The sequence below is a fragment of the Lissotriton helveticus genome, chromosome 12, assembly GCF_964261635.1.
Source record: "Lissotriton helveticus chromosome 12, aLisHel1.1, whole genome shotgun sequence".
Lineage (NCBI taxonomy): Eukaryota > Metazoa > Chordata > Amphibia > Caudata > Salamandridae > Lissotriton > Lissotriton helveticus.
The window spans coordinates 666,180,043-666,252,131 of NC_136073.1; positions in this window are offsets into that span (position 1 = coordinate 666,180,043).

Genomic DNA, 72,089 nt, shown 5'->3' on the forward strand with positions numbered 1-72,089 from the left:
CTGTTAGTCTATTAACAGAACTTGAATATTTCCAAACCAATGCAACACAACAACAAAGAGATTTTGATAAAGGGTTATTAATCTGTACTATGACGTCTGTAATATTATGAAAATCCACGTCTCAAAAACCAGTCAAATCTCAAATTTATTTTCAACCTGGCATACCACTAAATCCTAAGCCTCCTTTGCTATCACTCTCCACACAACTCTAGCACCTATATTTGAACGTATAGAAAATATCTCATTGCTATTCAAGTGACAGCGTACGCTGCTCACTGCAATTCTTTTAGGTTATGGTACACCAATAACCATTAAATGATCTGATAAGTTTATAGAGGAAGGTTTATGCTACAGTTAGTGGGAATGAGAAAAACTATGAACAACAGATTCTGACATCTTCATTCTTGCACATCCCTATCAGTTAACCTATAGAGAACCTGAGAATATTATGATCACCGACACCGTCAAATAAATAAGTCTCAAATAATGCCCTTGTTTCATTCATCTCACCATCTTTGAATTCAGCAGGGAGTCCTGTCTATCATACTACCTATTTTAATACCATGATAAATGTATCGTATTGCTCGCCCTCATGTCAGATGACATCCTGCGTTAGCTTTAAGATGTCAGGGAACACTTGACCAATCGCCATAGGTGACAATTACACAGAAAAATGAGGCATTAGCAATTCCGCACTAGGTAGTGATCTGTAATTATGACTCTAAACCAAGTAGGAGGTGTAATGGGAAAGAGCTCTGCAACATTGAAAGCATTGATTAGCTTCCCTCCATGAGAGAGTAAGTCAATTGCTCTAATACAAGACACCTCATTCCAGCCTCAAAGACACTAATTTCCTCGGATGACATATTGCTAGCACGAGTATTTAAAATAGGATTGTCAGCCTTGTAGACAATCAACGTCTTTAAAAAGCTAACATGATGCCCATAGCGCCATCGTAATCGCTTTATTCTTGACAAATAATATTCATGCGGAAGACCCCAGTGCTATGAACTTCTTTTAAGGACTAGCAAAATGATAAATCGAGAGTTTGACTCACCATTTAAATAGGTAAATCACGCCGAAGGCTGCTGAATTTTTTTTTCGTTCCTTTTTGGTCTCAGCAACTCAGAGAAATTTTCTTCTGATACACTGCCTCTGCTGGTCATTCAATATATTCTGCAAATGGAAAAGTCCACTGTTAGTCTATTAACAGAACTTGAATATTTCCAAACCAATGCAACACAACAACAAAGAGATTTTGATAAAGGGTTATTAATCTGTACTATGACGTCTGTAATATTATGAAAATCCACGTCTCAAAAACCAGTCAAATCTCAAATTTATTTTCAACCTGGCATACCACTAAATCCTAAGCCTCCTTTGCTATCACTCTCCACACAACTCTAGCACCTATATTTGAACGTATAGAAAAGATCTCATTGCTATTCAAGTGACAGCGTACGCTGCTCACTGCAATTCTTTTAGGTTATGGTACACCAATAACCATTAAATGATCTGATAAGTTTATAGAGGAAGGTTTATGCTACAGTTAGTGGGAATGAGAAAAACTATGAACAACAGATTCTGACATCTTCATTCTTGCACATCCCTATCAGTTAACCTATAGAGAACCTGAGAATATTATGATCACCGACACCGTCAAATAAATACGTCTCAAATAATGCCCTTGTTTCATTCATCTCACCATCTTTGAATTCAGCAGGGAGTCCTGTCTATCCTACTACCTATTTTAATACCATGATAAATGTATGGTATTGCTCGCCCTCATGTCAGATGACATCCTGCTGTAGCTTTAAGATGTCAGGGAACACTTGACCAATCGCCATAGGTGACAACTACACAGAACAATGAGGCATTAGCAATTCCGCACTAGGTAGTGATCTGTAATTATGACTCTAAGCCAAGTAGGAGGTGTAATGGGAAAGAGCTCTGCAACATTGAAAGCATTGATTAGCTTCCCTCCATGAGAGAGTAAGTCAATTGCTCTAATACAAGACACCTCATTCCAGCCTCAAAGACACTAATTTCCTCGGATGACATATTGCTAGCACGAGTATTTAAAATAGGATTGTCAGCCTTGTAGACAATCAACGTCTTTAAAAAGCTAACATGATGCCCATAGCGCCATCGTAATCGCTTTATTCTTGACAAATAATATTCATGCGGAAGACCCCAGTGCTATGAACTTCTTTTAAGGACTAGCAAAATGATAAATCGAGAGTTTGACTCACCATTTAAATAGGTAAATCACGCCGAAGGCTGCTGAATTTTTTTTCCGTTTCTTTTTGGTCTCAGCAACTCAGAGAAATTTTCTTCTGAAACACTGCCTCTGCTGGTCATTCAATATATTCTGCAAATGGAAAGGTCCACTGTTAGTCTATTAACAGAACTTGAATATTTCCAAACCAATGCAACACAACAACAAAGAGATTTTGATAAAGGGTTATTAATCTGTACTATGACGTCTGTAATATTATGAAAATCCACGTCTCAAAAACCAGTCAAATCTCAAATTTATTTTCAACCTGGCATACCTCTAAATCCTAAGCCTCCTTTGCTATCACTCTCCACACAACTCTAGCACCTATATTTGAACGTATAGAAAAGATCTCATTGCTATTCAAGTGACGGCGTACGCTGCTCACTGCAATTCTTTTAGGTTATGGTACACCAATAACCATTAAGTGATCTGATAAGTTTATAAAGGAAGGTTTATGCTACAGTTAGTGGGAATGAGAAAAACTATGAACAACAGATTCTGACATCTTCATTCTTGCACATCCCTATCAGTTAACCTATAGAGAACCTGAGAATATTATGATCACCGACACCGTCAAATAAATAAGTCTCAAATAATGCCCTTGTTTCATTCATCTCACCATCTTTGCCTTCAGCAGGGAGTCCTGTCTATCCTACTACCTATTTTAATACCATGATAAATGTATCGTATTGCTCGCCAACATGTCAGATGACATCCTGCGTTAGCTTTAAGATGTCAGGGAACACTTGACCAATCGCCATAGGTGACAATTACACAGAACAATGAGGCATTAGCAATTCCGCACTAGGTAGTGATCTGTAATTATGACTCTAAGCCAAGTAGGAGGTGTAATGGGAAAGAGCTCTGCAACATTGAAAGCATTGATTAGCTTCCCTCCATGAGAGAGTAAGTCAATTGCTCTAATACAAGACACCTCATTCCAGCCTCAAAGACACTAATTTCCTCGGATGACATATTGCTAGCACGAGTATTTAAAATAGGATTGTCAGCCTTGTAGACAATCAACGTCTTTAGAAAGCTAACATGATGCCCAAAGCGCCATCGTAATCGCTTTATTCTTGACAAATAATATTCATGCGGAAGACCCCAGTGCTATGAACTTCTTTTAAGGACAAGCAAAATGATAAATCGAGAGTTTGACTCACCATTTAAATAGGTAAATCACGCCGAAGGCTGCTGAATTTTTTTTTCGTTTCTTTTTGGTCTCAGCAACTCAGAGAAATTTTCTTCTGAAACACTGCCTCTGCTGGTCATTCAATATATTCTGCAAATGGAAAAGTCCACTGTTAGTCTATTAACAGAACTTGAATATTTCCAAACCAATGCAACACAACAACAAAGAGATTTTGATAAAGGGTTATTAATCTGTACTATGACGTCTGTAATATTATGAAAATCCACGTCTCAAAAACCAGTCAAATCTCAAATTTATTTTCAACCTGGCATACCACTAAATCCTAAGCCTCCTTTGCTATCACTCTCCACACAACTCTAGCACCTATATTTGAACGTATAGAAAAGATCTCATTGCTATTCAAGTGACAGCGTACGCTGCTCACTGCAATTCTTTTAGGTTATGGTACACCAATAACCATTAAATGATCTGATAAGTTTATAGAGGAAGGTTTATGCTACAGTTAGTGGGAATGAGAAAAACTATGAACAACAGATTCTGACATCTTCATTCTTGCACATCCCTATCAGTTAACCTATAGAGAACCTGAGAATATTATGATCACCGACACCGTCAAATAAATAAGTCTCAAATAATGCCCTTGTTTCATTCATCTCACCATCTTTGCCTTCAGCAGGGAGTCCTGTCTATCCTACCTATTTCAATACCATGATAAATGTATCGTATTGCTCGCCAACATGTCAGATGACATCTTGCGTTAGCTTTAAGATGTCAGGGAACACTTGACCAATCGCCATAGGTGACAATTACACAGAACAATGAGGCATTAGTAATTCCGTACTAGGTAGTGATCTGTAATTATGACTCCAAGCCAAGTAGGAGGTGTAATGGGAAAGGGCTCTGCAACATTGAAAGCATTGGGCTCCCCTTTTGAAAGAGGGCAGGAGGTAGAAGAACACAGAGTATCCTAAAGAGCAATCCTTCTTCAGTATAAGAGTCCCACATTCAGTGTGAAGGGAGGAAGATTAAATTAGCTTCCCTCCATGAGAGAGTAAGTCAATTGCTCTAATACAAGACACCTCATTCCAGCCTCAAAGACACTAATTTCCTCGGATGACATATTGCTAGCACGAGTATGTAAAATAGGATTGTCAGCCTTGTAGACAATCAACGTCTTTAAAAAGCTATCGTGATGCCCATAGCACCATCCTTATCGCTTTATACTTGACAAATAATATTCATGCGTAAGACCCCAGTAAAAGGAGCTGAGAGCTGTCAAATGCTATGAACTTCTTTTAAGGACTAGCAAAATGATAAATTGAGAGTTTGACTCACCATTTAAATAGGTAAATCACGCCGAAGGCTGCTGAACATTTTTTTTTCGTTTCTTTTTGGTCTCAGCAACTCAGAGGAATTTTCTTCTGAAACACTGCCTCTGCTGGTCATTCAATATATTCTGCAAATGGAAAAGTCCACTGTTAGTCTATTAACAGAACTTGAATATTTCCAAACCAATGCAACACAACAACAAAGAGATTTTGATAAAGGGTTATTAATCTGTACTATGACGTCTGTAATATTATGAAAATCCACGTCTCAAAAACCAGTCAAATCTCAAATTTATTTTCAACCTGGCATACCACTAAATCCTAAGCCTCCTTTGCTATCACTCTCCACACAACTCTAGCACCTATATTTGAACGTATAGAAAAGATCTCATTGCTATTCAAGTGACAGCGTACGCTGCTCACTGCAATTCTTTTAGGTTATGGTACACCAATAACCATTAAATGATCTGATAAGTTTATAGAGGAAGGTTTATGCTACAGTTAGTGGGAATGAGAAAAACTATGAACAACAGATTCTGACATCTTCATTCTTGCACATCCCTATCAGTTAACCTATAGAGAACCTGAGAATATTATGATCACCGACACCGTCAAATAAATAAGTCTCAAATAATGCCCTTGTTTCATTCATCTCACCATCTTTGAATTCAGCAGGGAGTCCTGTCTATCATACTACCTATTTTAATACCATGATAAATGTATCGTATTGCTCGCCCTCATGTCAGATGAAATCCTGCGTTAGCTTTAAGATGTCAGGGAACACTTGACCAATCGCCATAGGTGACAATTACACAGAAAAATGAGGCATTAGCAATTCCGCACTAGGTAGTGATCTGTAATTATGACTCTAAACCAAGTAGGAGGTGTAATGGGAAAGAGCTCTGCAACATTGAAAGCATTGATTAGCTTCCCTCCATGAGAGAGTAAGTCAATTGCTCTAATACAAGACACCTCATTCCAGCCTCAAAGACACTAATTTCCTCGGATGACATATTGCTAGCACGAGTATTTAAAATAGGATTGTCAGCCTTGTAGACAATCAACGTCTTTAAAAAGCTAACATGATGCCCATAGCGCCATCGTAATCGCTTTATTCTTGACAAATAATATTCATGCGGAAGACCCCAGTGCTATGAACTTCTTTTAAGGACTAGCAAAATGATAAATCGAGAGTTTGACTCACCATTTAAATAGGTAAATCACGCCGAAGGCTGCTGAATTTTTTTTTCGTTTCTTTTTGGTCTCAGCAACTCAGAGAAATTTTCTTCTGAAACACTGCCTCTGCTGGTCATTCAATATATTCTGCAAATGGAAAAGTCCACTGTTAGTCTATTAACAGAACTTGAATATTTCAAAACCAATGCAACACAACAACAAAGAGATTTTGATAAAGGGTATTAATCTGTACTATGACGTCTGTAATATTATGAAAATCCACGTCTCAAAAACCAGTCAAATCTCAAATTTATTTTCAACCTGGCATACCTCTAAATCCTAAGCCTCCTTTGCTATCACTCTCCACACAACTCTAGCACCTATATTTGTACGTATAGAAAAGATCTCATTGCTATTCAAGTGACAGCGTACGCTGCTCACTGCAATTCTTTTAGGTTATGGTACACCAATAACCATTAAATGATCTGATAAGTTTATAGAGGAAGGTTTATGCTACAGTTAGTGGGAATGAGAAAAACTATGAACAACAGATTCTGACATCTTCATTCTTGCACATCCCTATCAGTTAACCTATAGAGAACCTGAGAATATTATGATCACCGACACCGTCAAATAAATAAGTCTCAAATAATGCCCTTGTTTCATTCATCTCACCATCTTTGAATTCAGCAGGGAGTCCTTTCTATCCTACTACCTATTTTAATACCATGATAAATGTATCGTATTGCTCGCCCTCATGTCAGATGACATCCTGCTGTAGCTTTAAGATGTCAGGGAACACTTGACCAATTGCCATAGGTGACAACTACACAGAACAATGAGGCATTAGCAATTCCGCACTAGGTAGTGATCTGTAATTATGACTCTAAGCCAAGTAGGAGGTGTAATGGGAAAGAGCTCTGCAACATTGAAAGCATTGATTAGCTTCCCTCCATGAGAGAGTAAGTCAATTGCTCTAATACAAGACACCTCATTCCAGCCTCAAAGACACTAATTTCCTCGGATGACATATTGCTAGCACGAGTATTTAAAATAGGATTGTCAGCCTTGTAGACAATCAACGTCTTTAAAAAGCTAACATGATGCCCAAAGCGCCATCGTAATCGCTTTATTCTTGACAAATAATATTCATGCGGAAGACCCCAGTGCTATGAACTTCTTTTAAGGACAAGCAAAATGATAAATCGAGAGTTTGACTCACCATTTAAATAGGTAAATCACGCCGAAGGCTGCTGAATTTTTTTTTCGTTCCTTTTTGGTCTCAGCAACTCAGAGAAATTTTCTTCTGATACACTGCCTCTGCTGGTCATTCAATATATTCTGCAAATGGAAAAGTCCACTGTTAGTCTATTAACAGAACTTGAATATTTCCAAACCAATGCAACACAACAACAAAGAGATTTTGATAAAGGGTTATTAATCTGTACTATGACGTCTGTAATATTATGAAAATCCACGTCTCAAAAACCAGTCAAATCTCAAATTTATTTTCAACCTGGCATACCACTAAATCCTAAGCCTCCTTTGCTATCACTCTCCACACAACTCTAGCACCTATATTTGAACGTATAGAAAAGATCTCATTGCTATTCAAGTGACAGCGTACGCTGCTCACTGCAATTCTTTTAGGTTATGGTACACCAATAACCATTAAATGATCTGATAAGTTTATAGAGGAAGGTTTATGCTACAGTTAGTGGGAATGAGAAAAACTATGAACAACAGATTCTGACATCTTCATTCTTGCACATCCCTATCAGTTAACCTATAGAGAACCTGAGAATATTATGATCACCGACACCGTCAAATAAATAAGTCTCAAATAATGCCCTTGTTTCATTCATCTCACCATCTTTGAATTCAGCAGGGAGTCCTGTCTATCCTACTACCTATTTTAATACCATGATAAATGTATGGTATTGCTCGCCCTCATGTCAGATGACATCCTGCTGTAGCTTTAAGATGTCAGGGAACACTTGACCAATCGCCATAGGTGACAACTACACAGAACAATGAGGCATTAGCAATTCCGCACTAGGTAGTGATCTGTAATTATGACTCTAAGCCAAGTAGGAGGTGTAATGGGAAAGAGCTCTGCAACATTGAAAGCATTGATTAGCTTCCCTCCATGAGAGAGTAAGTCAATTGCTCTAATACAAGACACCTCATTCCAGCCTCAAAGACACTAATTTCCTCGGATGACATATTGCTAGCACGAGTATTTAAAATAGGATTGTCAGCCTTGTAGACAATCAACGTCTTTAAAAAGCTAACATGATGCCCAAAGCGCCATCGTAATCGCTTTATTCTTGACAAATAATATTCATGCGGAAGACCCCAGTGCTATGAACTTCTTTTAAGGACAAGCAAAATGATAAATCGAGAGTTTGACTCACCATTTAAATAGGTAAATCACGCCGAAGGCTGCTGAGTTTTTTTTTCGTTTCTTTTTGGTCTCAGCAACTCAGAGAAATTTTCTTCTGAAACACTGCCTCTGCTGGTCATTCAATATATTCTGCAAATGGAAAAGTCCACTGTTAGTCTATTAACAGAACTTGAATATTTCCAAACCAATGCAACACAACAACAAAGAGATTTTGATAAAGGGTTATTAATCTGTACTATGACGTCTGTAATATTATGAAAATCCACGTCTCAAAAACCAGTCAAATCTCAAATTTATTTTCAACCTGGCATACCACTAAATCCTAAGCCTCCTTTGCTATCACTCTCCACACAACTCTAGCACCTATATTTGAACGTATAGAAAATATCTCATTGCTATTCAAGTGACAGCGTACGCTGCTCACTGCAATTCTTTTAGGTTATGGTACACCAATAACCATTAAATGATCTGATAAGTTTATAGAGGAAGGTTTATGCTACAGTTAGTGGGAATGAGAAAAACTATGAACAACAGATTCTGACATCTTCATTCTTGCACATCCCTATCAGTTAACCTATAGAGAACCTGAGAATATTATGATCACCGACACCGTCAAATAAATAAGTCTCAAATAATGCCCTTGTTTCATTCATCTCACCATCTTTGAATTCAGCAGGGAGTCCTGTCTATCATACTACCTATTTTAATACCATGATAAATGTATCGTATTGCTCGCCCTCATGTCAGATGACATCCTGCGTTAGCTTTAAGATGTCAGGGAACACTTGACCAATCGCCATAGGTGACAATTACACAGAAAAATGAGGCATTAGCAATTCCGCACTAGGTAGTGATCTGTAATTATGACTCTAAACCAAGTAGGAGGTGTAATGGGAAAGAGCTCTGCAACATTGAAAGCATTGATTAGCTTCCCTCCATGAGAGAGTAAGTCAATTGCTCTAATACAAGACACCTCATTCCAGCCTCAAAGACACTAATTTCCTCGGATGACATATTGCTAGCACGAGTATTTAAAATAGGATTGTCAGCCTTGTAGACAATCAACGTCTTTAAAAAGCTAACATGATGCCCATAGCGCCATCGTAATCGCTTTATTCTTGACAAATAATATTCATGCGGAAGACCCCAGTGCTATGAACTTCTTTTAAGGACTAGCAAAATGATAAATCGAGAGTTTGACTCACCATTTAAATAGGTAAATCACGCCGAAGGCTGCTGAATTTTTTTTTCGTTCCTTTTTGGTCTCAGCAACTCAGAGAAATTTTCTTCTGATACACTGCCTCTGCTGGTCATTCAATATATTCTGCAAATGGAAAAGTCCACTGTTAGTCTATTAACAGAACTTGAATATTTCCAAACCAATGCAACACAACAACAAAGAGATTTTGATAAAGGGTTATTAATCTGTACTATGACGTCTGTAATATTATGAAAATCCACGTCTCAAAAACCAGTCAAATCTCAAATTTATTTTCAACCTGGCATACCACTAAATCCTAAGCCTCCTTTGCTATCACTCTCCACACAACTCTAGCACCTATATTTGAACGTATAGAAAAGATCTCATTGCTATTCAAGTGACAGCGTACGCTGCTCACTGCAATTCTTTTAGGTTATGGTACACCAATAACCATTAAATGATCTGATAAGTTTATAGAGGAAGGTTTATGCTACAGTTAGTGGGAATGAGAAAAACTATGAACAACAGATTCTGACATCTTCATTCTTGCACATCCCTATCAGTTAACCTATAGAGAACCTGAGAATATTATGATCACCGACACCGTCAAATAAATACGTCTCAAATAATGCCCTTGTTTCATTCATCTCACCATCTTTGAATTCAGCAGGGAGTCCTGTCTATCCTACTACCTATTTTAATACCATGATAAATGTATGGTATTGCTCGCCCTCATGTCAGATGACATCCTGCTGTAGCTTTAAGATGTCAGGGAACACTTGACCAATCGCCATAGGTGACAACTACACAGAACAATGAGGCATTAGCAATTCCGCACTAGGTAGTGATCTGTAATTATGACTCTAAGCCAAGTAGGAGGTGTAATGGGAAAGAGCTCTGCAACATTGAAAGCATTGATTAGCTTCCCTCCATGAGAGAGTAAGTCAATTGCTCTAATACAAGACACCTCATTCCAGCCTCAAAGACACTAATTTCCTCGGATGACATATTGCTAGCACGAGTATTTAAAATAGGATTGTCAGCCTTGTAGACAATCAACGTCTTTAAAAAGCTAACATGATGCCCATAGCGCCATCGTAATCGCTTTATTCTTGACAAATAATATTCATGCGGAAGACCCCAGTGCTATGAACTTCTTTTAAGGACTAGCAAAATGATAAATCGAGAGTTTGACTCACCATTTAAATAGGTAAATCACGCCGAAGGCTGCTGAATTTTTTTTCCGTTTCTTTTTGGTCTCAGCAACTCAGAGAAATTTTCTTCTGAAACACTGCCTCTGCTGGTCATTCAATATATTCTGCAAATGGAAAGGTCCACTGTTAGTCTATTAACAGAACTTGAATATTTCCAAACCAATGCAACACAACAACAAAGAGATTTTGATAAAGGGTTATTAATCTGTACTATGACGTCTGTAATATTATGAAAATCCACGTCTCAAAAACCAGTCAAATCTCAAATTTATTTTCAACCTGGCATACCTCTAAATCCTAAGCCTCCTTTGCTATCACTCTCCACACAACTCTAGCACCTATATTTGAACGTATAGAAAAGATCTCATTGCTATTCAAGTGACGGCGTACGCTGCTCACTGCAATTCTTTTAGGTTATGGTACACCAATAACCATTAAGTGATCTGATAAGTTTATAAAGGAAGGTTTATGCTACAGTTAGTGGGAATGAGAAAAACTATGAACAACAGATTCTGACATCTTCATTCTTGCACATCCCTATCAGTTAACCTATAGAGAACCTGAGAATATTATGATCACCGACACCGTCAAATAAATAAGTCTCAAATAATGCCCTTGTTTCATTCATCTCACCATCTTTGCCTTCAGCAGGGAGTCCTGTCTATCCTACTACCTATTTTAATACCATGATAAATGTATCGTATTGCTCGCCAACATGTCAGATGACATCCTGCGTTAGCTTTAAGATGTCAGGGAACACTTGACCAATCGCCATAGGTGACAATTACACAGAACAATGAGGCATTAGCAATTCCGCACTAGGTAGTGATCTGTAATTATGACTCTAAGCCAAGTAGGAGGTGTAATGGGAAAGAGCTCTGCAACATTGAAAGCATTGATTAGCTTCCCTCCATGAGAGAGTAAGTCAATTGCTCTAATACAAGACACCTCATTCCAGCCTCAAAGACACTAATTTCCTCGGATGACATATTGCTAGCACGAGTATTTAAAATAGGATTGTCAGCCTTGTAGACAATCAACGTCTTTAGAAAGCTAACATGATGCCCAAAGCGCCATCGTAATCGCTTTATTCTTGACAAATAATATTCATGCGGAAGACCCCAGTGCTATGAACTTCTTTTAAGGACAAGCAAAATGATAAATCGAGAGTTTGACTCACCATTTAAATAGGTAAATCACGCCGAAGGCTGCTGAATTTTTTTTTCGTTTCTTTTTGGTCTCAGCAACTCAGAGAAATTTTCTTCTGAAACACTGCCTCTGCTGGTCATTCAATATATTCTGCAAATGGAAAAGTCCACTGTTAGTCTATTAACAGAACTTGAATATTTCCAAACCAATGCAACACAACAACAAAGAGATTTTGATAAAGGGTTATTAATCTGTACTATGACGTCTGTAATATTATGAAAATCCACGTCTCAAAAACCAGTCAAATCTCAAATTTATTTTCAACCTGGCATACCACTAAATCCTAAGCCTCCTTTGCTATCACTCTCCACACAACTCTAGCACCTATATTTGAACGTATAGAAAAGATCTCATTGCTATTCAAGTGACAGCGTACGCTGCTCACTGCAATTCTTTTAGGTTATGGTACACCAATAACCATTAAATGATCTGATAAGTTTATAGAGGAAGGTTTATGCTACAGTTAGTGGGAATGAGAAAAACTATGAACAACAGATTCTGACATCTTCATTCTTGCACATCCCTATCAGTTAACCTATAGAGAACCTGAGAATATTATGATCACCGACACCGTCAAATAAATAAGTCTCAAATAATGCCCTTGTTTCATTCATCTCACCATCTTTGCCTTCAGCAGGGAGTCCTGTCTATCCTACCTATTTCAATACCATGATAAATGTATCGTATTGCTCGCCAACATGTCAGATGACATCTTGCGTTAGCTTTAAGATGTCAGGGAACACTTGACCAATCGCCATAGGTGACAATTACACAGAACAATGAGGCATTAGTAATTCCGTACTAGGTAGTGATCTGTAATTATGACTCCAAGCCAAGTAGGAGGTGTAATGGGAAAGGGCTCTGCAACATTGAAAGCATTGGGCTCCCCTTTTGAAAGAGGGCAGGAGGTAGAAGAACACAGAGTATCCTAAAGAGCAATCCTTCTTCAGTATAAGAGTCCCACATTCAGTGTGAAGGGAGGAAGATTAAATTAGCTTCCCTCCATGAGAGAGTAAGTCAATTGCTCTAATACAAGACACCTCATTCCAGCCTCAAAGACACTAATTTCCTCGGATGACATATTGCTAGCACGAGTATGTAAAATAGGATTGTCAGCCTTGTAGACAATCAACGTCTTTAAAAAGCTATCGTGATGCCCATAGCACCATCCTTATCGCTTTATACTTGACAAATAATATTCATGCGTAAGACCCCAGTAAAAGGAGCTGAGAGCTGTCAAATGCTATGAACTTCTTTTAAGGACTAGCAAAATGATAAATTGAGAGTTTGACTCACCATTTAAATAGGTAAATCACGCCGAAGGCTGCTGAACATTTTTTTTTCGTTTCTTTTTGGTCTCAGCAACTCAGAGGAATTTTCTTCTGAAACACTGCCTCTGCTGGTCATTCAATATATTCTGCAAATGGAAAAGTCCACTGTTAGTCTATTAACAGAACTTGAATATTTCCAAACCAATGCAACACAACAACAAAGAGATTTTGATAAAGGGTTATTAATCTGTACTATGACGTCTGTAATATTATGAAAATCCACGTCTCAAAAACCAGTCAAATCTCAAATTTATTTTCAACCTGGCATACCACTAAATCCTAAGCCTCCTTTGCTATCACTCTCCACACAACTCTAGCACCTATATTTGAACGTATAGAAAAGATCTCATTGCTATTCAAGTGACAGCGTACGCTGCTCACTGCAATTCTTTTAGGTTATGGTACACCAATAACCATTAAATGATCTGATAAGTTTATAGAGGAAGGTTTATGCTACAGTTAGTGGGAATGAGAAAAACTATGAACAACAGATTCTGACATCTTCATTCTTGCACATCCCTATCAGTTAACCTATAGAGAACCTGAGAATATTATGATCACCGACACCGTCAAATAAATAAGTCTCAAATAATGCCCTTGTTTCATTCATCTCACCATCTTTGAATTCAGCAGGGAGTCCTGTCTATCATACTACCTATTTTAATACCATGATAAATGTATCGTATTGCTCGCCCTCATGTCAGATGAAATCCTGCGTTAGCTTTAAGATGTCAGGGAACACTTGACCAATCGCCATAGGTGACAATTACACAGAAAAATGAGGCATTAGCAATTCCGCACTAGGTAGTGATCTGTAATTATGACTCTAAACCAAGTAGGAGGTGTAATGGGAAAGAGCTCTGCAACATTGAAAGCATTGATTAGCTTCCCTCCATGAGAGAGTAAGTCAATTGCTCTAATACAAGACACCTCATTCCAGCCTCAAAGACACTAATTTCCTCGGATGACATATTGCTAGCACGAGTATTTAAAATAGGATTGTCAGCCTTGTAGACAATCAACGTCTTTAAAAAGCTAACATGATGCCCATAGCGCCATCGTAATCGCTTTATTCTTGACAAATAATATTCATGCGGAAGACCCCAGTGCTATGAACTTCTTTTAAGGACTAGCAAAATGATAAATCGAGAGTTTGACTCACCATTTAAATAGGTAAATCACGCCGAAGGCTGCTGAATTTTTTTTTCGTTTCTTTTTGGTCTCAGCAACTCAGAGAAATTTTCTTCTGAAACACTGCCTCTGCTGGTCATTCAATATATTCTGCAAATGGAAAAGTCCACTGTTAGTCTATTAACAGAACTTGAATATTTCAAAACCAATGCAACACAACAACAAAGAGATTTTGATAAAGGGTATTAATCTGTACTATGACGTCTGTAATATTATGAAAATCCACGTCTCAAAAACCAGTCAAATCTCAAATTTATTTTCAACCTGGCATACCACTAAATCCTAAGCCTCCTTTGCTATCACTCTCCACACAACTCTAGCACCTATATTTGAACGTATAGAAAAGATCTCATTGCTATTCAAGTGACAGCGTACGCTGCTCACTGCAATTCTTTTAGGTTATGGTACACCAATAACCATTAAATGATCTGATAAGTTTATAGAGGAAGGTTTATGCTACAGTTAGTGGGAATGAGAAAAACTATGAACAACAGATTCTGACATCTTCATTCTTGCACATCCCTATCAGTTAACCTATAGAGAACCTGAGAATATTATGATCACCGACACCGTCAAATAAATAAGTCTCAAATAATGCCCTTGTTTCATTCATCTCACCATCTTTGCCTTCAGCAGGGAGTCCTGTCTATCCTACCTATTTCAATACCATGATAAATGTATCGTATTGCTCGCCAACATGTCAGATGACATCTTGCGTTAGCTTTAAGATGTCAGGGAACACTTGACCAATCGCCATAGGTGACAATTACACAGAACAATGAGGCATTAGTAATTCCGTACTAGGTAGTGATCTGTAATTATGACTCCAAGCCAAGTAGGAGGTGTAATGGGAAAGGGCTCTGCAACATTGAAAGCATTGGGCTCCCCTTTTGAAAGAGGGCAGGAGGTAGAAGAACACAGAGTATCCTAAAGAGCAATCCTTCTTCAGTATAAGAGTCCCACATTCAGTGTGAAGGGAGGAAGATTAAATTAGCTTCCCTCCATGAGAGAGTAAGTCAATTGCTCTAATACAAGACACCTCATTCCAGCCTCAAAGACACTAATTTCCTCGGATGACATATTGCTAGCACGAGTATGTAAAATAGGATTGTCAGCCTTGTAGACAATCAACGTCTTTAAAAAGCTATCGTGATGCCCATAGCACCATCCTTATCGCTTTATACTTGACAAATAATATTCATGCGTAAGACCCCAGTAAAAGGAGCTGAGAGCTGTCAAATGCTATGAACTTCTTTTAAGGACTAGCAAAATGATAAATTGAGAGTTTGACTCACCATTTAAATAGGTAAATCACGCCGAAGGCTGCTGAACATTTTTTTTTCGTTTCTTTTTGGTCTCAGCAACTCAGAGGAATTTTCTTCTGAAACACTGCCTCTGCTGGTCATTCAATATATTCTGCAAATGGAAAAGTCCACTGTTAGTCTATTAACAGAACTTGAATATTTCCAAACCAATGCAACACAACAACAAAGAGATTTTGATAAAGGGTTATTAATCTGTACTATGACGTCTGTAATATTATGAAAATCCACGTCTCAAAAACCAGTCAAATCTCAAATTTATTTTCAACCTGGCATACCACTAAATCCTAAGCCTCCTTTGCTATCACTCTCCACACAACTCTAGCACCTATATTTGAACGTATAGAAAAGATCTCATTGCTATTCAAGTGACAGCGTACGCTGCTCACTGCAATTCTTTTAAGTTATGGTACACCAATAACCATTAAATGATCTGATAAGTTTATAGAGGAAGGTTTATGCTACAGTTAGTGGGAATGAGAAAAACTATGAACAACAGATTCTGACATCTTCATTCTTGCACATCCCTATCAGTTAACCTATAGAGAACCTGAGAATATTATGATCACCGACACCGTCAAATAAATAAGTCTCAAATAATGCCCTTGTTTCATTCATCTCACCATCTTTGAATTCAGCAGGGAGTCCTGTCTATCATACTACCTATTTTAATACCATGATAAATGTATCGTATTGCTCGCCCTCATGTCAGATGAAATCCTGCGTTAGCTTTAAGATGTCAGGGAACACTTGACCAATCGCCATAGGTGACAATTACACAGAAAAATGAGGCATTAGCAATTCCGCACTAGGTAGTGATCTGTAATTATGACTCTAAACCAAGTAGGAGGTGTAATGGGAAAGAGCTCTGCAACATTGAAAGCATTGATTAGCTTCCCTCCATGAGAGAGTAAGTCAATTGCTCTAATACAAGACACCTCATTCCAGCCTCAAAGACACTAATTTCCTCGGATGACATATTGCTAGCACGAGTATTTAAAATAGGATTGTCAGCCTTGTAGACAATCAACGTCTTTAAAAAGCTAACATGATGCCCATAGCGCCATCGTAATCGCTTTATTCTTGACAAATAATATTCATGCGGAAGACCCCAGTGCTATGAACTTCTTTTAAGGACTAGCAAAATGATAAATCGAGAGTTTGACTCACCATTTAAATAGGTAAATCACGCCGAAGGCTGCTGAATTTTTTTTTCGTTTCTTTTTGGTCTCAGCAACTCAGAGAAATTTTCTTCTGAAACACTGCCTCTGCTGGTCATTCAATATATTCTGCAAATGGAAAAGTCCACTGTTAGTCTATTAACAGAACTTGAATATTTCAAAACCAATGCAACACAACAACAAAGAGATTTTGATAAAGGGTATTAATCTGTACTATGACGTCTGTAATATTATGAAAATCCACGTCTCAAAAACCAGTCAAATCTCAAATTTATTTTCAACCTGGCATACCTCTAAATCCTAAGCCTCCTTTGCTATCACTCTCCACACAACTCTAGCACCTATATTTGTACGTATAGAAAAGATCTCATTGCTATTCAAGTGACAGCGTACGCTGCTCACTGCAATTCTTTTAGGTTATGGTACACCAATAACCATTAAATGATCTGATAAGTTTATAGAGGAAGGTTTATGCTACAGTTAGTGGGAATGAGAAAAACTATGAACAACAGATTCTGACATCTTCATTCTTGCACATCCCTATCAGTTAACCTATAGAGAACCTGAGAATATTATGATCACCGACACCGTCAAATAAATAAGTCTCAAATAATGCCCTTGTTTCATTCATCTCACCATCTTTGAATTCAGCAGGGAGTCCTTTCTATCCTACTACCTATTTTAATACCATGATAAATGTATCGTATTGCTCGCCCTCATGTCAGATGACATCCTGCTGTAGCTTTAAGATGTCAGGGAACACTTGACCAATTGCCATAGGTGACAACTACACAGAACAATGAGGCATTAGCAATTCCGCACTAGGTAGTGATCTGTAATTATGACTCTAAGCCAAGTAGGAGGTGTAATGGGAAAGAGCTCTGCAACATTGAAAGCATTGATTAGCTTCCCTCCATGAGAGAGTAAGTCAATTGCTCTAATACAAGACACCTCATTCCAGCCTCAAAGACACTAATTTCCTCGGATGACATATTGCTAGCACGAGTATTTAAAATAGGATTGTCAGCCTTGTAGACAATCAACGTCTTTAAAAAGCTAACATGATGCCCAAAGCGCCATCGTAATCGCTTTATTCTTGACAAATAATATTCATGCGGAAGACCCCAGTGCTATGAACTTCTTTTAAGGACAAGCAAAATGATAAATCGAGAGTTTGACTCACCATTTAAATAGGTAAATCACGCCGAAGGCTGCTGAATTTTTTTTTCGTTCCTTTTTGGTCTCAGCAACTCAGAGAAATTTTCTTCTGATACACTGCCTCTGCTGGTCATTCAATATATTCTGCAAATGGAAAAGTCCACTGTTAGTCTATTAACAGAACTTGAATATTTCCAAACCAATGCAACACAACAACAAAGAGATTTTGATAAAGGGTTATTAATCTGTACTATGACGTCTGTAATATTATGAAAATCCACGTCTCAAAAACCAGTCAAATCTCAAATTTATTTTCAACCTGGCATACCACTAAATCCTAAGCCTCCTTTGCTATCACTCTCCACACAACTCTAGCACCTATATTTGAACGTATAGAAAAGATCTCATTGCTATTCAAGTGACAGCGTACGCTGCTCACTGCAATTCTTTTAGGTTATGGTACACCAATAACCATTAAATGATCTGATAAGTTTATAGAGGAAGGTTTATGCTACAGTTAGTGGGAATGAGAAAAACTATGAACAACAGATTCTGACATCTTCATTCTTGCACATCCCTATCAGTTAACCTATAGAGAACCTGAGAATATTATGATCACCGACACCGTCAAATAAATAAGTCTCAAATAATGCCCTTGTTTCATTCATCTCACCATCTTTGAATTCAGCAGGGAGTCCTGTCTATCCTACTACCTATTTTAATACCATGATAAATGTATGGTATTGCTCGCCCTCATGTCAGATGACATCCTGCTGTAGCTTTAAGATGTCAGGGAACACTTGACCAATCGCCATAGGTGACAACTACACAGAACAATGAGGCATTAGCAATTCCGCACTAGGTAGTGATCTGTAATTATGACTCTAAGCCAAGTAGGAGGTGTAATGGGAAAGAGCTCTGCAACATTGAAAGCATTGATTAGCTTCCCTCCATGAGAGAGTAAGTCAATTGCTCTAATACAAGACACCTCATTCCAGCCTCAAAGACACTAATTTCCTCGGATGACATATTGCTAGCACGAGTATTTAAAATAGGATTGTCAGCCTTGTAGACAATCAACGTCTTTAAAAAGCTAACATGATGCCCAAAGCGCCATCGTAATCGCTTTATTCTTGACAAATAATATTCATGCGGAAGACCCCAGTGCTATGAACTTCTTTTAAGGACAAGCAAAATGATAAATCGAGAGTTTGACTCACCATTTAAATAGGTAAATCACGCCGAAGGCTGCTGAGTTTTTTTTTCGTTTCTTTTTGGTCTCAGCAACTCAGAGAAATTTTCTTCTGAAACACTGCCTCTGCTGGTCATTCAATATATTCTGCAAATGGAAAAGTCCACTGTTAGTCTATTAACAGAACTTGAATATTTCCAAACCAATGCAACACAACAACAAAGAGATTTTGATAAAGGGTTATTAATCTGTACTATGACGTCTGTAATATTATGAAAATCCACGTCTCAAAAACCAGTCAAATCTCAAATTTATTTTCAACCTGGCATACCACTAAATCCTAAGCCTCCTTTGCTATCACTCTCCACACAACTCTAGCACCTATATTTGAACGTATAGAAAATATCTCATTGCTATTCAAGTGACAGCGTACGCTGCTCACTGCAATTCTTTTAGGTTATGGTACACCAATAACCATTAAATGATCTGATAAGTTTATAGAGGAAGGTTTATGCTACAGTTAGTGGGAATGAGAAAAACTATGAACAACAGATTCTGACATCTTCATTCTTGCACATCCCTATCAGTTAACCTATAGAGAACCTGAGAATATTATGATCACCGACACCGTCAAATAAATAAGTCTCAAATAATGCCCTTGTTTCATTCATCTCACCATCTTTGAATTCAGCAGGGAGTCCTGTCTATCATACTACCTATTTTAATACCATGATAAATGTATCGTATTGCTCGCCCTCATGTCAGATGACATCCTGCGTTAGCTTTAAGATGTCAGGGAACACTTGACCAATCGCCATAGGTGACAATTACACAGAAAAATGAGGCATTAGCAATTCCGCACTAGGTAGTGATCTGTAATTATGACTCTAAACCAAGTAGGAGGTGTAATGGGAAAGAGCTCTGCAACATTGAAAGCATTGATTAGCTTCCCTCCATGAGAGAGTAAGTCAATTGCTCTAATACAAGACACCTCATTCCAGCCTCAAAGACACTAATTTCCTCGGATGACATATTGCTAGCACGAGTATTTAAAATAGGATTGTCAGCCTTGTAGACAATCAACGTCTTTAAAAAGCTAACATGATGCCCATAGCGCCATCGTAATCGCTTTATTCTTGACAAATAATATTCATGCGGAAGACCCCAGTGCTATGAACTTCTTTTAAGGACTAGCAAAATGATAAATCGAGAGTTTGACTCACCATTTAAATAGGTAAATCACGCCGAAGGCTGCTGAATTTTTTTTTCGTTCCTTTTTGGTCTCAGCAACTCAGAGAAATTTTCTTCTGATACACTGCCTCTGCTGGTCATTCAATATATTCTGCAAATGGAAAAGTCCACTGTTAGTCTATTAACAGAACTTGAATATTTCCAAACCAATGCAACACAACAACAAAGAGATTTTGATAAAGGGTTATTAATCTGTACTATGACGTCTGTAATATTATGAAAATCCACGTCTCAAAAACCAGTCAAATCTCAAATTTATTTTCAACCTGGCATACCACTAAATCCTAAGCCTCCTTTGCTATCACTCTCCACACAACTCTAGCACCTATATTTGAACGTATAGAAAAGATCTCATTGCTATTCAAGTGACAGCGTACGCTGCTCACTGCAATTCTTTTAGGTTATGGTACACCAATAACCATTAAATGATCTGATAAGTTTATAGAGGAAGGTTTATGCTACAGTTAGTGGGAATGAGAAAAACTATGAACAACAGATTCTGACATCTTCATTCTTGCACATCCCTATCAGTTAACCTATAGAGAACCTGAGAATATTATGATCACCGACACCGTCAAATAAATAAGTCTCAAATAATGCCCTTGTTTCATTCATCTCACCATCTTTGAATTCAGCAGGGAGTCCTGTCTATCCTACTACCTATTTTAATACCATGATAAATGTATGGTATTGCTCGCCCTCATGTCAGATGACATCCTGCTGTAGCTTTAAGATGTCAGGGAACACTTGACCAATCGCCATAGGTGACAACTACACAGAACAATGAGGCATTAGCAATTCCGCACTAGGTAGTGATCTGTAATTATGACTCTAAGCCAAGTAGGAGGTGTAATGGGAAAGAGCTCTGCAACATTGAAAGCATTGATTAGCTTCCCTCCATGAGAGAGTAAGTCAATTGCTCTAATACAAGACACCTCATTCCAGCCTCAAAGACACTAATTTCCTCGGATGACATATTGCTAGCACGAGTATTTAAAATAGGATTGTCAGCCTTGTAGACAATCAACGTCTTTAAAAAGCTAACATGATGCCCAAAGCGCCATCGTAATCGCTTTATTCTTGACAAATAATATTCATGCGGAAGACCCCAGTGCTATGAACTTCTTTTAAGGACAAGCAAAATGATAAATCGAGAGTTTGACTCACCATTTAAATAGGTAAATCACGCCGAAGGCTGCTGAATTTTTTTTTCGTTTCTTTTTGGTCTCAGCAACTCAGAGAAATTTTCTTCTGAAACACTGCCTCTGCTGGTCATTCAATATATTCTGCAAATGGAAAGGTCCACAGTTAGTCTATTAACAGAACTTGAATATTTCCAAACCAATGCAACACAACAACAAAGAGATTTTGATAAAGGGTTATTAATCTGTACTATGACGTCTGTAATATTATGAAAATCCACGTCTCAAAAACCAGTCAAATCTCAAATTTATTTTCAACCTGGCATACCTCTAAATCCTAAGCCTCCTTTGCTATCACTCTCCACACAACTCTAGCACCTATATTTGAACGTATAGAAAAGATCTCATTGCTATTCAAGTGACGGCGTACGCTGCTCACTGCAATTCTTTTAGGTTATGGTACACCAATAACCATTAAGTGATCTGATAAGTTTATAAAGGAAGGTTTATGCTACAGTTAGTGGGAATGAGAAAAACTATTAACAACAGATTCTGACATCTTCATTCTTGCACATCCCTATCAGTTAACCTATAGAGAACCTGAGAATATTATGATCACCGACACCGTCAAATAAATAAGTCTCAAATAATGCCCTTGTTTCATTCATCTCACCATCTTTGCCTTCAGCAGGGAGTCCTGTCTATCCTACTACCTATTTTAATACCATGATAAATGTATCGTATTGCTCGCCAACATGTCAGATGACATCCTGCGTTAGCTTTAAGATGTCAGGGAACACTTGACCAATCGCCATAGGTGACAATTACACAGAACAATGAGGCATTAGCAATTCCGCACTAGGTAGTGATCTGTAATTATGACTCTAAGCCAAGTAGGAGGTGTAATGGGAAAGAGCTCTGCAACATTGAAAGCATTGATTAGCTTCCCTCCATGAGAGAGTAAGTCAATTGCTCTAATACAAGACACCTCATTCCAGCCTCAAAGACACTAATTTCCTCGGATGACATATTGCTAGCACGAGTATTTAAAATAGGATTGTCAGCCTTGTAGACAATCAACGTCTTTAAAAAGCTAACATGATGCCCAAAGCGCCATCGTAATCGCTTTATTCTTGACAAATAATATTCATGCGGAAGACCCCAGTGCTATGAACATCTTTTAAGGACAAGCAAAATGATAAATCAAGAGTTTGACTCACCATTTAAATAGGTAAATCACGCCGAAGGCTGCTGAATTTTTTTTTCGTTCCTTTTTGGTCTCAGCAACTCAGAGAAATTTTCTTCTGATACACTGCCTCTGCTGGTCATTCAATATATTCTGCAAATGGAAAAGTCCACTGTTAGTCTATTAACAGAACTTGAATATTTCCAAACCAATGCAACACAACAACAAAGAGATTTTGATAAAGGGTTATTAATCTGTACTATGACGTCTGTAATATTATGAAAATCCACGTCTCAAAAACCAGTCAAATCTCAAATTTATTTTCAACCTGGCATACCACTAAATCCTAAGCCTCCTTTGCTATCACTCTCCACACAACTCTAGCACCTATATTTGAACGTATAGAAAAGATCTCATTGCTATTCAAGTGACAGCGTACGCTGCTCACTGCAATTCTTTTAGGTTATGGTACACCAATAACCATTAAATGATCTGATAAGTTTATAGAGGAAGGTTTATGCTACAGTTAGTGGGAATGAGAAAAACTATGAACAACAGATTCTGACATCTTCATTCTTGCACATCCCTATCAGTTAACCTATAGAGAACCTGAGAATATTATGATCACCGACACCGTCAAATAAATAAGTCTCAAATAATGCCCTTGTTTCATTCATCTCACCATCTTTGAATTCAGCAGGGAGTCCTGTCTATCCTACTACCTATTTTAATACCATGATAAATGTATGGTATTGCTCGCCCTCATGTCAGATGACATCCTGCTGTAGCTTTAAGATGTCAGGGAACACTTGACCAATCGCCATAGGTGACAACTACACAGAACAATGAGGCATTAGCAATTCCGCACTAGGTAGTGATCTGTAATTATGACTCTAAGCCAAGTAGGAGGTGTAATGGGAAAGAGCTCTGCAACATTGAAAGCATTGATTAGCTTCCCTCCATGAGAGAGTAAGTCAATTGCTCTAATACAAGACACCTCATTCCAGCCTCAAAGACACTAATTTCCTCGGATGACATATTGCTAGCACGAGTATTTAAAATAGGATTGTCAGCCTTGTAGACAATCAACGTCTTTAAAAAGCTAACATGATGCCCAAAGCGCCATCGTAATCGCTTTATTCTTGACAAATAATATTCATGCGGAAGACCCCAGTGCTATGAACTTCTTTTAAGGACAAGCAAAATGATAAATCGAGAGTTTGACTCACCATTTAAATAGGTAAATCACGCCGAAGGCTGCTGAATTTTTTTTTCGTTTCTTTTTGGTCTCAGCAACTCAGAGAAATTTTCTTCTGAAACACTGCCTCTGCTGGTCATTCAATATATTCTGCAAATGGAAAAGTCCACTGTTAGTCTATTAACAGAACTTGAATATTTCCAAACCAATGCAACACAACAACAAAGAGATTTTGATAAAGGGTTATTAATCTGTACTATGACGTCTGTAATATTATGAAAATCCACGTCTCAAAAACCAGTCAAATCTCAAATTTATTTTCAACCTGGCATACCACTAAATCCTAAGCCTCCTTTGCTATCACTCTCCACACAACTCTAGCACCTATATTTGAACGTATAGAAAAGATCTCATTGCTATTCAAGTGACAGCGTACGCTGCTCACTGCAATTCTTTTAGGTTATGGTACACCAATAACCATTAAATGATCTGATAAGTTTATAGAGGAAGGTTTATGCTACAGTTAGTGGGAATGAGAAAAACTATGAACAACAGATTCTGACATCTTCATTCTTGCACATCCCTATCAGTTAACCTATAGAGAACCTGAGAATATTATGATCACCGACACCGTCAAATAAATAAGTCTCAAATAATGCCCTTGTTTCATTCATCTCACCATCTTTGAATTCAGCAGGGAGTCCTGTCTATCATACTACCTATTTTAATACCATGATAAATGTATCGTATTGCTCGCCCTCATGTCAGATGACATCCTGCGTTAGCTTTAAGATGTCAGGGAACACTTGACCAATCGCCATAGGTGACAATTACACAGAAAAATGAGGCATTAGCAATTCCGCACTAGGTAGTGATCTGTAATTATGACTCTAAGCCAAGTAGGAGGTGTAATGGGAAAGAGCTCTGCAACATTGAAAGCATTGATTAGCTTCCCTCCATGAGAGAGTAAGTCAATTGCTCTAATACAAGACACCTCATTCCAGCCTCAAAGACACTAATTTCCTCGGATGACATATTGCTAGCACGAGTATTTAAAATAGGATTGTCAGCCTTGTAGACAATCAACGTCTTTAAAAAGCTAACATGATGCCCATAGCGCCATCGTAATCGCTTTATTCTTGACAAATAATATTCATGCGGAAGACCCCAGTGCTATGAACTTCTTTTAAGGACTAGCAAAATGATAAATCGAGAGTTTGACTCACCATTTAAATAGGTAAATCACGCCGAAGGCTGCTGAATTTTTTTTTCGTTTCTTTTTGGTCTCAGCAACTCAGAGAAATTTTCTTCTGAAACACTGCCTCTGCTGGTCATTCAATATATTCTGCAAATGGAAAGGTCCACTGTTAGTCTATTAACAGAACTTGAATATTTCCAAACCAATGCAACACAACAACAAAGAGATTTTGAGAAAGGGTTATTAATCTGTACTATGACGTCTGTAATATTATGAAAATCCACGTCTCAAAAACCAGTCAAATCTCAAATTTATTTTCAACCTGGCATACCTCTAAATCCTAAGCCTCCTTTGCTATCACTCTCCACACAACTCTAGCACCTATATTTGAACGTATAGAAAAGATCTCATTGCTATTCAAGTGACGGCGTACGCTGCTCACTGCAATTCTTTTAGGTTATGGTACACCAATAACCATTAAGTGATCTGATAAGTTTATAAAGGAAGGTTTATGCTACAGTTAGTGGGAATGAGAAAAACTATGAACAACAGATTCTGATATCTTCATTCTTGCACATCCCTATCAGTTAACCTATAGAGAACCTGAGAATATTATGATCACCGACACCGTCAAATAAATAAGTCTCAAATAATGCCCTTGTTTCATTCATCTCACCATCTTTGCCTTCAGCAGGGAGTCCTGTCTATCCTACTACCTATTTTAATACCATGATAAATGTATCGTATTGCTCGCCAACATGTCAGATGACATCCTGCGTTAGCTTTAAGATGTCAGGGAACACTTGACCAATCGCCATAGGTGACAATTACACAGAACAATGAGGCATTAGCAATTCCGCACTAGGTAGTGATCTGTAATTATGACTCTAAGCCAAGTAGGAGGTGTAATGGGAAAGAGCTCTGCAACATTGAAAGCATTGATTAGCTTCCCTCCATGAGAGAGTAAGTCAATTGCTCTAATACAAGACACCTCATTCCAGCCTCAAAGACACTAATTTCCTCGGATGACATATTGCTAGCACGAGTATTTAAAATAGGATTGTCAGCCTTGTAGACAATCAACGTCTTTAAAAAGCTAACATGATGCCCAAAGCGCCATCGTAATCGCTTTATTCTTGACAAATAATATTCATGCGGAAGACCCCAGTGCTATGAACTTCTTTTAAGGACAAGCAAAATGATAAATCGAGAGTTTGACTCACCATTTAAATAGGTAAATCACGCCGAAGGCTGCTGAATTTTTTTTTCGTTTCTTTTTGGTCTCAGCAACTCAGAGAAATTTTCTTCTGAAACACTGCCTCTGCTGGTCATTCAATATATTCTGCAATTGGAAAAGTCCACTGTTAGTCTATTAACAGAACTTGAATATTTCCAAACCAATGCAACACAACAACAAAGAGATTTTGATAAAGGGTTATTAATCTGTACTATGACGTCTGTAATATTATGAAAATCCACGTCTCAAAAACCAGTCAAATCTCAAATTTATTTTCAACCTGGCATACCACTAAATCCTAAGCCTCCTTTGCTATCACTCTCCACACAACTCTAGCACCTATATTTGAACGTATAGAAAAGATCTCATTGCTATTCAAGTGACAGCGTACGCTGCTCACTGCAATTCTTTTAGGTTATGGTACACCAATAACCATTAAATGATCTGATAAGTTTATAGAGGAAGGTTTATGCTACAGTTAGTGGGAATGAGAAAAACTATGAACAACAGATTCTGACATCTTCATTCTTGCACATCCCTATCAGTTAACCTATAGAGAACCTGAGAATATTATGATCACCGACACCGTCAAATAAATAAGTCTCAAATAATGCCCTTGTTTCATTCATCTCACCATCTTTGCCTTCAGCAGGGAGTCCTGTCTATCCTACCTATTTCAATACCATGATAAATGTATCGTATTGCTCGCCAACATGTCAGATGACATCTTGCGTTAGCTTTAAGATGTCAGGGAACACTTGACCAATCGCCATAGGTGACAATTACACAGAACAATGAGGCATTAGTAATTCCGTACTAGGTAGTGATCTGTAATTATGACTCCAAGCCAAGTAGGAGGTGTAATGGGAAAGGGCTCTGCAACATTGAAAGCATTGGGCTCCCCTTTTGAAAGAGGGCAGGAGGTAGAAGAACACAGAGTATCCTAAAGAGCAATCCTTCTTCAGTATAAGAGTCCCACATTCAGTGTGAAGGGAGGAAGATTAAATTAGCTTCCCTCCATGAGAGAGTAAGTCAATTGCTCTAATACAAGACACCTCATTCCAGCCTCAAAGACACTAATTTCCTCGGATGACATATTGCTAGCACGAGTATGTAAAATAGGATTGTCAGCCTTGTAGACAATCAACGTCTTTAAAAAGCTATCGTGATGCCCATAGCACCATCCTTATCGCTTTATACTTGACAAATAATATTCATGCGTAAGACCCCAGTAAAAGGAGCTGAGAGCTGTCAAATGCTATGAACTTCTTTTAAGGACTAGCAAAATGATAAATTGAGAGTTTGACTCACCATTTAAATAGGTAAATCACGCCGAAGGCTGCTGAACATTTTTTTTTCGTTTCTTTTTGGTCTCAGCAACTCAGAGGAATTTTCTTCTGAAACACTGCCTCTGCTGGTCATTCAATATATTCTGCAAATGGAAAAGTCCACTGTTAGTCTATTAACAGAACTTGAATATTTCCAAACCAATGCAACACAACAACAAAGAGATTTTGAGAAAGGGTTATTAATCTGTACTATGACGTCTGTAATATTATGAAAATCCACGTCTCAAAAACCAGTCAAATCTCAAATTTATTTTCAACCTGGCATACCACTAAATCCTAAGCCTCCTTTGCTATCACTCTCCACACAACTCTAGCACCTATATTTGAACGTATAGAAAAGATCTCATTGCTATTCAAGTGACAGCGTACGCTGCTCACTGCAATTCTTTTAGGTTATGGTACACCAATAACCATTAAATGATCTGATAAGTTTATAGAGGAAGGTTTATGCTACAGTTAGTGGGAATGAGAAAAACTATGAACAACAGATTCTGACATCTTCATTCTTGCACATCCCTATCAGTTAACCTATAGAGAACCTGAGAATATTATGATCACCGACACCGTCAAATAAATACGTCTCAAATAATGCCCTTGTTTCATTCATCTCACCATCTTTGAATTCAGCAGGGAGTCCTGTCTATCCTACTACCTATTTTAATACCATGATAAATGTATGGTATTGCTCGCCCTCATGTCAGATGACATCCTGCTGTAGCTTTAAGATGTCAGGGAACACTTGACCAATCGCCATAGGTGACAACTACACAGAACAATGAGGCATTAGCAATTCCGCACTAGGTAGTGATCTGTAATTATGACTCTAAGCCAAGTAGGAGGTGTAATGGGAAAGAGCTCTGCAACATTGAAAGCATTGATTAGCTTCCCTCCATGAGAGAGTAAGTCAATTGCTCTAATACAAGACACCTCATTCCAGCCTCAAAGACACTAATTTCCTCGGATGACATATTGCTAGCACGAGTATTTAAAATAGGATTGTCAGCCTTGTAGACAATCAACGTCTTTAAAAAGCTAACATGATGCCCATAGCGCCATCGTAATCGCTTTATTTTTGACAAATAATATTCATGCGGAAGACCCCAGTGCTATGAACTTCTTTTAAGGACTAGCAAAATGATAAATCGAGAGTTTGACTCACCATTTAAATAGGTAAATCACGCCGAAGGCTGCTGAATTTTTTTTTCGTTTCTTTTTGGTCTCAGCAACTCAGAGAAATTTTCTTCTGAAACACTGCCTCTGCTGGTCATTCAATATATTCTGCAAATGGAAAGGTCCACTGTTAGTCTATTAACAGAACTTGAATATTTCCAAACCAATGCAACACAACAACAAAGAGATTTTGAGAAAGGGTTATTAATCTGTACTATGACGTCTGTAATATTATGAAAATCCACGTCTCAAAAACCAGTCAAATCTCAAATTTATTTTCAACCTGGCATACCTCTAAATCCTAAGCCTCCTTTGCTATCACTCTCCACACAACTCTAGCACCTATATTTGAACGTATAGAAAAGATCTCATTGCTATTCAAGTGACGGCGTACGCTGCTCACTGCAATTCTTTTAGGTTATGGTACACCAATAACCATTAAGTGATCTGATAAGTTTATAAAGGAAGGTTTATGCTACAGTTAGTGGGAATGAGAAAAACTATGAACAACAGATTCTGACATCTTCATTCTTGCACATCCCTATCAGTTAACCTATAGAGAACCTGAGAATATTATGATCACCGACACCGTCAAATAAATAAGTCTCAAATAATGCCCTTGTTTCATTCATCTCACCATCTTTGCCTTCAGCAGGGAGTCCTGTCTATCCTACTACCTATTTTAATACCATGATAAATGTATCGTATTGCTCGCCAACATGTCAGATGACATCCTGCGTTAGCTTTAAGATGTCAGGGAACACTTGACCAATCGCCATAGGTGACAATTACACAGAACAATGAGGCATTAGCAATTCCGCACTAGGTAGTGATCTGTAATTATGACTCTAAGCCAAGTAGGAGGTGTAATGGGAAAGAGCTCTGCAACATTGAAAGCATTGATTAGCTTCCCTCCATGAGAGAGTAAGTCAATTGCTCTAATACAAGACACCTCATTCCAGCCTCAAAGACACTAATTTCCTCGGATGACATATTGCTAGCACGAGTATTTAAAATAGGATTGTCAGCCTTGTAGACAATCAACGTCTTTAAAAAGCTAACATGATGCCCAAAGCGCCATCGTAATCGCTTTATTCTTGACAAATAATATTCATGCGGAAGACCCCAGTGCTATGAACTTCTTTTAAGGACAAGCAAAATGATAAATCGAGAGTTTGACTCACCATTTAAATAGGTAAATCACGCCGAAGGCTGCTGAATTTTTTTTTCGTTTCTTTTTGGTCTCAGCAACTCAGAGAAATTTTCTTCTGAAACACTGCCTCTGCTGGTCATTCAATATATTCTGCAAATGGAAAAGTCCACTGTTAGTCTATTAACAGAACTTGAATATTTCCAAACCAATGCAACACAACAACAAAGAGATTTTGATAAAGGGTTATTAATCTGTACTATGACGTCTGTAATATTATGAAAATCCACGTCTCAAAAACCAGTCAAATCTCAAATTTATTTTCAACCTGGCATACCACTAAATCCTAAGCCTCCTTTGCTATCACTCTCCACACAACTCTAGCACCTATATTTGAACGTATAGAAAAGATCTCATTGCTATTCAAGTGACAGCGTACGCTGCTCACTGCAATTCTTTTAGGTTATGGTACACCAATAACCATTAAATGATCTGATAAGTTTATAGAGGAAGGTTTATGCTACAGTTAGTGGGAATGAGAAAAACTATGAACAACAGATTCTGACATCTTCATTCTTGCACATCCCTATCAGTTAACCTATAGAGAACCTGAGAATATTATGATCACCGACACCGTCAAATAAATAAGTCTCAAATAATGCCCTTGTTTCATTCATCTCACCATCTTTGCCTTCAGCAGGGAGTCCTGTCTATCCTACCTATTTCAATACCATGATAAATGTATCGTATTGCTCGCCAACATGTCAGATGACATCTTGCGTTAGCTTTAAGATGTCAGGGAACACTTGACCAATCGCCATAGGTGACAATTACACAGAACAATGAGGCATTAGTAATTCCGTACTAGGTAGTGATCTGTAATTATGACTCCAAGCCAAGTAGGAGGTGTAATGGGAAAGGGCTCTGCAACATTGAAAGCATTGGGCTCCCCTTTTGAAAGAGGGAAGGAGGTAGAAGAACACAGAGTATCCTAAAGAGCAATCCTTCTTCAGTATAAGAGTCCCACATTCAGTGTGAAGGGAGGAAGATTAAATTAGCTTCCCTCCATGAGAGAGTAAGTCAATTGCTCTAATACAAGACACCTCATTCCAGCCTCAAAGACACTAATTTCCTCGGATGACATATTGCTAGCACGAGTATGTAAAATAGGATTGTCAGCCTTGTAGACAATCAACGTCTTTAAAAAGCTATCGTGATGCCCATAGCACCATCCTTATCGCTTTATACTTGACAAATAATATTCATGCGTAAGACCCCAGTAAAAGGAGCTGAGAGCTGTCAAATGCTATGAACTTCTTTTAAGGACTAGCAAAATGATAAATTGAGAGTTTGACTCACCATTTAAATAGGTAAATCACGCCGAAGGCTGCTGAACATTTTTTTTTCGTTTCTTTTTGGTCTCAGCAACTCAGAGGAATTTTCTTCTGAAACACTGCCTCTGCTGGTCATTCAATATATTCTGCAAATGGAAAAGTCCACTGTTAGTCTATTAACAGAACTTGAATATTTCCAAACCAATGCAACACAACAACAAAGAGATTTTGATAAAGGGTTATTAATCTGTACTATGACGTCTGTAATATTATGAAAATCCACGTCTCAAAAACCAGTCAAATCTCAAATTTATTTTCAACCTGGCATACCACTAAATCCTAAGCCTCCTTTGCTATCACTCTCCACACAACTCTAGCACCTATATTTGAACGTATAGAAAAGATCTCATTGCTATTCAAGTGACAGCGTACGCTGCTCACTGCAATTCTTTTAGGTTATGGTACACCAATAACCATTAAATGATCTGATAAGTTTATAGAGGAAGGTTTATGCTACAGTTAGTGGGAATGAGAAAAACTATGAACAACAGATTCTGACATCTTCATTCTTGCACATCCCTATCAGTTAACCTATAGAGAACCTGAGAATATTATGATCACCGACACCGTCAAATAAATAAGTCTCAAATAATGCCCTTGTTTCATTCATCTCACCATCTTTGAATTCAGCAGGGAGTCCTGTCTATCATACTACCTATTTTAATACCATGATAAATGTATCGTATTGCTCGCCCTCATGTCAGATGAAATCCTGCGTTAGCTTTAAGATGTCAGGGAACACTTGACCAATCGCCATAGGTGACAATTACACAGAAAAATGAGGCATTAGCAATTCCGCACTAGGTAGTGATCTGTAATTATGACTCTAAACCAAGTAGGAGGTGTAATGGGAAAGAGCTCTGCAACATTGAAAGCATTGATTAGCTTCCCTCCATGAGAGAGTAAGTCAATTGCTCTAATACAAGACACCTCATTCCAGCCTCAAAGACACTAATTTCCTCGGATGACATATTGCTAGCACGAGTATTTAAAATAGGATTGTCAGCCTTGTAGACAATCAACGTCTTTAAAAAGCTAACATGATGCCCATAGCGCCATCGTAATCGCTTTATTCTTGACAAATAATATTCATGCGGAAGACCCCAGTGCTATGAACTTCTTTTAAGGACTAGCAAAATGATAAATCGAGAGTTTGACTCACCATTTAAATAGGTAAATCACGCCGAAGGCTGCTGAATTTTTTTTTCGTTTCTTTTTGGTCTCAGCAACTCAGAGAAATTTTCTTCTGAAACACTGCCTCTGCTGGTCATTCAATATATTCTGCAAATGGAAAAGTCCACTGTTAGTCTATTAACAGAACTTGAATATTTCAAAACCAATGCAACACAACAACAAAGAGATTTTGATAAAGGGTATTAATCTGTACTATGACGTCTGTAATATTATGAAAATCCACGTCTCAAAAACCAGTCAAATCTCAAATTTATTTTCAACCTGGCATACCTCTAAATCCTAAGCCTCCTTTGCTATCACTCTCCACACAACTCTAGCACCTATATTTGTACGTATAGAAAAGATCTCATTGCTATTCAAGTGACAGCGTACGCTGCTCACTGCAATTCTTTTAGGTTATGGTACACCAATAACCATTAAATGATCTGATAAGTTTATAGAGGAAGGTTTATGCTACAGTTAGTGGGAATGAGAAAAACTATGAACAACAGATTCTGACATCTTCATTCTTGCACATCCCTATCAGTTAACCTATAGAGAACCTGAGAATATTATGATCACCGACACCGTCAAATAAATAAGTCTCAAATAATGCCCTTGTTTCATTCATCTCACCATCTTTGAATTCAGCAGGGAGTCCTTTCTATCCTACTACCTATTTTAATACCATGATAAATGTATCGTATTGCTCGCCCTCATGTCAGATGACATCCTGCTGTAGCTTTAAGATGTCAGGGAACACTTGACCAATTGCCATAGGTGACAACTACACAGAACAATGAGGCATTAGCAATTCCGCACTAGGTAGTGATCTGTAATTATGACTCTAAGCCAAGTAGGAGGTGTAATGGGAAAGAGCTCTGCAACATTGAAAGCATTGATTAGCTTCCCTCCATGAGAGAGTAAGTCAATTGCTCTAATACAAGACACCTCATTCCAGCCTCAAAGACACTAATTTCCTCGGATGACATATTGCTAGCACGAGTATTTAAAATAGGATTGTCAGCCTTGTAGACAATCAACGTCTTTAAAAAGCTAACATGATGCCCAAAGCGCCATCGTAATCGCTTTATTCTTGACAAATAATATTCATGCGGAAGACCCCAGTGCTATGAACTTCTTTTAAGGACAAGCAAAATGATAAATCGAGAGATTGACTCACCATTTAAATAGGTAAATCACGCCGAAGGCTGCTGAATTTTTTTTTCGTTCCTTTTTGGTCTCAGCAACTCAGAGAAATTTTCTTCTGATACACTGCCTCTGCTGGTCATTCAATATATTCTGCAAATGGAAAAGTCCACTGTTAGTCTATTAACAGAACTTGAATATTTCCAAACCAATGCAACACAACAACAAAGAGATTTTGATAAAGGGTTATTAATCTGTACTATGACGTCTGTAATATTATGAAAATCCACGTCTCAAAAACCAGTCAAATCTCAAATTTATTTTCAACCTGGCATACCACTAAATCCTAAGCCTCCTTTGCTATCACTCTCCACACAACTCTAGCACCTATATTTGAACGTATAGAAAAGATCTCATTGCTATTCAAGTGACAGCGTACGCTGCTCACTGCAATTCTTTTAGGTTATGGTACACCAATAACCATTAAATGATCTGATAAGTTTATAGAGGAAGGTTTATGCTACAGTTAGTGGGAATGAGAAAAACTATGAACAACAGATTCTGACATCTTCATTCTTGCACATCCCTATCAGTTAACCTATAGAGAACCTGAGAATATTATGATCACCGACACCGTCAAATAAATAAGTCTCAAATAATGCCCTTGTTTCATTCATCTCACCATCTTTGAATTCAGCAGGGAGTCCTTTCTATCCTACTACCTATTTTAATACCATGATAAATGTATCGTATTGCTCGCCCTCATGTCAGATGACATCCTGCTGTAGCTTTAAGATGTCAGGGAACACTTGACCAATTGCCATAGGTGACAACTACACAGAACAATGAGGCATTAGCAATTCCGCACTAGGTAGTGATCTGTAATTATGACTCTAAGCCAAGTAGGAGGTGTAATGGGAAAGAGCTCTGCAACATTGAAAGCATTGATTAGCTTCCCTCCATGAGAGAGTAAGTCAATTGCTCTAATACAAGACACCTCATTCCAGCCTCAAAGACACTAATTTCCTCGGATGACATATTGCTAGCACGAGTATTTAAAATAGGATTGTCAGCCTTGTAGACAATCAACGTCTTTAAAAAGCTAACATGATGCCCAAAGCGCCATCGTAATCGCTTTATTCTTGACAAATAATATTCATGCGGAAGACCCCAGTGCTATGAACTTCTTTTAAGGACAAGCAAAATGATAAATCGAGAGTTTGACTCACCATTTAAATAGGTAAATCACGCCGAAGGCTGCTGAATTTTTTTTTCGTTCCTTTTTGGTCTCAGCAACTCAGAGAAATTTTCTTCTGATACACTGCCTCTGCTGGTCATTCAATATATTCTGCAAATGGAAAAGTCCACTGTTAGTCTATTAACAGAACTTGAATATTTCCAAACCAATGCAACACAACAACAAAGAGATTTTGATAAAGGGTTATTAATCTGTACTATGACGTCTGTAATATTATGAAAATCCACGTCTCAAAAACCAGTCAAATCTCAAATTTATTTTCAACCTGGCATACCACTAAATCCTAAGCCTCCTTTGCTATCACTCTCCACACAACTCTAGCACCTATATTTGAACGTATAGAAAAGATCTCATTGCTATTCAAGTGACAGCGTACGCTGCTCACTGCAATTCTTTTAGGTTATGGTACACCAATAACCATTAAATGATCTGATAAGTTTATAGAGGAAGGTTTATGCTACAGTTAGTGGGAATGAGAAAAACTATGAACAACAGATTCTGACATCTTCATTCTTGCACATCCCTATCAGTTAACCTATAGAGAACCTGAGAATATTATGATCACCGACACCGTCAAATAAATAAGTCTCAAATAATGCCCTTGTTTCATTCATCTCACCATCTTTGAATTCAGCAGGGAGTCCTGTCTATCCTACTACCTATTTTAATACCATGATAAATGTATGGTATTGCTCGCCCTCATGTCAGATGACATCCTGCTGTAGCTTTAAGATGTCAGGGAACACTTGACCAATCGCCATAGGTGACAACTACACAGAACAATGAGGCATTAGCAATTCCGCACTAGGTAGTGATCTGTAATTATGACTCTAAGCCAAGTAGGAGGTGTAATGGGAAAGAGCTCTGCAACATTGAAAGCATTGATTAGCTTCCCTCCATGAGAGAGTAAGTCAATTGCTCTAATACAAGACACCTCATTCCAGCCTCAAAGACACTAATTTCCTCGGATGACATATTGCTAGCACGAGTATTTAAAATAGGATTGTCAGCCTTGTAGACAATCAACGTCTTTAAAAAGCTAACATGATGCCCAAAGCGCCATCGTAATCGCTTTATTCTTGACAAATAATATTCATGCGGAAGACCCCAGTGCTATGAACTTCTTTTAAGGACAAGCAAAATGATAAATCGAGAGTTTGACTCACCATTTAAATAGGTAAATCACGCCGAAGGCTGCTGAGTTTTTTTTTCGTTTCTTTTTGGTCTCAGCAACTCAGAGAAATTTTCTTCTGAAACACTGCCTCTGCTGGTCATTCAATATATTCTGCAAATGGAAAAGTCCACTGTTAGTCTATTAACAGAACTTGAATATTTCCAAACCAATGCAACACAACAACAAAGAGATTTTGATAAAGGGTTATTAATCTGTACTATGACGTCTGTAATATTATGAAAATCCACGTCTCAAAAACCAGTCAAATCTCAAATTTATTTTCAACCTGGCATACCACTAAATCCTAAGCCTCCTTTGCTATCACTCTCCACACAACTCTAGCACCTATATTTGAACGTATAGAAAAGATCTCATTGCTATTCAAGTGACAGCGTACGCTGCTCACTGCAATTCTTTTAGGTTATGGTACACCAATAACCATTAAATGATCTGATAAGTTTATAGAGGAAGGTTTATGCTACAGTTAGTGGGAATGAGAAAAACTATGAACAACAGATTCTGACATCTTCATTCTTGCACATCCCTATCAGTTAACCTATAGAGAACCTGAGAATATTATGATCACCGACACCGTCAAATAAATAAGTCTCAAATAATGCCCTTGTTTCATTCATCTCACCATCTTTGAATTCAGCAGGGAGTCCTGTCTATCATACTACCTATTTTAATACCATGATAAATGTATCGTATTGCTCGCCCTCATGTCAGATGACATCCTGCGTTAGCTTTAAGATGTCAGGGAACACTTGACCAATCGCCATAGGTGACAATTACACAGAAAAATGAGGCATTAGCAATTCCGCACTAGGTAGTGATCTGTAATTATGACTCTAAACCAAGTAGGAGGTGTAATGGGAAAGAGCTCTGCAACATTGAAAGCATTGATTAGCTTCCCTCCATGAGAGAGTAAGTCAATTGCTCTAATACAAGACACCTCATTCCAGCCTCAAAGACACTAATTTCCTCGGATGACATATTGCTAGCACGAGTATTTAAAATAGGATTGTCAGCCTTGTAGACAATCAACGTCTTTAAAAAGCTAACATGATGCCCATAGCGCCATCGTAATCGCTTTATTCTTGACAAATAATATTCATGCGGAAGACCCCAGTGCTATGAACTTCTTTTAAGGACTAGCAACATGATAAATCGAGAGTTTGACTCACCATTTAAATAGGTAAATCACGCCGAAGGCTGCTGAATTTTTTTTTCGTTTCTTTTTGGTCTCAGCAACTCAGAGAAATTTTCTTCTGAAACACTGCCTCTGCTGGTCATTCAATATATTCTGCAAATGGAAAGGTCCACAGTTAGTCTATTAACAGAACTTGAATATTTCCAAACCAATGCAACACAACAACAAAGAGATTTTGATAAAGGGTTATTAATCTGTACTATGACGTCTGTAATATTATGAAAATCCACGTCTCAAAAACCAGTCAAATCTCAAATTTATTTTCAACCTGGCTTACCTCTAAATCCTAAGCCTCCTTTGCTATCACTCTCCACACAACTCTAGCACCTATATTTGAACGTATAGAAAAGATCTCATTGCTATTCAAGTGACGGCGTACGCTGCTCACTGCAATTCTTTTAGGTTATGGTACACCAATAACCATTAAGTGATCTGATAAGTTTATAAAGGAAGGTTTATGCTACAGTTAGTGGGAATGAGAAAAACTATGAACAACAGATTCTGACATCTTCATTCTTGCACATCCCTATCAGTTAACCTATAGAGAACCTGAGAATATTATGATCACCGACACCGTCAAATAAATAAGTCTCAAATAATGCCCTTGTTTCATTCATCTCACCATCTTTGCCTTCAGCAGGGAGTCCTGTCTATCCTACTACCTATTTTAATACCATGATAAATGTATCGTATTGCTCGCCAACATGTCAGATGACATCCTGCGTTAGCTTTAAGATGTCAGGGAACACTTGACCAATCGCCATAGGTGACAATTACACAGAACAATGAGGCATTAGCAATTCCGCACTAGGTAGTGATCTGTAATTATGACTCTAAGCCAAGTAGGAGGTGTAATGGGAAAGAGCTCTGCAACATTGAAAGCATTGATTAGCTTCCCTCCATGAGAGAGTAAGTCAATTGCTCTAATACAAGACACCTCATTCCAGCCTCAAAGACACTAATTTCCTCGGATGACATATTGCTAGCACGAGTATTTAAAATAGGATTGTCAGCCTTGTAGACAATCAACGTCTTTAAAAAGCTAACATGATGCCCAAAGCGCCATCGTAATCGCTTTATTCTTGACAAATAATATTCATGCGGAAGACCCCAGTGCTATGAACTTCTTTTAAGGACAAGCAAAATGATAAATCGAGAGTTTGACTCACCATTTAAATAGGTAAATCACGCCGAAGGCTGCTGAATTTTTTTTTCGTTTCTTTTTGGTCTCAGCAACTCAGAGAAATTTTCTTCTGAAACACTGCCTCTGCTGGTCATTCAATATATTCTGCAAATGGAAAAGTCCACTGTTAGTCTATTAACAGAACTTGAATATTTCCAAACCAATGCAACACAACAACAAAGAGATTTTGATAAAGGGTTATTAATCTGTACTATGACGTCTGTAATATTATGAAAATCCACGTCTCAAAAACCAGTCAAATCTCAAATTTATTTTCAACCTGGCATACCTCTAAATCCTAAGCCTCCTTTGCTATCACTCTCCACACAACTCTAGCACCTATATTTGAACGTATAGAAAAGATCTCATTGCTATTCAAGTGACAGCGTACGCTGCTCACTGCAATTCTTTTAGGTTATGGTACACCAATAACCATTAAATGATCTGATAAGTTTATAGAGGAAGGTTTATGCTACAGTTAGTGGGAATGAGAAAAACTATGAACAACAGATTCTGACATCTTCATTCTTGCACATCCCTATCAGTTAACCTATAGAGAACCTGAGAATATTATGATCACCGACACCGTCAAATAAATAAGTCTCAAATAATGCCCTTGTTTCATTCATCTCACCATCTTTGAATTCAGCAGGGAGTCCTGTCTATCATACTACCTATTTTAATACCATGATAAATGTATCGTATTGCTCGCCCTCATGTCAGATGACATCCTGCTGTAGCTTTAAGATGTCAGGGAACACTTGACCAATTGCCATAGGTGACAACTACACAGAACAATGAGGCATTAGCAATTCCGCACTAGGTAGTGATCTGTAATTATGACTCTAAGCCAAGTAGGAGGTGTAATGGGAAAGAGCTCTGCAACATTGAAAGCATTGATTAGCTTCCCTCCATGAGAGAGTAAGTCAATTGCTCTAATACAAGACACCTCATTCCAGCCTCAAAGACACTAATTTCCTCGGATGACATATTGCTAGCACGAGTATTTAAAATAGGATTGTCAGCCTTGTAGACAATCAACGTCTTTAAAAAGCTAACATGATGCCCAAAGCGCCATCGTAATCGCTTTATTCTTGACAAATAATATTCATGCGGAAGACCCCAGTGCTATGAACTTCTTTTAAGGACAAGCAAAATGATAAATCGAGAGTTTGACTCACCATTTAAATAGGTAAATCACGCCGAAGGCTGCTGAATTTTTTTTTCGTTCCTTTTTGGTCTCAGCAACTCAGAGAAATTTTCTTCTGATACACTGCCTCTGCTGGTCATTCAATATATTCTGCAAATGGAAAAGTCCACTGTTAGTCTATTAACAGAACTTGAATATTTCCAAACCAATGCAACACAACAACAAAGAGATTTTGATAAAGGGTTATTAATCTGTACTATGACGTCTGTAATATTATGAAAATCCACGTCTCAAAAACCAGTCAAATCTCAAATTTATTTTCAACCTGGCATACCACTAAATCCTAAGCCTCCTTTGCTATCACTCTCCACACAACTCTAGCACCTATATTTGAACGTATAGAAAAGATCTCATTGCTATTCAAGTGACAGCGTACGCTGCTCACTGCAATTCTTTTAGGTTATGGTACACCAATAACCATTAAATGATCTGATAAGTTTATAGAGGAAGGTTTATGCTACAGTTAGTGGGAATGAGAAAAACTATGAACAACAGATTCTGACATCTTCATTCTTGCACATCCCTATCAGTTAACCTATAGAGAACCTGAGAATATTATGATCACCGACACCGTCAAATAAATAAGTCTCAAATAATGCCCTTGTTTCATTCATCTCACCATCTTTGAATTCAGCAGGGAGTCCTGTCTATCCTACTACCTATTTTAATACCATGATAAATGTATGGTATTGCTCGCCCTCATGTCAGATGACATCCTGCTGTAGCTTTAGGATGTCAGGGAACACTTGACCAATCGCCATAGGTGACAACTACACAGAACAATGAGGCATTAGCAATTCCGCACTAGGTAGTGATCTGTAATTATGACTCTAAGCCAAGTAGGAGGTGTAATGGGAAAGAGCTCTGCAACATTGAAAGCATTGATTAGCTTCCCTCCATGAGAGAGTAAGTCAATTGCTCTAATACAAGACACCTCATTCCAGCCTCAAAGACACTAATTTCCTCGGATGACATATTGCTAGCACGAGTATTTAAAATAGGATTGTCAGCCTTGTAGACAATCAACGTCTTTAAAAAGCTAACATGATGCCCAAAGAGCCATCGTAATCGCTTTATTCTTGACAAATAATATTCATGCGGAAGACCCCAGTGCTATGAACTTCTTTTAAGGACAAGCAAAATGATAAATCGAGAGTTTGACTCACCATTTAAATAGGTAAATCACGCCGAAGGCTGCTGAGTTTTTTTTTCGTTTCTTTTTGGTCTCAGCAACTCAGAGAAATTTTCTTCTGAAACACTGCCTCTGCTGGTCATTCAATATATTCTGCAAATGGAAAAGTCCACTGTTAGTCTATTAACAGAACTTGAATATTTCCAAACCAATGCAACACAACAACAAAGAGATTTTGATAAAGGGTTATTAATCTGTACTATGACGTCTGTAATATTATGAAAATCCACGTCTCAAAAACCAGTCAAATCTCAAATTTATTTTCAACCTGGCATACCACTAAATCCTAAGCCTCCTTTGCTATCACTCTCCACACAACTCTAGCACCTATATTTGAACGTATAGAAAAGATCTCATTGCTATTCAAGTGACAGCGTACGCTGCTCACTGCAATTCTTTTAGGTTATGGTACACCAATAACCATTAAATGATCTGATAAGTTTATAGAGGAAGGTTTATGCTACAGTTAGTGGGAATGAGAAAAACTATGAACAACAGATTCTGACATCTTCATTCTTGCACATCCCTATCAGTTAACCTATAGAGAACCTGAGAATATTATGATCACCGACACCGTCAAATAAATAAGTCTCAAATAATGCCCTTGTTTCATTCATCTCACCATCTTTGAATTCAGCAGGGAGTCCTGTCTATCATACTACCTATTTTAATACCATGATAAATGTATCGTATTGCTCGCCCTCATGTCAGATGACATCCTGCGTTAGCTTTAAGATGTCAGGGAACACTTGACCAATCGCCATAGGTGACAATTACACAGAAAAATGAGGCATTAGCAATTCCGCACTAGGTAGTGATCTGTAATTATGACTCTAAACCAAGTAGGAGGTGTAATGGGAAAGAGCTCTGCAACATTGAAAGCATTGATTAGCTTCCCTCCATGAGAGAGTAAGTCAATTGCTCTAATACAAGACACCTCATTCCAGCCTCAAAGACACTAATTTCCTCGGATGACATATTGCTAGCACGAGTATTTAAAATAGGATTGTCAGCCTTGTAGACAATCAACGTCTTTAAAAAGCTAACATGATGCCCAAAGCGCCATCGTAATCGCTTTATTCTTGACAAATAATATTCATGCGGAAGACCCCAGTGCTATGAACTTCTTTTAAGGACAAGCAAAATGATAAATCGAGAGTTTGACTCACCATTTAAATAGGTAAATCACGCCGAAGGCTGCTGAATTTTTTTTTCGTTTCTTTTTGGTCTCAGCAACTCAGAGAAATTTTCTTCTGAAACACTGCCTCTGCTGGTCATTCAATATATTCTGCAAATGGAAAAGTCCACTGTTAGTCTATTAACAGAACTTGAATATTTCCAAACCAATGCAACACAACAACAAAGAGATTTTGATAAAGGGTTATTAATCTGTACTATGACGTCTGTAATATTATGAAAATCCACGTCTCAAAAACCAGTCAAATCTCAAATTTATTTTCAACCTGGCATACCACTAAATCCTAAGCCTCCTTTGCTATCACTCTCCACACAACTCTAGCACCTATATTTGAACGTATAGAAAAGATCTCATTGCTATTCAAGTGACAGCGTACGCTGCTCACTGCAATTCTTTTAGGTTATGGTACACCAATAACCATTAAATGATCTGATAAGTTTATAGAGGAAGGTTTATGCTACAGTTAGTGGGAATGAGAAAAACTATGAACAACAGATTCTGACATCTTCATTCTTGCACATCCCTATCAGTTAACCTATAGAGAACCTGAGAATATTATGATCACCGACACCGTCAAATAAATAAGTCTCAAATAATGCCCTTGTTTCATTCATCTCACCATCTTTGAATTCAGCAGGGAGTCCTGTCTATCATACTACCTATTTTAATACCATGATAAATGTATCGTATTGCTCGCCCTCATGTCAGATGACATCCTGCGTTAGCTTTAAGATGTCAGGGAACACTTGACCAATCGCCATAGGTGACAATTACACAGAAAAATGAGGCATTAGCAATTCCGCACTAGGTAGTGATCTGTAATTATGACTCTAAACCAAGTAGGAGGTGTAATGGGAAAGAGCTCTGCAACATTGAAAGCATTGATTAGCTTCCCTCCATGAGAGAGTAAGTCAATTGCTCTAATACAAGACACCTCATTCCAGCCTCAAAGACACTAATTTCCTCGGATGACATATTGCTAGCACGAGTATTTAAAATAGGATTGTCAGCCTTGTAGACAATCAACGTCTTTAAAAAGCTAACATGATGCCCATAGCGCCATCGTAATCGCTTTATTCTTGACAAATAATATTCATGCGGAAGACCCCAGTGCTATGAACTTCTTTTAAGGACTAGCAAAATGATAAATCGAGAGTTTGACTCACCATTTAAATAGGTAAATCACGCCGAAGGCTGCTGAATTTTTTTTTCGTTTCTTTTTGGTCTCAGCAACTCAGAGAAATTTTCTTCTGAAACACTGCCTCTGCTGGTCATTCAATATATTCTGCAAATGGAAAGGTCCACAGTTAGTCTATTAACAGAACTTGAATATTTCCAAACCAATGCAACACAACAACAAAGAGATTTTGATAAAGGGTTATTAATCTGTACTATGACGTCTGTAATATTATGAAAATCCACGTCTCAAAAACCAGTCAAATCTCAAATTTATTTTCAACCTGGCATACCTCTAAATCCTAAGCCTCCTTTGCTATCACTCTCCACACAACTCTAGCACCTATATTTGAACGTATAGAAAAGATCTCATTGCTATTCAAGTGACGGCGTACGCTGCTCACTGCAATTCTTTTAGGTTATGGTACACCAATAACCATTAAGTGATCTGATAAGTTTATAAAGGAAGGTTTATGCTACAGTTAGTGGGAATGAGAAAAACTATGAACAACAGATTCTGACATCTTCATTCTTGCACATCCCTATCAGTTAACCTATAGAGAACCTGAGAATATTATGATCACCGACACCGTCAAATAAATAAGTCTCAAATAATGCCCTTGTTTCATTCATCTCACCATCTTTGCCTTCAGCAGGGAGTCCTGTCTATCCTACTACCTATTTTAATACCATGATAAATGTATCGTATTGCTCGCCAACATGTCAGATGACATCCTGCGTTAGCTTTAAGATGTCAGGGAACACTTGACCAATCGCCATAGGTGACAATTACACAGAACAATGAGGCATTAGCAATTCCGCACTAGGTAGTGATCTGTAATTATGACTCTAAGCCAAGTAGGAGGTGTAATGGGAAAGAGCTCTGCAACATTGAAAGCATTGATTAGCTTCCCTCCATGAGAGAGTAAGTCAATTGCTCTAATACAAGACACCTCATTCCAGCCTCAAAGACACTAATTTCCTCGGATGACATATTGCTAGCACGAGTATTTAAAATAGGATTGTCAGCCTTGTAGACAATCAACGTCTTTAAAAAGCTAACATGATGCCCAAAGCGCCATCGTAATCGCTTTATTCTTGACAAATAATATTCATGCGGAAGACCCCAGTGCTATGAACTTCTTTTAAGGACAAGCAAAATGATAAATCAAGAGTTTGACTCACCATTTAAATAGGTAAATCACGCCGAAGGCTGCTGAATTTTTTTTTCGTTTCTTTTTGGTCTCAGCAACTCAGAGAAATTTTCTTCTGAAACACTGCCTCTGCTGGTCATTCAATATATTCTGCAAATGGAAAAGTCCACTGTTAGTCTATTAACAGAACTTGAATATTTCCAAACCAATGCAACACAACAACAAAGAGATTTTGATAAAGGGTTATTAATCTGTACTATGACGTCTGTAATATTATGAAAATCCACGTCTCAAAAACCAGTCAAATCTCAAATTTATTTTCAACCTGGCATACCACTAAATCCTAAGCCTCCTTTGCTATCACTCTCCACACAACTCTAGCACCTATATTTGAACGTATAGAAAAGATCTCATTGCTATTCAAGTGACAGCGTACGCTGCTCACTGCAATTCTTTTAGGTTATGGTACACCAATAACCATTAAATGATCTGATAAGTTTATAGAGGAAGGTTTATGCTACAGTTAGTGGGAATGAGAAAAACTATGAACAACAGATTCTGACATCTTCATTCTTGCACATCCCTATCAGTTAACCTATAGAGAACCTGAGAATATTATGATCACCGACACCGTCAAATAAATAAGTCTCAAATAATGCCCTTGTTTCATTCATCTCACCATCTTTGAATTCAGCAGGGAGTCCTGTCTATCATACTACCTATTTTAATACCATGATAAATGTATCGTATTGCTCGCCCTCATGTCAGATGACATCCTGCGTTAGCTTTAAGATGTCAGGGAACACTTGACCAATCGCCATAGGTGACAATTACACAGAAAAATGAGGCATTAGCAATTCCGCACTAGGTAGTGATCTGTAATTATGACTCTAAACCAAGTAGGAGGTGTAATGGGAAAGAGCTCTGCAACATTGAAAGCATTGATTAGCTTCCCTCCATGAGAGAGTAAGTCAATTGCTCTAATACAAGACACCTCATTCCAGCCTCAAAGACACTAATTTCCTCGGATGACATATTGCTAGCACGAGTATTTAAAATAGGATTGTCAGCCTTGTAGACAATCAACGTCTTTAAAAAGCTAACATGATGCCCATAGCGCCATCGTAATCGCTTTATTCTTGACAAATAATATTCATGCGGAAGACCCCAGTGCTATGAACTTCTTTTAAGGACTAGCAAAATGATAAATCGAGAGTTTGACTCACCATTTAAATAGGTAAATCACGCCGAAGGCTGCTGAATTTTTTTTTCGTTTCTTTTTGGTCTCAGCAACTCAGAGAAATTTTCTTCTGAAACACTGCCTCTGCTGGTCATTCAATATATTCTGCAAATGGAAAGGTCCACAGTTAGTCTATTAACAGAACTTGAATATTTCCAAACCAATGCAACACAACAACAAAGAGATTTTGATAAAGGGTTATTAATCTGTACTATGACGTCTGTAATATTATGAAAATCCACGTCTCAAAAACCAGTCAAATCTCAAATTTATTTTCAACCTGGCATACCTCTAAATCCTAAGCCTCCTTTGCTATCACTCTCCACACAACTCTAGCACCTATATTTGAACGTATAGAAAAGATCTCATTGCTATTCAAGTGACGGCGTACGCTGCTCACTGCAATTCTTTTAGGTTATGGTACACCAATAACCATTAAGTGATCTGATAAGTTTATAAAGGAAGGTTTATGCTACAGTTAGTGGGAATGAGAAAAACTATGAACAACAGATTCTGACATCTTCATTCTTGCACATCCCTATCAGTTAACCTATAGAGAACCTAAGAATATTATGATCACCGACACCGTCAAATAAATAAGTCTCAAATAATGCCCTTGTTTCATTCATCTCACCATCTTTGCCTTCAGCAGGGAGTCCTGTCTATCCTACTACCTATTTTAATACCATGATAAATGTATCGTATTGCTCGCCAACATGTCAGATGACATCCTGCGTTAGCTTTAAGATGTCAGGGAACACTTGACCAATCGCCATAGGTGACAATTACACAGAACAATGAGGCATTAGCAATTCCGCACTAGGTAGTGATCTGTAATTATGACTCTAAGCCAAGTAGGAGGTGTAATGGGAAAGAGCTCTGCAACATTGAAAGCATTGATTAGCTTCCCTCCATGAGAGAGTAAGTCAATTGCTCTAATACAAGACACCTCATTCCAGCCTCAAAGACACTAATTTCCTCGGATGACATATTGCTAGCACGAGTATTTAAAATAGGATTGTCAGCCTTGTAGACAATCAACGTCTTTAAAAAGCTAACATGATGCCCAAAGCGCCATCGTAATCGCTTTATTCTTGACAAATAATATTCATGCGGAAGACCCCAGTGCTATGAACTTCTTTTAAGGACAAGCAAAATGATAAATCAAGAGTTTGACTCACCATTTAAATAGGTAAATCACGCCGAAGGCTGCTGAATTTTTTTTTCGTTCCTTTTTGGTCTCAGCAACTCAGAGAAATTTTCTTCTGATACACTGCCTCTGCTGGTCATTCAATATATTCTGCAAATGGAAAAGTCCACTGTTAGTCTATTAACAGAACTTGAATATTTCCAAACCAATGCAACACAACAACAAAGAGATTTTGATAAAGGGTTATTAATCTGTACTATGACGTCTGTAATATTATGAAAATCCACGTCTCAAAAACCAGTCAAATCTCAAATTTATTTTCAACCTGGCATACCACTAAATCCTAAGCCTCCTTTGCTATCACTCTCCACAAAACTCTAGCACCTATATTTGAACGTATAGAAAAGATCTCATTGCTATTCAAGTGACAGCGTACGCTGCTCACTGCAATTCTTTTAGGTTATGGTACACCAATAACCATTAAATGATCTGATAAGTTTATAGAGGAAGGTTTATGCTACAGTTAGTGGGAATGAGAAAAACTATGAACAACAGATTCTGACATCTTCATTCTTGCACATCCCTATCAGTTAACCTATAGAGAACCTGAGAATATTATGATCACCGACACCGTCAAATAAATAAGTCTCAAATAATGCCCTTGTTTCATTCATCTCACCATCTTTGAACTAAGCAGGGAGTCCTGTCTATCATACTACCTATTTTAATACCATGATAAATGTATCGTATTGCTCGCCCTCATGTCAGATGACATCCTGCGTTAGCTTTAAGATGTCAGGGAACACTTGACCAATCGCCATAGGTGACAATTACACAGAAAAATGAGGCATTAGCAATTCCGCACTAGGTAGTGATCTGTAATTATGACTCTAAACCAAGTAGGAGGTGTAATGGGAAAGAGCTCTGCAACATTGAAAGCATTGATTAGCTTCCCTCCATGAGAGAGTAAGTCAATTGCTCTAATACAAGACACCTCATTCCAGCCTCAAAGACACTAATTTCCTCGGATGACATATTGCTAGCACGAGTATTTAAAATAGGATTGTCAGCCTTGTAGACAATCAACGTCTTTAAAAAGCTAACATGATGCCCATAGCGCCATCGTAATCGCTTTATTCTTGACAAATAATATTCATGCGGAAGACCCCAGTGCTATGAACTTCTTTTAAGGACTAGCAAAATGATAAATCGAGAGTTTGACTCACCATTTAAATAGGTAAATCACGCCGAAGGCTGCTGAATTTTTTTTTCGTTTCTTTTTGGTCTCAGCAACTCAGAGAAATTTTCTTCTGAAACACTGCCTCTGCTGGTCATTCAATATATTCTGCAAATGGAAAGGTCCACAGTTAGTCTATTAACAGAACTTGAATATTTCCAAACCAATGCAACACAACAACAAAGAGATTTTGATAAAGGGTTATTAATCTGTACTATGACGTCTGTAATATTATGAAAATCCACGTCTCAAAAACCAGTCAAATCTCAAATTTATTTTCAACCTGGCATACCTCTAAATCCTAAGCCTCCTTTGCTATCACTCTCCACACAACTCTAGCACCTATATTTGAACGTATAGAAAAGATCTCATTGCTATTCAAGTGACGGCGTACGCTGCTCACTGCAATTCTTTTAGGTTATGGTACACCAATAACCATTAAGTGATCTGATAAGTTTATAAAGGAAGGTTTATGCTACAGTTAGTGGGAATGAGAAAAACTATGAACAACAGATTCTGACATCTTCATTCTTGCACATCCCTATCAGTTAACCTATAGAGAACCTGAGAATATTATGATCACCGACACCGTCAAATAAATAAGTCTCAAATAATGCCCTTGTTTCATTCATCTCACCATCTTTGCCTTCAGCAGGGAGTCCTGTCTATCCTACTACCTATTTTAATACCATGATAAATGTATCGTATTGCTCGCCAACATGTCAGATGACATCCTGCGTTAGCTTTAAGATGTCAGGGAACACTTGACCAATCGCCATAGGTGACAATTACACAGAACAATGAGGCATTAGCAATTCCGCACTAGGTAGTGATCTGTAATTATGACTCTAAGCCAAGTAGGAGGTGTAATGGGAAAGAGCTCTGCAACATTGAAAGCATTGATTAGCTTCCCTCCATGAGAGAGTAAGTCAATTGCTCTAATACAAGACACCTCATTCCAGCCTCAAAGACACTAATTTCCTCGGATGACATATTGCTAGCACGAGTATTTAAAATAGGATTGTCAGCCTTGTAGACAATCAACGTCTTTAAAAAGCTAACATGATGCCCAAAGCGCCATCGTAATCGCTTTATTCTTGACAAATAATATTCATGCGGAAGACCCCAGTGCTATGAACTTCTTTTAAGGACAAGCAAAATGATAAATCAAGAGTTTGACTCACCATTTAAATAGGTAAATCACGCCGAAGGCTGCTGAATTTTTTTTTCGTTCCTTTTTGGTCTCAGCAACTCAGAGAAATTTTCTTCTGATACACTGCCTCTGCTGGTCATTCAATATATTCTGCAAATGGAAAAGTCCACTGTTAGTCTATTAACAGAACTTGAATATTTCCAAACCAATGCAACACAACAACAAAGAGATTTTGATAAAGGGTTATTAATCTGTACTATGACGTCTGTAATATTATGAAAATCCACGTCTCAAAAACCAGTCAAATCTCAAATTTATTTTCAACCTGGCATACCACTAAATCCTAAGCCTCCTTTGCTATCACTCTCCACACAACTCTAGCACCTATATTTGAACGTATAGAAAAGATCTCATTGCTATTCAAGTGACAGCGTACGCTGCTCACTGCAATTCTTTTAGGTTATGGTACACCAATAACCATTAAATGATCTGATAAGTTTATAGAGGAAGGTTTATGCTACAGTTAGTGGGAATGAGAAAAACTATGAACAACAGATTCTGACATCTTCATTCTTGCACATCCCTATCAGTTAACCTATAGAGAACCTGAGAATATTATGATCACCGACACCGTCAAATAAATAAGTCTCAAATAATGCCCTTGTTTCATTCATCTCACCATCTTTGAATTAAGCAGGGAGTCCTGTCTATCATACTACCTATTTTAATACCATGATAAATGTATCGTATTGCTCGCCCTCATGTCAGATGACATCCTGCGTTAGCTTTAAGATGTCAGGGAACACTTGACCAATCGCCATAGGTGACAATTACACAGAAAAATGAGGCATTAGCAATTCCGCACTAGGTAGTGATCTGTAATTATGACTCTAAACCAAGTAGGAGGTGTAATGGGAAAGAGCTCTGCAACATTGAAAGCATTGATTAGCTTCCCTCCATGAGAGAGTAAGTCAATTGCTCTAATACAAGACACCTCATTCCAGCCTCAAAGACACTAATTTCCTCGAATGACATATTGCTAGCACGAGTATTTAAAATAGGATTGTCAGCCTTGTAGACAATCAACGTCTTTAAAAAGCTAACATGATGCCCATAGCGCCATCGTAATCGCTTTATTCTTGACAAATAATATTCATGCGGAAGACCCCAGTGCTATGAACTTCTTTTAAGGACTAGCAAAATGATAAATCGAGAGTTTGACTCACCATTTAAATAGGTAAATCACGCCGAAGGCTGCTGAATTTTTTTTTCGTTTCTTTTTGGTCTCAGCAACTCAGAGAAATTTTCTTCTGAAACACTGCCTCTGCTGGTCATTCAATATATTCTGCAAATGGAAAGGTCCACAGTTAGTCTATTAACAGAACTTGAATATTTCCAAACCAATGCAACACAACAACAAAGAGATTTTGATAAAGGGTTATTAATCTGTACTATGACGTCTGTAATATTATGAAAATCCACGTCTCAAAAACCAGTCAAATCTCAAATTTATTTTCAACCTGGCATACCTCTAAATCCTAAGCCTCCTTTGCTATCACTCTCCACACAACTCTAGCACCTATATTTGAACGTATAGAAAAGATCTCATTGCTATTCAAGTGACGGCGTACGCTGCTCACTGCAATTCTTTTAGGTTATGGTACACCAATAACCATTAAGTGATCTGATAAGTTTATAAAGGAAGGTTTATGCTACAGTTAGTGGGAATGAGAAAAACTATGAACAACAGATTCTGACATCTTCATTCTTGCACATCCCTATCAGTTAACCTATAGAGAACCTGAGAATATTATGATCACCGACACCGTCAAATAAATAAGTCTCAAATAATGCCCTTGTTTCATTCATCTCACCATCTTTGCCTTCAGCAGGGAGTCCTGTCTATCCTACTACCTATTTTAATACCATGATAAATGTATCGTATTGCTCGCCAACATGTCAGATGACATCCTGCGTTAGCTTTAAGATGTCAGGGAACACTTGACCAATCGCCATAGGTGACAATTACACAGAACAATGAGGCATTAGCAATTCCGCACTAGGTAGTGATCTGTAATTATGACTCTAAGCCAAGTAGGAGGTGTAATGGGAAAGAGCTCTGCAACATTGAAAGCATTGATTAGCTTCCCTCCATGAGAGAGTAAGTCAATTGCTCTAATACAAGACACCTCATTCCAGCCTCAAAGACACTAATTTCCTCGGATGACATATTGCTAGCACGAGTATTTAAAATAGGATTGTCAGCCTTGTAGACAATCAACGTCTTTAAAAAGCTAACATGATGCCCAAAGCGCCATCGTAATCGCTTTATTCTTGACAAATAATATTCATGCGGAAGACCCCAGTGCTATGAACTTCTTTTAAGGACAAGCAAAATGATAAATCGAGAGTTTGACTCACCATTTAAATAGGTAAATCACGCCGAAGGCTGCTGAATTTTTTTTTCGTTTCTTTTTGGTCTCAGCAACTCAGAGAAATTTTCTTCTGAAACACTGCCTCTGCTGGTCATTCAATATATTCTGCAAATGGAAAAGTCCACTGTTAGTCTATTAACAGAACTTGAATATTTCCAAACCAATGCAACACAACAACAAAGAGATTTTGATAAAGGGTTATTAATCTGTACTATGACGTCTGTAATATTATGAAAATCCACGTCTCAAAAACCAGTCAAATCTCAAATTTATTTTCAACCTGGCATACCACTAAATCCTAAGCCTCCTTTGCTATCACTCTCCACACAACTCTAGCACCTATATTTGAACGTATAGAAAAGATCTCATTGCTATTCAAGTGACAGCGTACGCTGCTCACTGCAATTCTTTTAGGTTATGGTACACCAATAACCATTAAATGATCTGATAAGTTTATAGAGGAAGGTTTATGCTACAGTTAGTGGGAATGAGAAAAACTATGAACAACAGATTCTGACATCTTCATTCTTGCACATCCCTATCAGTTAACCTATAGAGAACCTGAGAATATTATGATCACCGACACCGTCAAATAAATAAGTCTCAAATAATGCCCTTGTTTCATTCATCTCACCATCTTTGAATTCAGCAGGGAGTCCTGTCTATCATACTACCTATTTTAATACCATGATAAATGTATCGTATTGCTCGCCCTCATGTCAGATGACATCCTGCGTTAGCTTTAAGATGTCAGGGAACACTTGACCAATCGCCATAGGTGACAATTACACAGAAAAATGAGGCATTAGCAATTCCGCACTAGGTAGTGATCTGTAATTATGACTCTAAACCAAGTAGGAGGTGTAATGGGAAAGAGCTCTGCAACATTGAAAGCATTGATTAGCTTCCCTCCATGAGAGAGTAAGTCAATTGCTCTAATACAAGACACCTCATTCCAGCCTCAAAGACACTAATTTCCTCGGATGACATATTGCTAGCACGAGTATTTAAAATAGGATTGTCAGCCTTGTAGACAATCAACGTCTTTAAAAAGCTAACATGATGCCCATAGCGCCATCGTAATCGCTTTATTCTTGACAAATAATATTCATGCGGAAGACCCCAGTGCTATGAACTTCTTTTAAGGACTAGCAAAATGATAAATCGAGAGTTTGACTCACCATTTAAATAGGTAAATCACGCCGAAGGCTGCTGAATTTTTTTTTCGTTTCTTTTTGGTCTCAGCAACTCAGAGAAATTTTCTTCTGAAACACTGCCTCTGCTGGTCATTCAATATATTCTGCAAATGGAAAGGTCCACAGTTAGTCTATTAACAGAACTTGAATATTTCCAAACCAATGCAACACAACAACAAAGAGATTTTGATAAAGGGTTATTAATCTGTACTATGACGTCTGTAATATTATGAAAATCCACGTCTCAAAAACCAGTCAAATCTCAAATTTATTTTCAACCTGGCATACCTCTAAATCCTAAGCCTCCTTTGCTATCACTCTCCACACAACTCTAGCACCTATATTTGAACGTATAGAAAAGATCTCATTGCTATTCAAGTGACGGCGTACGCTGCTCACTGCAATTCTTTTAGGTTATGGTACACCAATAACCATTAAGTGATCTGATAAGTTTATAAAGGAAGGTTTATGCTACAGTTAGTGGGAATGAGAAAAACTATGAACAACAGATTCTGACATCTTCATTCTTGCACATCCCTATCAGTTAACCTATAGAGAACCTGAGAATATTATGATCACCGACACCGTCAAATAAATAAGTCTCAAATAATGCCCTTGTTTCATTCATCTCACCATCTTTGCCTTCAGCAGGGAGTCCTGTCTATCCTACTACGTATTTTAATACCATGATAAATGTATCGTATTGCTCGCCAACATGTCAGATGACATCCTGCGTTAGCTTTAAGATGTCAGGGAACACTTGACCAATCGCCATAGGTGACAATTACACAGAACAATGAGGCATTAGCAATTCCGCACTAGGTAGTGATCTGTAATTATGACTCTAAGCCAAGTAGGAGGTGTAATGGGAAAGAGCTCTGCAACATTGAAAGCATTGATTAGCTTCCCTCCATGAGAGAGTAAGTCAATTGCTCTAATACAAGACACCTCATTCCAGCCTCAAAGACACTAATTTCCTCGGATGACATATTGCTAGCACGAGTATTTAAAATAGGATTGTCAGCCTTGTAGACAATCAACGTCTTTAAAAAGCTAACATGATGCCCAAAGCGCCATCGTAATCGCTTTATTCTTGACAAATAATATTCATGCGGAAGACCCCAGTGCTATGAACTTCTTTTAAGGACAAGCAAAATGATAAATCGAGAGTTTGACTCACCATTTAAATAGGTAAATCACGCCGAAGGCTGCTGAATTTTTTTTTCGTTTCTTTTTGGTCTCAGCAACTCAGAGAAATTTTCTTCTGAAACACTGCCTCTGCTGGTCATTCAATATATTCTGCAAATGGAAAGGTCCACAGTTAGTCTATTAACAGAACTTGAATATTTCCAAACCAATGCAACACAACAACAAAGAGATTTTGATAAAGGGTTATTAATCTGTACTATGACGTCTGTAATATTATGAAAATCCACGTCTCAAAAACCAGTCAAATCTCAAATTTATTTTCAACCTGGCATACCTCTAAATCCTAAGCCTCCTTTGCTATCACTCTCCACACAACTCTAGCACCTATAGTTGAACGTATAGAAAAGATCTCATTGCTATTCAAGTGACGGCGTACGCTGCTCACTGCAATTCTTTTAGGTTATGGTACACCAATAACCATTAAGTGATCTGATAAGTTTATAAAGGAAGGTTTATGCTACAGTTAGTGGGAATGAGAAAAACTATGAACAACAGATTCTGACATCTTCATTCTTGCACATCCCTATCAGTTAACCTATAGAGAACCTGAGAATATTATGATCACCGACACCGTCAAATAAATAAGTCTCAAATAATGCCCTTGTTTCATTCATCTCACCATCTTTGCCTTCAGCAGGGAGTCCTGTCTATCCTACTACCTATTTTAATACCATGATAAATGTATCGTATTGCTCGCCAACATGTCAGATGACATCCTGCGTTAGATTTAAGATGTCAGGGAACACTTGACCAATCGCCATAGGTGACAATTACACAGAACAATGAGGCATTAGCAATTCCGCACTAGGTAGTGATCTGTAATTATGACTCTAAGCCAAGTAGGAGGTGTAATGGGAAAGAGCTCTGCAACATTGAAAGCATTGATTAGCTTCCCTCCATGAGAGAGTAAGTCAATTGCTCTAATACAAGACACCTCATTCCAGCCTCAAAGACACTAATTTCCTCGGATGACATATTGCTAGCACGAGTATTTAAAATAGGATTGTCAGCCTTGTAGACAATCAACGTCTTTAAAAAGCTAACATGATGCCCAAAGCGCCATCGTAATCGCTTTATTCTTGACAAATAATATTCATGCGGAAGACCCCAGTGCTATGAACTTCTTTTAAGGACAAGCAAAATGATAAATCAAGAGTTTGACTCACCATTTAAATAGGTAAATCACGCCGAAGGCTGCTGAATTTTTTTTTCGTTCCTTTTTGGTCTCAGCAACTCAGAGAAATTTTCTTCTGATACACTGCCTCTGCTGGTCATTCAATATATTCTGCAAATGGAAAAGTCCACTGTTAGTCTATTAACAGAACTTGAATATTTCCAAACCAATGCAACACAACAACAAAGAGATTTTGATAAAGGGTTATTAATCTGTACTATGACGTCTGTAATATTATGAAAATCCACGTCTCAAAAACCAGTCAAATCTCAAATTTATTTTCAACCTGGCATACCACTAAATCCTAAGCCTCCTTTGCTATCACTCTCCACACAACTCTAGCACCTATATTTGAACGTATAGAAAAGATCTCATTGCTATTCAAGTGACAGCGTACGCTGCTCACTGCAATTCTTTTAGGTTATGGTACACCAATAACCATTAAATGATCTGATAAGTTTATAGAGGAAGGTTTATGCTACAGTTAGTGGGAATGAGAAAAACTATGAACAACAGATTCTGACATCTTCATTCTTGCACATCCCTATCAGTTAACCTATAGAGAACCTGAGAATATTATGATCACCGACACCGTCAAATAAATAAGTCTCAAATAATGCCCTTGTTTCATTCATCTCACCATCTTTGAATTAAGCAGGGAGTCCTGTCTATCATACTACCTATTTTAATACCATGATAAATGTATCGTATTGCTCGCCCTCATGTCAGATGACATCCTGCGTTAGCTTTAAGATGTCAGGGAACACTTGACCAATCGCCATAGGTGACAATTACACAGAAAAATGAGGCATTAGCAATTCCGCACTAGGTAGTGATCTGTAATTATGACTCTAAACCAAGTAGGAGGTGTAATGGGAAAGAGCTCTGCAACATTGAAAGCATTGATTAGCTTCCCTCCATTAGAGAGTAAGTCAATTGCTCTAATACAAGACACCTCATTCCAGCCTCAAAGACACTAATTTCCTCGGATGACATATTGCTAGCACGAGTATTTAAAATAGGATTGTCAGCCTTGTAGACAATCAACGTCTTTAAAAAGCTAACATGATGCCCATAGCGCCATCGTAATCGCTTTATTCTTGACAAATAATATTCATGCGGAAGACCCCAGTGCTATGAACTTCTTTTAAGGACTAGCAAAATGATAAATCGAGAGTTTGACTCACCATTTAAATAGGTAAATCACGCCGAAGGCTGCTGAATTTTTTTTTCGTTTCTTTTTGGTCTCAGCAACTCAGAGAAATTTTCTTCTGAAACACTGCCTCTGCTGGTCATTCAATATATTCTGCAAATGGAAAGGTCCACAGTTAGTCTATTAACAGAACTTGAATATTTCCAAACCAATGCAACACAACAACAAAGAGATTTTGATAAAGGGTTATTAATCTGTACTATGACGTCTGTAATATTATGAAAATCCACGTCTCAAAAACCAGTCAAATCTCAAATTTATTTTCAACCTGGCATACCTCTAAATCCTAAGCCTCCTTTGCTATCACTCTCCACACAACTCTAGCACCTATATTTGAACGTATAGAAAAGATCTCATTGCTATTCAAGTGACGGCGTACGCTGCTCACTGCAATTCTTTTAGGTTATGGTACACCAATAACCATTAAGTGATCTGATAAGTTTATAAAGGAAGGTTTATGCTACAGTTAGTGGGAATGAGAAAAACTATGAACAACAGATTCTGACATCTTCATTCTTGCACATCCCTATCAGTTAACCTATAGAGAACCTGAGAATATTATGATCACCGACACCGTCAAATAAATAAGTCTCAAATAATGCCCTTGTTTCATTCATCTCACCATCTTTGCCTTCAGCAGGGAGTCCTGTCTATCCTACTACCTATTTTAATACCATGATAAATGTATCGTATTGCTCGCCAACATGTCAGATGACATCCTGCGTTAGCTTTAAGATGTCAGGGAACACTTGACCAATCGCCATAGGTGACAATTACACAGAACAATGAGGCATTAGCAATTCCGCACTAGGTAGTGATCTGTAATTATGACTCTAAGCCAAGTAGGAGGTGTAATGGGAAAGAGCTCTGCAACATTGAAAGCATTGATTAGCTTCCCTCCATGAGAGAGTAAGTCAATTGCTCTAATACAAGACACCTCATTCCAGCCTCAAAGACACTAATTTCCTCGGATGACATATTGCTAGCACGAGTATTTAAAATAGGATTGTCAGCCTTGTAGACAATCAACGTCTTTAAAAAGCTAACATGATGCCCAAAGCGCCATCGTAATCGCTTTATTCTTGACAAATAATATTCATGCGGAAGACCCCAGTGCTATGAACTTCTTTTAAGGACAAGCAAAATGATAAATCAAGAGTTTGACTCACCATTTAAATAGGTAAATCACGCCGAAGGCTGCTGAATTTATTTTTCGTTCCTTTTTGGTCTCAGCAACTCAGAGAAATTTTCTTCTGATACACTGCCTCTGCTGGTCATTCAATATATTCTGCAAATGGAAAAGTCCACTGTTAGTCTATTAACAGAACTTGAATATTTCCAAACCAATGCAACACAACAACAAAGAGATTTTGATAAAGGGTTATTAATCTGTACTATGACGTCTGTAATATTATGAAAATCCACGTCTCAAAAACCAGTCAAATCTCAAATTTATTTTCAACCTGGCATACCACTAAATCCTAAGCCTCCTTTGCTATCACTCTCCACACAACTCTAGCACCTATATTTGAACGTATAGAAAAGATCTCATTGCTATTCAAGTGACAGCGTACGCTGCTCACTGCAATTCTTTTAGGTTATGGTACACCAATAACCATTAAATGATCTGATAAGTTTATAGAGGAAGGTTTATGCTACAGTTAGTGGGAATGAGAAAAACTATGAACAACAGATTCTGACATCTTCATTCTTGCACATCCCTATCAGTTAACCTATAGAGAACCTGAGAATATTATGATCACCGACACCGTCAAATAAATAAGTCTCAAATAATGCCCTTGTTTCATTCATCTCACCATCTTTGAATTCAGCAGGGAGTCCTGTCTATCCTACTACCTATTTTAATACCATGATAAATGTATGGTATTGCTCGCCCTCATGTCAGATGACATCCTGCTGTAGCTTTAAGATGTCAGGGAACACTTGACCAATCGCCATAGGTGACAACTACACAGAACAATGAGGCATTAGCAATTCCGCACTAGGTAGTGATCTGTAATTATGACTCTAAGCCAAGTAGGAGGTGTAATGGGAAAGAGCTCTGCAACATTGAAAGCATTGATTAGCTTCCCTCCATGAGAGAGTAAGTCAATTGCTCTAATACAAGACACCTCATTCCAGCCTCAAAGACACTAATTTCCTCGGATGACATATTGCTAGCACGAGTATTTAAAATAGGATTGTCAGCCTTGTAGACAATCAACGTCTTTAAAAAGCTAACATGATGCCCATAGCGCCATCGTAATCGCTTTATTCTTGACAAATAATATTCATGCGGAAGACCCCAGTGCTATGAACTTCTTTTAAGGACTAGCAAAATGATAAATCGAGAGTTTGACTCACCATTTAAATAGGTAAATCACGCCGAAGGCTGCTGAATTTTTTTTCCGTTTCTTTTTGGTCTCAGCAACTCAGAGAAATTTTCTTCTGAAACACTGCCTCTGCTGGTCATTCAATATATTCTGCAAATGGAAAGGTCCACTGTTAGTCTATTAACAGAACTTGAATATTTCCAAACCAATGCAACACAACAACAAAGAGATTTTGATAAAGGGTTATTAATCTGTACTATGACGTCTGTAATATTATGAAAATCCACGTCTCAAAAACCAGTCAAATCTCAAATTTATTTTCAACCTGGCATACCTCTAAATCCTAAGCCTCCTTTGCTATCACTCTCCACACAACTCTAGCACCTATATTTGAACGTATAGAAAAGATCTCATTGCTATTCAAGTGACGGCGTACGCTGCTCACTGCAATTCTTTTAGGTTATGGTACACCAATAACCATTAAGTGATCTGATAAGTTTATACAGGAAGGTTTATGCTACAGTTAGTGGGAATGAGAAAAACTATGAACAACAGATTCTGACATCTTCATTCTTGCACATCCCTATCAGTTAACCTATAGAGAACCTGAGAATATTATGATCACCGACACCGTCAAATAAATAAGTCTCAAATAATGCCCTTGTTTCATTCATCTCACCATCTTTGCCTTCAGCAGGGAGTCCTGTCTATCCTACTACCTATTTTAATACCATGATAAATGTATCGTATTGCTCGCCAACATGTCAGATGACATCCTGCGTTAGCTTTAAGATGTCAGGGAACACTTGACCAATCGCCATAGGTGACAATTACACAGAACAATGAGGCATTAGCAATTCCGCACTAGGTAGTGATCTGTAATTATGACTCTAAGCCAAGTAGGAGGTGTAATGGGAAAGAGCTCTGCAACATTGAAAGCATTGATTAATCTGTACTATGACGTCTGTAATATTATGAAAATCCACGTCTCAAAAACCAGTCAAATCTCAAATTTATTTTCAACCTGGCATACCACTAAATCCTAAGCCTCCTTTGCTATCACTCTCCACACAACTCTAGCACCTATATTTGAACGTATAGAAAAGATCTCATTGCTATTCAAGTGACAGCGTACGCTGCTCACTGCAATTCTTTTAGGTTATGGTACACCAATAACCATTAAATGATCTGATAAGTTTATAGAGGAAGGTTTATGCTACAGTTAGTGGGAATGAGAAAAACTATGAACAACAGATTCTGACATCTTCATTCTTGCACATCCCTATCAGTTAACCTATAGAGAACCTGAGAATATTATGATCACCGACACCGTCAAATAAATACGTCTCAAATAATGCCCTTGTTTCATTCATCTCACCATCTTTGAATTCAGCAGGGAGTCCTGTCTATCCTACTACCTATTTTAATACCATGATAAATGTATCGTATTGCTCGCCAACATGTCAGATGACATCCTGCGTTAGCTTTAAGATGTCAGGGAACACTTGACCAATCGCCATAGGTGACAATTACACAGAACAATGAGGCATTAGCAATTCCGCACTAGGTAGTGATCTGTAATTATGACTCTAAGCCAAGTAGGAGGTGTAATGGGAAAGAGCTCTGCAACATTGAAAGCATTGATTAGCTTCCCTCCATGAGAGAGTAAGTCAATTGCTCTAATACAAGACACCTCATTCCAGCCTCAAAGACACTAATTTCCTCGGATGACATATTGCTAGCACGAGTATTTAAAATAGGATTGTCAGCCTTGTAGACAATCAACGTCTTTAAAAAGCTAACATGATGCCCATAGCGCCATCGTAATCGCTTTATTCTTGACAAATAATATTCATGCGGAAGACCCCAGTGCTATGAACTTCTTTTAAGGACAAGCAAAATGATAAATCGAGAGTTTGACTCACCATTTAAATAGGTAAATCACGCCGAAGGCTGCTGAATTTTTTTTTCGTTTCTTTTTGGTCTCAGCAACTCAGAGAAATTTTCTTCTGAAACACTGCCTCTGCTGGTCATTCAATATATTCTGCAAATGGAAAAGTCCACTGTTAGTCTATTAACAGAACTTGAATATTTCCAAACCAATGCAACACAACAACAAAGAGATTTTGATAAAGGGTTATTAATCTGTACTATGACGTCTGTAATATTATGAAAATCCACGTCTCAAAAACCAGTCAAATCTCAAATTTATTTTCAACCTGGCATACCTCTAAATCCTAAGCCTCCTTTGCTATCACTCTCCACACAACTCTAGCACCTATATTTGAACGTATAGAAAAGATCTCATTGCTATTCAAGTGACGGCGTACGCTGCTCACTGCAATTCTTTTAGGTTATGGTACACCAATAACCATTAAGTGATCTGATAAGTTTATAAAGGAAGGTTTATGCTACAGTTAGTGGGAATGAGAAAAACTATGAACAACAGATTCTGACATCTTCATTCTTGCACATCCCTATCAGTTAACCTATAGAGAACCTGAGAATATTATGATCACCGACACCGTCAAATAAATAAGTCTCAAATAATGCCCTTGTTTCATTCATCTCACCATCTTTGCCTTCAGCAGGGAGTCCTGTCTATCCTACTACCTATTTTAATACCATGATAAATGTATCGTATTGCTCGCCAACATGTCAGATGACATCCTGCGTTAGCTTTAAGATGTCAGGGAACACTTGACCAATCGCCATAGGTGACAATTACACAGAACAATGAGGCATTAGCAATTCCGCACTAGGTAGTGATCTGTAATTATGACTCTAAGCCAAGTAGGAGGTGTAATGGGAAAGAGCTCTGCAACATTGAAAGCATTGATTAGCTTCCCTCCATGAGAGAGTAAGTCAATTGCTCTAATACAAGACACCTCATTCCAGCCTCAAAGACAGTAATTTCCTCGGATGACATATTGCTAGCACGAGTATTTAAAATAGGATTGTCAGCCTTGTAGACAATCAACGTCTTTAAAAAGCTAACATGATGCCCAAAGCGCCATCGTAATCGCTTTATTCTTGACAAATAATATTCATGCGGAAGACCCCAGTGCTATGAACTTCTTTTAAGGACAAGCAAAATGATAAATCGAGAGTTTGACTCACCATTTAAATAGGTAAATCACGCCGAAGGCTGCTGAATTTTTTTTTCGTTTCTTTTTGGTCTCAGCAACTCAGAGAAATTTTCTTCTGAAACACTGCCTCTGCTGGTCATTCAATATATTCTGCAAATGGAAAAGTCCACTGTTAGTCTATTAACAGAACTTGAATATTTCCAAACCAATGCAACACAACAACAAAGAGATTTTGATAAAGGGTTATTAATCTGTACTATGACGTCTGTAATATTATGAAAATCCACGTCTCAAAAACCAGTCAAATCTCAAATTTATTTTCAACCTGGCATACCACTAAATCCTAAGCCTCCTTTGCTATCACTCTCCACACAACTCTAGCACCTATATTTGAACGTATAGAAAAGATCTCATTGCTATTCAAGTGACAGCGTACGCTGCTCACTGAAATTCTTTTAGGTTATGGTACACCAATAACCATTAAATGATCTGATAAGTTTATAGAGGAAGGTTTATGCTACAGTTAGTGGGAATGAGAAAAACTATGAACAACATATTCTGACATCTTCATTCTTGCACATCCCTATCAGTTAACCTATAGAGAACCTGAGAATATTATGATCACCGACACCGTCAAATAAATAAGTCTCAAATAATGCCCTTGTTTCATTCATCTCACCATCTTTGCCTTCAGCAGGGAGTCCTGTCTATCCTACCTATTTCAATACCATGATAAATGTATCGTATTGCTCGCCAACATGTCAGATGACATCTTGCGTTAGCTTTAAGATGTCAGGGAACACTTGACCAATCGCCATAGGTGACAATTACACAGAACAATGAGGCATTAGTAATTCCGTACTAGGTAGTGATCTGTAATTATGACTCCAAGCCAAGTAGGAGGTGTAATGGGAAAGGGCTCTGCAACATTGAAAGCATTGGGCTCCCCTTTTGAAAGAGGGCAGGAGGTAGAAGAACACAGAGTATCCTAAAGAGCAATCCTTCTTCAGTATAAGAGTCCCACATTCAGTGTGAAGGGAGGAAGATTAAATTAGCTTCCCTCCATGAGAGAGTAAGTCAATTGCTCTAATACAAGACACCTCATTCCAGCCTCAAAGACACTAATTTCCTCGGATGACATATTGCTAGCACGAGTATGTAAAATAGGATTGTCAGCCTTGTAGACAATCAACGTCTTTAAAAAGCTATCGTGATGCCCATAGCACCATCCTTATCGCTTTATACTTGACAAATAATATTCATGCGTAAGACCCCAGTAAAAGGAGCTGAGAGCTGTCAAATGCTATGAACTTCTTTTAAGGACTAGCAAAATGATAAATTGAGAGTTTGACTCACCATTTAAATAGGTAAATCACGCCGAAGGCTGCTGAACATTTTTTTTTCGTTTCTTTTTGGTCTCAGCAACTCAGAGGAATTTTCTTCTGAAACACTGCCTCTGCTGGTCATTCAATATATTCTGCAAATGGAAAAGTCCACTGTTAGTCTATTAACAGAACTTGAATATTTCCAAACCAATGCAACACAACAACAAAGAGATTTTGATAAAGGGTTATTAATCTGTACTATGACGTCTGTAATATTATGAAAATCCACGTCTCAAAAACCAGTCAAATCTCAAATTTATTTTCAACCTGGCATACCACTAAATCCTAAGCCTCCTTTGCTATCACTCTCCACACAACTCTAGCACCTATATTTGAACGTATAGAAAAGATCTCATTGCTATTCAAGTGACAGCGTACGCTGCTCACTGCAATTCTTTTAGGTTATGGTACACCAATAACCATTAAATGATCTGATAAGTTTATAGAGGAAGGTTTATGCTACAGTTAGTGGGAATGAGAAAAACTATGAACAACAGATTCTGACATCTTCATTCTTGCACATCCCTATCAGTTAACCTATAGAGAACCTGAGAATATTATGATCACCGACACCGTCAAATAAATAAGTCTCAAATAATGCCCTTGTTTCATTCATCTCACCATCTTTGAATTCAGCAGGGAGTCCTGTCTATCATACTACCTATTTTAATACCATGATAAATGTATCGTATTGCTCGCCCTCATGTCAGATGAAATCCTGCGTTAGCTTTAAGATGTCAGGGAACACTTGACCAATCGCCATAGGTGACAATTACACAGAAAAATGAGGCATTAGCAATTCCGCACTAGGTAGTGATCTGTAATTATGACTCTAAACCAAGTAGGAGGTGTAATGGGAAAGAGCTCTGCAACATTGAAAGCATTGATTAGCTTCCCTCCATGAGAGAGTAAGTCAATTGCTCTAATACAAGACACCTCATTCCAGCCTCAAAGACACTAATTTCCTCGGATGACATATTGCTAGCACGAGTATTTAAAATAGGATTGTCAGCCTTGTAGACAATCAACGTCTTTAAAAAGCTAACATGATGCCCATAGCGCCATCGTAATCGCTTTATTCTTGACAAATAATATTCATGCGGAAGACCCCAGTGCTATGAACTTCTTTTAAGGACTAGCAAAATGATAAATCGAGAGTTTGACTCACCATTTAAATAGGTAAATCACGCCGAAGGCTGCTGAATTTTTTTTTCGTTTCTTTTTGGTCTCAGCAACTCAGAGAAATTTTCTTCTGAAACACTGCCTCTGCTGGTCATTCAATATATTCTGCAAATGGAAAGGTCCACTGTTAGTCTATTAACAGAACTTGAATATTTCCAAACCAATGCAACACAACAACAAAGAGATTTTGATAAAGGGTTATTAATCTGTACTATGACGTCTGTAATATTATGAAAATCCACGTCTCAAAAACCAGTCAAATCTCAAATTTATTTTCAACCTGGCATACCTCTAAATCCTAAGCCTCCTTTGCTATCACTCTCCACACAACTCTAGCACCTATATTTGAACGTATAGAAAAGATCTCATTGCTATTCAAGTGACGGCGTACGCTGCTCACTGCAATTCTTTTAGGTTATGGTACACCAATAACCATTAAGTGATCTGATAAGTTTATAAAGGAAGGTTTATGCTACAGTTAGTGGGAATGAGAAAAACTATGAACAACAGATTCTGACATCTTCATTCTTGCACATCCCTATCAGTTAACCTATAGAAAACCTGAGAATATTATGGTCACCGACACCGTCAAATAAATAAGTCTCAAATAATGCCCTTGTTTCATTCATCTCACCATCTTTGCCTTCAGCAGGGAGTCCTGTCTATCCTACTACCTATTTTAATACCATGATAAATGTATCGTATTGCTCGCCAACATGTCAGATGACATCCTGCGTTAGCTTTAAGATGTCAGGGAACACTTGACCAATCGCCATAGGTGACAATTACACAGAACAATGAGGCATTAGCAATTCCGCACTAGGTAGTGATCTGTAATTATGACTCTAAGCCAAGTAGGAGGTGTAATGGGAAAGAGCTCTGCAACATTGAAAGCATTGATTAGCTTCCCTCCATGAGAGAGTAAGTCAATTGCTCTAATACAAGACACCTCATTCCAGCCTCAAAGACACTAATTTCCTCGGATGACATATTGCTAGCACGAGTATTTAAAATAGGATTGTCAGCCTTGTAGACAATCAACGTCTTTAAAAAGCTAACATGATGCCCAAAGCGCCATCGTAATCGCTTTATTCTTGACAAATAATATTCATGCGGAAGACCCCAGTGCTATGAACTTCTTTTAAGGACAAGCAAAATGATAAATCGAGAGTTTGACTCACCATTTAAATAGGTAAATCACGCCGAAGGCTGCTGAATTTTTTTTTCGTTCCTTTTTGGTCTCAGCAACTCAGAGAAATTTTCTTCTGATACACTGCCTCTGCTGGTCATTCAATATATTCTGCAAATGGAAAAGTCCACTGTTAGTCTATTAACAGAACTTGAATATTTCCAAACCAATGCAACACAACAACAAAGAGATTTTGATAAAGGGTTATTAATCTGTACTATGACGTCTGTAATATTATGAAAATCCACGTCTCAAAAACCAGTCAAATCTCAAATTTATTTTCAACCTGGCATACCACTAAATCCTAAGCCTCCTTTGCTATCACTCTCCACACAACTCTAGCACCTATATTTGAACGTATAGAAAAGATCTCATTGCTATTCAAGTGACAGCGTACGCTGCTCACTGCAATTCTTTTAGGTTATGGTACACCAATAACCATTAAATGATCTGATAAGTTTATAGAGGAAGGTTTATGCTACAGTTAGTGGGAATGAGAAAAACTATGAACAACAGATTCTGACATCTTCATTCTTGCACATCCCTATCAGTTAACCTATAGAGAACCTGAGAATATTATGATCACCGACACCGTCAAATAAATAAGTCTCAAATAATGCCCTTGTTTCATTCATCTCACCATCTTTGAATTCAGCAGGGAGTCCTGTCTATCATACTACCTATTTTAATACCATGATAAATGTATCGTATTGCTCGCCCTCATGTCAGATGAAATCCTGCGTTAGCTTTAAGATGTCAGGGAACACTTGACCAATCGCCATAGGTGACAATTACACAGAAAAATGAGGCATTAGCAATTCCGCACTAGGTAGTGATCTGTAATTATGACTCTAAACCAAGTAGGAGGTGTAATGGGAAAGAGCTCTGCAACATTGAAAGCATTGATTAGCTTCCCTCCATGAGAGAGTAAGTCAATTGCTCTAATACAAGACACCTCATTCCAGCCTCAAAGACACTAATTTCCTCGGATGACATATTGCTAGCACGAGTATTTAAAATAGGATTGTCAGCCTTGTAGACAATCAACGTCTTTAAAAAGCTAACATGATGCCCATAGCGCCATCGTAATCGCTTTATTCTTGACAAATAATATTCATGCGGAAGACCCCAGTGCTATGAACTTCTTTTAAGGACTAGCAAAATGATAAATCGAGAGTTTGACTCACCATTTAAATAGGTAAATCACGCCGAAGGCTGCTGAATTTTTTTTTCGTTTCTTTTTGGTCTCAGCAACTCAGAGAAATTTTCTTCTGAAACACTGCCTCTGCTGGTCATTCAATATATTCTGCAAATGGAAAGGTCCACTGTTAGTCTATTAACAGAACTTGAATATTTCCAAACCAATGCAACACAACAACAAAGAGATTTTGATAAAGGGTTATTAATCTGTACTATGACGTCTGTAATATTATGAAAATCCACGTCTCAAAAACCAGTCAAATCTCAAATTTATTTTCAACCTGGCATACCTCTAAATCCTAAGCCTCCTTTGCTATCACTCTCCACACAACTCTAGCACCTATATTTGAACGTATAGAAAAGATCTCATTGCTATTCAAGTGACGGCGTACGCTGCTCACTGCAATTCTTTGAGGTTATGGCACACCAATAACCATTAAGTGATCTGATAAGTTTATAAAGGAAGGTTTATGCTACAGTTAGTGGGAATGAGAAAAACTATGAACAACAGATTCTGACATCTTCATTCTTGCACATCCCTATCAGTTAACCTATAGAGAACCTGAGAATATTATGATCACCGACACCGTCAAATAAATAAGTCTCAAATAATGCCCTTGTTTCATTCATCTCACCATCTTTGCCTTCAGCAGGGAGTCCTGTCTATCCTACTACCTATTTTAATACCATGATAAATGTATCGTATTGCTCGCCAACATGTCAGATGACATCCTGCGTTAGCTTTAAGATGTCAGGGAACACTTGACCAATCGCCATAGGTGACAATTACACAGAACAATGAGGCATTAGCAATTCCGCACTAGGTAGTGATCTGTAATTATGACTCTAAGCCAAGTAGGAGGTGTAATGGGAAAGAGCTCTGCAACATTGAAAGCATTGATTAGCTTCCCTCCATGAGAGAGTAAGTCAATTGCTCTAATACAAGACACCTCATTCCAGCCTCAAAGACACTAATTTCCTCGGATGACATATTGCTAGCACGAGTATTTAAAATAGGATTGTCAGCCTTGTAGACAATCAACGTCTTTAAAAAGCTAACATGATGCCCAAAGCGCCATCGTAATCGCTTTATTCTTGACAAATAATATTCATGCGGAAGACCCCAGTGCTATGAACTTCTTTTAAGGACAAGCAAAATGATAAATCGAGAGTTTGACTCACCATTTAAATAGGTAAATCACGCCGAAGGCTGCTGAATTTTTTTTTCGTTTCTTTTTGGTCTCAGCAACTCAGAGAAATTTTCTTCTGAAACACTGCCTCTGCTGGTCATTCAATATATTCTGCAAATGGAAAAGTCCACTGTTAGTCTATTAACAGAACTTGAATATTTCCAAACCAATGCAACACAACAACAAAGAGATTTTGATAAAGGGTTATTAATCTGTACTATGACGTCTGTAATATTATGAAAATCCACGTCTCAAAAACCAGTCAAATCTCAAATTTATTTTCAACCTGGCATACCACTAAATCCTAAGCCTCCTTTGCTATCACTCTCCACACAACTCTAGCACCTATATTTGAACGTATAGAAAAGATCTCATTGCTATTCAAGTGACAGCGTACGCTGCTCACTGCAATTCTTTTAGGTTATGGTACACCAATAACCATTAAATGATCTGATAAGTTTATAGAGGAAGGTTTATGCTACAGTTAGTGGGAATGAGAAAAACTATGAACAACAGATTCTGACATCTTCATTCTTGCACATCCCTATCAGTTAACCTATAGAGAACCTGAGAATATTATGATCACCGACACCGTCAAATAAATAAGTCTCAAATAATGCCCTTGTTTCATTCATCTCACCATCTTTGCCTTCAGCAGGGAGTCCTGTCTATCCTACCTATTTCAATACCATGATAAATGTATCGTATTGCTCGCCAACATGTCAGATGACATCTTGCGTTAGCTTTAAGATGTCAGGGAACACTTGACCAATCGCCATAGGTGACAATTACACAGAACAATGAGGCATTAGTAATTCCGTACTAGGTAGTGATCTGTAATTATGACTCCAAGCCAAGTAGGAGGTGTAATGGGAAAGGGCTCTGCAACATTGAAAGCATTGGGCTCCCCTTTTGAAAGAGGGCAGGAGGTAGAAGAACACAGAGTATCCTAAAGAGCAATCCTTCTTCAGTATAAGAGTCCCACATTCAGTGTGAAGGGAGGAAGATTAAATTAGCTTCCCTCCATGAGAGAGTAAGTCAATTGCTCTAATACAAGACACCTCATTCCAGCCTCAAAGACACTAATTTCCTCGGATGACATATTGCTAGCACGAGTATGTAAAATAGGATTGTCAGCCTTGTAGACAATCAACGTCTTTAAAAAGCTATCGTGATGCCCATAGCACCATCCTTATCGCTTTATACTTGACAAATAATATTCATGCGTAAGACCCCAGTAAAAGGAGCTGAGAGCTGTCAAATGCTATGAACTTCTTTTAAGGACTAGCAAAATGATAAATTGAGAGTTTGACTCACCATTTAAATAGGTAAATCACGCCGAAGGCTGCTGAACATTTTTTTTTCGTTTCTTTTTGGTCTCAGCAACTCAGAGGAATTTTCTTCTGAAACACTGCCTCTGCTGGTCATTCAATATATTCTGCAAATGGAAAAGTCCACTGTTAGTCTATTAACAGAACTTGAATATTTCCAAACCAATGCAACACAACAACAAAGAGATTTTGATAAAGGGTTATTAATCTGTACTATGACGTCTGTAATATTATGAAAATCCACGTCTCAAAAACCAGTCAAATCTCAAATTTATTTTCAACCTGGCATACCACTAAATCCTAAGCCTCCTTTGCTATCACTCTCCACACAACTCTAGCACCTATATTTGAACGTATAGAAAAGATCTCATTGCTATTCAAGTGACAGCGTACGCTGCTCACTGCAATTCTTTTAGGTTATGGTACACCAATAACCATTAAATGATCTGATAAGTTTATAGAGGAAGGTTTATGCTACAGTTAGTGGGAATGAGAAAAACTATGAACAACAGATTCTGACATCTTCATTCTTGCACATCCCTATCAGTTAACCTATAGAGAACCTGAGAATATTATGATCACCGACACCGTCAAATAAATAAGTCTCAAATAATGCCCTTGTTTCATTCATCTCACCATCTTTGAATTCAGCAGGGAGTCCTGTCTATCATACTACCTATTTTAATACCATGATAAATGTATCGTATTGCTCGCCCTCATGTCAGATGAAATCCTGCGTTAGCTTTAAGATGTCAGGGAACACTTGACCAATCGCCATAGGTGACAATTACACAGAAAAATGAGGCATTAGCAATTCCGCACTAGGTAGTGATCTGTAATTATGACTCTAAACCAAGTAGGAGGTGTAATGGGAAAGAGCTCTGCAACATTGAAAGCATTGATTAGCTTCCCTCCATGAGAGAGTAAGTCAATTGCTCTAATACAAGACACCTCATTCCAGCCTCAAAGACACTAATTTCCTCGGATGACATATTGCTAGCACGAGTATTTAAAATAGGATTGTCAGCCTTGTAGACAATCAACGTCTTTAAAAAGCTAACATGATGCCCATAGCGCCATCGTAATCGCTTTATTCTTGACAAATAATATTCATGCGGAAGACCCCAGTGCTATGAACTTCTTTTAAGGACTAGCAAAATGATAAATCGAGAGTTTGACTCACCATTTAAATAGGTAAATCACGCCGAAGGCTGCTGAATTTTTTTTTCGTTTCTTTTTGGTCTCAGCAACTCAGAGAAATTTTCTTCTGAAACACTGCCTCTGCTGGTCATTCAATATATTCTGCAAATGGAAAGGTCCACTGTTAGTCTATTAACAGAACTTGAATATTTCCAAACCAATGCAACACAACAACAAAGAGATTTTGATAAAGGGTTATTAATCTGTACTATGACGTCTGTAATATTATGAAAATCCACGTCTCAAAAACCAGTCAAATCTCAAATTTATTTTCAACCTGGCATACCTCTAAATCCTAAGCCTCCTTTGCTATCACTCTCCACACAACTCTAGCACCTATATTTGAACGTATAGAAAAGATCTCATTGCTATTCAAGTGACGGCGTACGCTGCTCACTGCAATTCTTTTAGGTTATGGTACACCAATAACCATTAAGTGATCTGATAAGTTTATAAAGGAAGGTTTATGCTACAGTTAGTGGGAATGAGAAAAACTATGAACAACAGATTCTGACATCTTCATTCTTGCACATCCCTATCAGTTAACCTATAGAAAACCTGAGAATATTATGGTCACCGACACCGTCAAATAAATAAGTCTCAAATAATGCCCTTGTTTCATTCATCTCACCATCTTTGCCTTCAGCAGGGAGTCCTGTCTATCCTACTACCTATTTTAATACCATGATAAATGTATCGTATTGCTCGCCAACATGTCAGATGACATCCTGCGTTAGCTTTAAGATGTCAGGGAACACTTGACCAATCGCCATAGGTGACAATTACACAGAACAATGAGGCATTAGCAATTCCGCACTAGGTAGTGATCTGTAATTATGACTCTAAGCCAAGTAGGAGGTGTAATGGGAAAGAGCTCTGCAACATTGAAAGCATTGATTAGCTTCCCTCCATGAGAGAGTAAGTCAATTGCTCTAATACAAGACACCTCATTCCAGCCTCAAAGACACTAATTTCCTCGGATGACATATTGCTAGCACGAGTATTTAAAATAGGATTGTCAGCCTTGTAGACAATCAACGTCTTTAAAAAGCTAACATGATGCCCAAAGCGCCATCGTAATCGCTTTATTCTTGACAAATAATATTCATGCGGAAGACCCCAGTGCTATGAACTTCTTTTAAGGACAAGCAAAATGATAAATCGAGAGTTTGACTCACCATTTAAATAGGTAAATCACGCCGAAGGCTGCTGAATTTTTTTTTCGTTCCTTTTTGGTCTCAGCAACTCAGAGAAATTTTCTTCTGATACACTGCCTCTGCT